The 71,174-nt window shown below is 38.9% G+C and overlaps 5 protein-coding genes and 7 non-coding genes across 12 annotated transcripts in view; 8 read left to right on the top strand and 4 right to left on the bottom strand.

Moving 5' to 3' along the window:
• Positions 1-602, top strand: part of LOC128544524 (voltage-dependent T-type calcium channel subunit alpha-1I-like) — a 110,526-nt gene extending 109,924 nt beyond the window's left edge. Inside the window, exon 36 of the mRNA XM_053514698.1 lies at positions 1-602. This exon is cut by the window's left edge and continues 2,345 nt beyond it. The gene's annotated coding sequence lies outside the window, so the exon portion shown is untranslated.
• Positions 603-13,535: 12,933 nt separating this feature from the next.
• On the bottom strand, positions 13,536-20,644 carry LOC128544325 (beta-galactoside-binding lectin-like). The gene is made up of 5 exons (XM_053514329.1): positions 20,626-20,644; positions 18,222-18,331; positions 15,466-15,545; positions 15,020-15,191; positions 13,536-14,014 (listed from the first exon to the last, which is right to left on the bottom strand). Exons 1-5 carry the CDS (start codon positions 20,642-20,644, stop codon positions 13,868-13,870), a joined length of 528 nt encoding a protein of 175 aa, XP_053370304.1. The 3' UTR covers positions 13,536-13,867.
• Positions 20,645-22,143: 1,499 nt separating this feature from the next.
• On the bottom strand, positions 22,144-26,986 carry LOC128544743 (1-acylglycerol-3-phosphate O-acyltransferase ABHD5). The gene is made up of 7 exons (XM_053514994.1): positions 26,946-26,986; positions 26,519-26,604; positions 25,217-25,601; positions 24,616-24,770; positions 24,390-24,501; positions 22,820-23,006; positions 22,144-22,254 (listed from the first exon to the last, which is right to left on the bottom strand). Exons 1-7 carry the CDS (start codon positions 26,984-26,986, stop codon positions 22,144-22,146), a joined length of 1,077 nt encoding a protein of 358 aa, XP_053370969.1.
• A 1,222-nt stretch (positions 26,987-28,208) lies between these two features.
• Positions 28,209-31,284, bottom strand: rpl14 (ribosomal protein L14). The gene is made up of 6 exons (XM_053514943.1): positions 31,212-31,284; positions 29,753-29,854; positions 29,530-29,624; positions 28,845-28,944; positions 28,704-28,757; positions 28,209-28,309 (listed from the first exon to the last, which is right to left on the bottom strand). Exons 1-6 carry the CDS (start codon positions 31,212-31,214, stop codon positions 28,238-28,240), a joined length of 426 nt encoding a protein of 141 aa, XP_053370918.1. The 5' UTR covers positions 31,215-31,284; the 3' UTR covers positions 28,209-28,237.
• A 773-nt stretch (positions 31,285-32,057) lies between these two features.
• trnap-agg (transfer RNA proline (anticodon AGG)) lies at positions 32,058-32,129 on the top strand. The gene has a single exon. It is a non-coding gene; the product is annotated as a tRNA-Pro (tRNA).
• A 5,040-nt stretch (positions 32,130-37,169) lies between these two features.
• Positions 37,170-37,241, top strand: trnap-agg (transfer RNA proline (anticodon AGG)). The gene has a single exon. It is a non-coding gene; the product is annotated as a tRNA-Pro (tRNA).
• Positions 37,242-38,047: 806 nt separating this feature from the next.
• Positions 38,048-38,119, top strand: trnap-agg (transfer RNA proline (anticodon AGG)). Its single transcript has one exon. It is a non-coding gene; the product is annotated as a tRNA-Pro (tRNA).
• Positions 38,120-42,575: 4,456 nt separating this feature from the next.
• On the top strand, positions 42,576-42,647 carry trnap-agg (transfer RNA proline (anticodon AGG)). The gene has a single exon. It is a non-coding gene; the product is annotated as a tRNA-Pro (tRNA).
• Positions 42,648-42,896: 249 nt separating this feature from the next.
• On the top strand, positions 42,897-42,968 carry trnap-ugg (transfer RNA proline (anticodon UGG)). The gene has a single exon. It is a non-coding gene; the product is annotated as a tRNA-Pro (tRNA).
• Positions 42,969-45,618: 2,650 nt separating this feature from the next.
• On the top strand, positions 45,619-45,690 carry trnap-agg (transfer RNA proline (anticodon AGG)). The gene has a single exon. It is a non-coding gene; the product is annotated as a tRNA-Pro (tRNA).
• A 1,007-nt stretch (positions 45,691-46,697) lies between these two features.
• Positions 46,698-46,769, top strand: trnap-agg (transfer RNA proline (anticodon AGG)). The gene has a single exon. It is a non-coding gene; the product is annotated as a tRNA-Pro (tRNA).
• Positions 46,770-47,194: 425 nt separating this feature from the next.
• On the bottom strand, positions 47,195-53,738 carry sgo1 (shugoshin 1). The gene is made up of 11 exons (XM_053514856.1): positions 53,668-53,738; positions 52,551-52,703; positions 51,900-52,099; positions 51,011-51,063; positions 49,527-49,603; positions 48,995-49,437; positions 48,500-48,908; positions 48,254-48,418; positions 47,977-48,147; positions 47,602-47,767; positions 47,195-47,498 (listed from the first exon to the last, which is right to left on the bottom strand). Exons 2-11 carry the CDS (start codon positions 52,690-52,692, stop codon positions 47,372-47,374), a joined length of 1,953 nt encoding a protein of 650 aa, XP_053370831.1. The 5' UTR covers positions 52,693-52,703; positions 53,668-53,738; the 3' UTR covers positions 47,195-47,371.
• Between the last annotated feature and the right edge of the window lie 17,436 nt (positions 53,739-71,174).

The raw sequence follows: 71,174 nt of genomic DNA, 5'->3' as shown, positions 1-71,174 counted from the left end.
GAAGCTGACAATACAGCAATAAAGCGTAGCTTTGTGTATGCCCTACGTCTGAATACGTCTAAATATGATGTTCTTTTAATAGACTAGAATAATGCACATAGTGAAGGTAATCTCGGGGGCCAATCAGAACACGACATTTATCATCACATGGGAGGACAGAATGAATAAATGCTTAGAACTCAGGGCCTTGGATCATACCACTAAAGAGTGACCTGGATTTTGAGATAGGAGTGAAGGAAGGCAGGAAGGTTGTAGACATCATGACCATGGCACAGCACTTTCTGGCCCTCACGGGCAAACAGATTAACCCTGTCTATGTTTAGAAATGTGTCTTGGCTGTCAGCATACTAATCCGGTCTGTACAATGATTCAGCTAGAGATGTGCACAGGGCTTTGTTTGAAACCTGCTCATCTGCTTCAGGAGGAAATCCCGAACAGTTCCACCCACTGCCATGGATACTCTGCTGTAATCCTGTTTGAGATAAATTCTGAGTATACTGCTAACCCCCCACGTACACTCTTAACCAATCCCATCAACTTTTGGATCAATCCCACCCACTCCCGCAGTAGAGGCTGATCAATCCCAGTGGTATCCCTCAGTACAGCTTTTCAATCCCATCCACTCCCACAGTAGAGGCTGATCAATCCCACCCACTCCCACAGTAGAGACGATCAATCCCACCCACTCCCACAGTAGAGACAGATCAATCCCACCCACTCCCACAGTAGAGACAGATCAATCCCACCCACTCCCACAGTAGAGACAGATCAATCCCACCGTACCTCTCAGTACAGCTTATTCAATCCCACCAACTCCCACAGTAAAGGCTGTTCAATCCCACCCACTCATACAGTAGAGGCTGATCAACCCTAGCCTCTTTCACAGTAGAAACTGATCTATCCCACCCACTCCCACAGTTGAGACAGATCAATCTCACCGTATGTCTCATCTTAGTCAATCCCACCCACTCCCACAGTAGAGACAGATCAATCCCACCGTACCCCTCAGTACAGCTTATTCAATCCCACCCAGTCCCACAGTGAAGGCTGTTCAATCCCACCCACTCCTACAGTAGAAACTGATCTATCCTGCGCACTCCCACAGTAGAGGCTGTTCAATCCCACCCACTCCTACAGTAGAGGCTGATCAACCCTAGCCTCTTCCACAGTAGAAACTGATCTATCCCACCCACTCCCACAGTTGAGACAGATCAATCTCACCGTATGTCTCATCTTATTCAATCCCACCCACTCCCACAGTAGAGGCTGTTCAATCCTACCCACTCTCACAGTACAGCTTGATAAATCCCACATACTCCCACTGGAGGGCCTGATAAATCCCTCCAGTGGGAGTATGATAAATACTGATAAATATAAATACCTGATAAATGCACAAATTCTAACCAACCCCACCCATCCTACAGACATTCTACCAGTCCTGTCTGCGTTTGTTCCAAGCTTGACCGATCCCACTAACATTGACAGTTCTTATATTTGTTCCTGCCTGTGAAACTCTCTAATGAACCCAACTGGTTCCCATTCCCAAAGACTCTCGTCCTTTAATCCACCCTGACAAGGATACCGCAGTTCCCGAAGGACGAGAATGTACATTCAAGCACAATTCTGCATTGAATACACTTCCACATTAAACAGTATGGAAACCTCATTACTTGCTCCTGCTGCATGAGAGGAAGCCCCGGCTGCTGTCGCTTTATGCTTTTTTCTCCCTGATGCACAACGCTAGTTTTACACGGCCACAGTCACACTAGAGGTTTGTCATTTTATTGTCTAATAAACACAGTCAAGGTGGAATCAGAAGACGAGTTATAAAAGAAGTTAACTCCTAAATTTATTTAAAACTACTAAATAAATATTATTAGCACGTCTTTCGTTTCGGATCTTGTTCTGCAAAACGAAGTTACAAATCTGTAACTGTTTGATAAAAGGATGATATTTGATTATATGATTGATATTGATATATTCTGGTCTATAATCTGGAAATCTGAACAGATCCTACTAGACTACATTAGAGTGTCATGTCATGTTTATGAAGGCTTGTGTAGGTTTAATGTCTAACGGTGTCGAATATTAGACGAGGTTTGGTCGAGCGCTTGAAGCCGGACAGACTCGCCACTGTACCATTACTAAGCTTGAACCTATGTACTTATATCTTTGTATATTGATCTGCATGTGTGCTATGCTACCAATGACGATGAAATCTTCATGCACAGTTTTTCCAGTTTTTGGTTTTGTTTTGTTTTGTTTTATGGGGTGAGAAAGATTTCTCTTTCCATTTCGAACACACTCCATTTATTTTCACACCCTAAAAGTCTTCCTTGAGTTAACTGGAGCTGAAGCGGTGTTGCTGTACGAACCTACAGTACATTAATAGACGTGTGTTTTTATTGGCACAACATCATCGTGTGTAGCCGTGATTGACGCCTGTCAATCAGCTGCTCGTCATAACATCACGTCCGTTCCGATTCCGTCCCTGTTCCCCAGCACACTTTCAGCATCCCCTTATCTCGTTAATTCGAAGCTTCCTGTTCCTATTACCTCTCACTCTTTCCTTTAGTTGGTCAGAACTTCCTGTTCTCATGAACACTCAGTCTTTCTGTTTAATGGATGTTCTTTGTTTTTTTAAATTTTCCATATTTGCTCAGAGCTTCCTACTCTTTCTTATTAACTCTCTCACTTTATGTAAGTTCCTCGTCTCTGCCCTCCTTATGGCAAACGTTTGTGTATTTCTATAGAAATGTAATTACTTTTTCACTAGTTTTCTACTTCCTGGTTCCCGTCAGTGTTGTTATTTTCTCCCCTGGTTCTGACCCATGCCTGTTTCCTTTGTTTTTTATTTTATTGTATTTTATTTTTGACCCCAGCCTGTTTTTGACCCCTGCCTGGTGTACCCACTATGATTACCGGAATAGCCCAAATAAATACAAATCTAATTCTTACTACCTTGTACCTTGTGTCATGGGCTTCACTTTTACATCACGGGAGGAGGGGTGTGTTTGGAGATTGATGCTCATGTTATTCTAGATTCCTAAATACATTTAATTCAATTCAATTCAATTGTATTAATGTTGCACTTTTAACGCTGGTCATAATCACAAAGCAGCTTCAATCATTTTAGTTCCTGAAAAAGGAACCATTTCTCCACCGGGAACTTTAGAAGAGGGTTAACTGTAACAAGTCAGTGTCACCAATAATAATAATAATAATAATAATAATAATAATGTGGATAGTGTGGCTCTTTCTAATTATCACATCCTCTTATCATGACATTTAAGATTTTTTTACTTTTATTCCCTGCTGTAGTTAGATTTCTGTTCACAAAATGCTAATCTACTAAACCCTGAGATAATTAGCCTTAGACTCTGATAATGGACCTGATACGGATCAGCCTAAGAGATCATTTCACATTCAGATAAACATTCCGTCATCTTTTTGTTTTGATGATTGTTGCTGGAGGTCATAATCAGGTGTTCTGGCCTCTAAATAAATAAATAATGTATGGGTGTAGATTTCGAAGTATACCCATTAATGTTTTATATTTTTATGAGCAGTTAAATTAATAACCTTGATGTCTAATGCTTACAGAACAATGTACTGCCTTACACACCTGTATGAACACACACACACACAAAATAAGCTTTAGTACACCTATTAGTCCATTTCTTGTGTCTGAATCGAGATTTATATGATTTTTCTGATTCATTTCCAGTTTGATTTGGTTTTACACTGCGCTGTGTGTGTGTGTGTGTGTGTGTAGGGCTGAACAGGTCCTCTAAAACTTTCATAAAATCAGTCATAAGCACAGGAAGCAAATACATTTGAATATGATTAGATAGTTATATAACCAACACGTTTCATAAATATTATGCGTCACATCCACGCAGCATTCCTGCAGCTCTACAGTCTGATTCACTTCCTGCAGGTGAGTCGACTCTGAGTCGAATCTCTTCCTCACTCAGTTCACCTGGGAGAAGTTGACTCGTATCGACACGTTTGGCAGGTGAGTGTGAGAGAGAGGAGGATAATTAGAGGTAAAGCGTCCTCTCTCTCCCGTGTCTGTTTAACATGAATGACTCGTTACTCCTGCAGATTAATGTACGTTTAATCGATGTTTATTTCACTGCACTGATTAAGTTCCGAGCCCTGTATGGATCCCGAGTTAATGCTTTATAGATAAATCAAAGCTCTCCGATTTGGTCTATTAGGACATGAAGACTGCATTGTCCGGGGTCTAAAAGTGCAGAATGACATTTCAATCCGCTCCCTCTGGTCCCTGGGAGCCTGCTGATTAGGCTAATGTGAGGTGACGGATACACGAGCACCTGGAGGAAAAAGAACGCTGTCCCATTTCAACCATCCATCATCGCTCACATCCTAGAAACACATCTTTCTGTCTGGTCCAGACTCAAATGGCATGCATTTATAAAAATAATAATGAGAAGAAGAAGAAGAAGAGTTACAAAAAGTAAAATAAAAGTAAAATCTATAGTATTTTTATTTTATTTTACGATAAAAAATGACTAAATTAAAGCATTAAGACACAGATAAGGAGAAAAACACCAGCACTATGTAAAGGCACAGAAAAGTCAATCATTTAGAACAGTAAATCCATAAATAACTACAATTACTGAAATAGCTGTACGGTGCACGCGAGTGAATACTGACCCCTACCGAGAGAGCCGCGGTACCCGGCACAGTGCTACAGGGGCATTATACTGTATAAATACATCACATGAAGCACTCCGAGTTAAAATCATTACTCACACTGAGTAATTAACGGTGCTGATTTTAACACACACGGCTTATGACTCACTCGCTCTCTCATTCTCTACAGTGATTATCCTGTACAGGAGCGCAGGAGGCCTGGAGCTTATCCCAGGGGACTCGGGGCACAAGGGCGGGGTACGACCAGGACGGGGTGCCAATACACTGCAGAACACACTCACAAACCAATGAGCCTATTATCTGCATGTCTTTGGGCTGTGGGAGGAAACTGGAATACCTGGATGAAACCCGCCGAGCCGAGAACCGAGAACACGCAGACTCCACAACGTCTTACAACCGCACCGAAAAGACATTTCTTTAAGTGTCCCATTATTATAGGTCTTTTAAACTAAAGTACCTAATTATACTTGGCTTAAACTGGCAATTATGAAACAGAAAATTAAGGTTACTTTGGGCTGCAGTTGTACTTAATATCTTGATGGTGATATACTGTAGGCTATTTAAGAAAGATATAATAAAGTATTACTGTAGGTTCACATGAAAATACACACACACTCCAGTGTTAGTTCTTTTTTCCCTTCTGTTTGCTTTTGATGTTACATTGGTTCACATTAAAGTTTACTTTTAACGTCGAAATCTACTTAAAATGATACTTTTATAAAGTAAAAAGTGGACAGACTTAGTCTCAAGAATTATTGAACTAGTAAATTTACACGTATACGACCAGTACAAGGATACTTACAACATAAAGGATACGTGGGAAATATAATTAAACTTTGTAACATATTAAGGTTAGCGATCATCTTTATATAAAGTTGTATATTTACTGCATGTTTAAGTTTCTCACCAGTAAACTGAGCTGGATGGGTAACAGAAGAACTCTTTAAGGATGAATCATGGGATAGCTAGCCTAACAGAATTAGCATTATAGCAGAGCAAACGGCTGTAAAAGCAATAAAAAGTGAAGACTAGCGAAGTGTGTGGAGCATGGAGTGTTTTATTACTTGTGGTTTTTTTCCCCTGCTGTTGTGAGTTATTACCTGCCTCAGGGGGAGATGTTCTGCTCCTCAAGTATACAGTCATGTTAAATCAACTTCCTCTTCCTCTACAGTCGCACCCGACTCCCCTCGAGGTGAGAAAGTAATGAAACTGCCTTTTACACGGCGACAGGAACGTCCCTGTAGCAAAAACAACCGGAGCCAATTAAACATGCATGACTTCTTTTTTTTTTACCCTAAACTAAACATCAGGAACAAAAAGTGAAAATGAAAAGAGGAAATATTTACAGGAACAGAATCAGAGCTGTTTATTTTATAAATCTGGCACCAGTTAGTACAGGCTGACCTTCATCACAAAGATCACACGGGTTATTACTGTGTTATTAAAGAGAGAGAGAGAGAGAGAGAGAGAGAGAGAGAGAGAGAGCAGAGCCGTGTGGACGTCTGTGTTAGGAGCTTCCTGTAGGTGGCACCGTCGAGCTCGGCACAGTTCATCAAAACGTTCTTTTAATGTTAGAAAGTCAGGAAAAACAGAAGACACAGCGTGTGTCAAAGTGACATCCATATGAATAAAGGAATAAAGAGAAGAAGACGAGGACTCACCACCGAGCTCAGAACACCATCAAACATCTTCTCTCTGGTTCCTGATGTTCAGTTGTTCTCATCACTAGTTAACAGTGGATTAAACTGACTTTAACTATGGATTAAAAATTTACTTTAAAGGTAATTAACTAAACACTCATAAATATATGCACCCCTCATGTGTAATTTCTAAAGCTACTTCAATGCTACATGTATGAAAGTTAGTATAATTGGTTCTGGTGTTGCATCCCTCGGTCAGATTCTTCATGGTTATGTCCATGAAGGTGAAAAGCTCTAAGAAAGAGCACATAAGTATGAGGTCCTGTAGATCATGTGGATGAGCATTTGTTTCTTGATGGAGTGGTTACTAGTTTAAATCTGGGTCAGGTTTAAAGACATGAAGGTGAAAAGCTCCACTAAAGAGTCCCTGAGAGCATGGAGCTCATGTAGTTGAGGAACTGTCTCGGGGTGGGCTTTATGTTTTACTATTAAATGAAAAGTTTTCTGAATGTAAACACAGGCAGGAGATCCTGTAGCTTGTGTGAAGTGCTTGTATGTTGACTGTGACATTATTGTTTTAAATACTGTGTTTAAGTTTAGGCTTTTGTATATAAAGATGAAAAAAGGGAATAAACATAAGATCCTCTTGGTTGTGAGGTTGCTGGTTCAAATCCAGCATTTCGCTTCAGTTCTTTTTATAGGGTTTCATATTCGAAGTTAAAAAGCTCAATAGAACACACCGCTATCAGGTGATCATGTAGCTCATGTGGATGAGTATTTACCTCGTGGTGGTGAGGTTGCTGGTTCAAATCCAGCTCTAAGCTTCAGTTCTGGACCACCTGTCTGAAAGTGAAACGCTCTATGGAAGTAAGACTTTTCATGAGGTCAGGCGGATGAGTGCTGGTTTGAGTCTTGTGCTTAGTGTAATTGTTGTTCAGGGTTATGTATAATAAGATGAAAAAGTGAACAAATGATTACAAGCTCATGAGGATGAGCACTTGCTACTAGTTTGAATCTTTATTCCTCTTTAGCTGTAGATCAGAGTTACGTATATGAAGGTGAAAAACTCTATAAGACAAAGAGTTCCTGCAGCTCATGTGGAAGAGCATCTGCCTCTGGATTGAGAGGTTGCTGCTTCAAACCCCAGCCAGAATGTGATGGTGCAGTAAAGAACTGTAGGATGAGAGATGTGGACGGTGCTGAAGGGCATGACCTGAGAGGGTGGGTAATTCTGCACAGCTCCTCCTCCTCCAGAGCAGGACATGAAAAGTGTCATGCAGCTATGAAAGTAGAGGTATAGCTTAGTGTTGGCGTTATAGAGAACACTGCTTAGACCATAGTTTTCATCTGCAGTTGTCCAGCACCATTTACGCCAATCACTGTCTGTCCACTCGCTGCGTCCTCTCCACCTCATCGAGCACAGTGAGACGCCGGAGTCAAATCAGAATCTTCTGAGCCCGGAGGCAAGGGCTTTACCACTAAGCCATCGAGTCCCACACTGAGCAGCAGGTCTCATAGTGCCATGAAAAACACAACACACACTTAATAAACATCCTTAATGCATCACGTTCGCTCAGTCCCATCTTTTGCCTGCCATGTGCTGCCGGTGTCCCTCCCCTCGACTGGTACGTCTGTAACAAGATAATCAATGTTATTCACCTGACTGCTCAGACCTTATAATGTTCTGTCTGACCGGTGTGTATATTTATCATAGCAATTAGGAGACATGAAGCTGCCAGGCGATAAAGCCACCGTGCCTCAGTATCGACGGCGTCGCCGTGGTGAGGGACTCAGGAAGATGTTTATCGATCTCCGGCTCCGGCTTTGTGCTGCGGTTTCTTTCCAGCAGATTCTGCAGAGGTTTTTAAACACGCCATGATTTTCTAACAAGATCTGAACAGACGCCCAGCGGGAGGGACTGATGTATGAACCCACATACACACACACACACACACACACACACACACACACACACACACACACACACACACACAAACAGTCTGTGACTGAAAATAGGTTTTGTCCGGTCAGCACGCACTCCAGGAAGCTTACTCACATCCAGAGGAACCCTTAGGACACGAGCTCTACATGCACACTTTGTGAGTTATTCATCACACGGAGGGAAAAAAAGACAGAAATGCATGCATGATGCCTCGAGTGTCCACACAAATTCAATTTCCTGTCACGCTGTAGGTGTGACCCTGAGGATTCAGATTGTGCTTAAAAGCTGATTGTGAGAAGCGCAGACAGAAATAAAAAAAAAAACATGTCTCGGAAGATCTGCTGCGTCGAATCCTGAGAAGAGTCCTCCTTTCCTGCATAATTTCATCAGTGTTTTTTCTCTCTCTATGTAACACTTTGTGTTAAAGCATTTCCTTTATCCTCATGAGAGCGTGCAGCTATTTTCTCTCACCTGCCTGTTAAATCTCATCGAGATGCAGAATAGAGAACAACCTCCACGGCTCGATCCTGCAGCACTCTCCCTGTTTATACCAGGGCCTGCGCTGAACAGAGGTGCAGATTATTTTCATAACGTAAAAAAAGTCATGCTTTTCTTTTAATCATTTTGCCTGGAGATGAGAATGTGTACTTTTGAACCAAATAGAAACATTATTTGCAAGACAAGATCACGTAATTAACCAATGAACCCTTATCGAACCCTTCGGCACACTTAGGAAATTGTAGAAGTGTTGTTCTGGTGGTTAAAGACCCTTAATTATACCATTAGTACAAGAGGCTCTTCAAGGGGTCTTTCAGGGGTTATTAGATAATTAAGGTGAAAAAAATAAAAGAACTGTTAGAACCCTTTACGTTAGCGAAATTTTGTGGTAAGTTTTAAAGACAAAAACAACGTTTAAGGCACATGAAGCACTAAAGAACTGAAGGATGCATCCTGGGATATCCAGCATGCAGAGTCCAGGAAACAAGATTCAGTGCTTTAATGTGAGGTCCAGCGTACAGGACGCAGTTACATATCACAGTCCTTTAATGTGGCAAACAAACTGACTCCATTTATTTTAATGTATATATATTTCTACTTGAGGTTGCAGTTCTTCAATGATCCAACAGGTGGTGCACTTTAAACTATTCACACATAGGTAGGGAGCGCATCACTGTGTGTGGCAGAAGCAAATTATCTTCTAAGTTTGTTTAGAATTGTAATAACCTGGGAAAAAAAATCTATAAAATCATGATAATTAAATATATAAATCAGTATAATTATATATGGTAATAATGTCTTATTGCACGGGCCCTGTACAGGAGTAGCACCATCACCACTTCTATCAGGAGTTTATTTAAATGTAGAGTTTATTTTTTTAGAAACATTAACAAAACCTTCAAATGAATTTAAGTTGTCGTGCACATAATAAATGAAATAAATGAGTGGAATATAATGATAGCTGAACTCAAACAGACCTTTAGCAGGACAATCCTGATTTTCCAAAACAACAAACTTAAAAGAAGTTTAAGTTTTACTTAAGAGTAAAATATAATGTGTCATAATTGAATAGTATATATTTTAAACTAAATGTTGCTGTGGTATAAAAGGAATAAAACACTGCCGTAACGCTGTAGGCAGAGGTGAGAGGTGTCTGTGTACGTTCACTGCACTTAAGTAGACATTTCACGTATCTGTACTTTATTAAGTAGGTTTATTACACACTATTTTCACTTCTACTTCACTACAAAATGCAGCAAATGTCTCTACTCCCACTTAACTATGATTCTGCATGACTTCACATTACGTGACCACATCAGTGTATTCAAGGCAGGAATACTGCCACCTGCTGTCCGTTATGTGGGACTGTGTTTCTTTTGTGATGAGTAATAATTTAGATAATGTGATGACGAGTACTTCTGTATTTTTTACTCAAGTACACTAAACAGAGGACTTTTACTTTTACTTGAGTAATAATTGACCCCTTATATTAATATCTCTACTTTTATTTAAGTACAGGATTTGTGTCCTCTGGTTGTAGAAAATGAATCAGCACTAATCAGGGTAATAATCACTTCATTAAACACTAACGCAGTATTTACTGCCACTGTGACACATGGCGTTTAACAGTTAGTTATCGTGGTCATTTATATGTTAAAGCCAATCGGGAGTCAATAGGAAAAAAATGAGAATCTTTTCTTTCTTCATCATCACGCCATCAAATTGAATGTAATTAACTGCTATATGAGCAAACTGAGGATGAAAAAGAAGCAGCAGAGAGATGAGACGAATAAGAACACCTTACCGTGAAGGAGGAAAAGCGTCTCATTAGAGGCAGCGGTGCACAGACACCAGGGACACTTCAGAATTTATAATGAAGTCTAAGAAATGCGAAACACAGCCATAACGATCAAATTACATCGTGTCATGTTACATGTAAGGTTCATGCTGATGGAGCAAAATAAAACACTCTGTGGTGGTGTGATGAGGCGGAGGCCCTGTTACCACCCCAAAGCTGATTAGGGACCTGTACCACCTTATTCCTCTTTAACCACACATCATACTTTTTATTCAACTACAGTTAAAACTACAGTTACTGTTAATGCTGAGGAACCAAAGATAAAGTAAAGAGGGAGAAAGAACTCAAATAGATGCACTTCTGTAATTTCTTTTGTTTGTGTAAAGCTGCTTTGTGACAATGACAATTATTTAAAGCACTATACAAATAAAATGGAATTGTGTTGAATTGTGTGTGTAACTGACCACAGAAGACTAACTGGTTTCACACTCACGCGCTGCAATGAAAAGATCTTCACATACACACTTTGGTGCATCTCAATATATTAGAATATGATCAAAAAGGTCCTGTCACATCAACACGGTGGTGAAAAAGGCCCGGCAGCGTCTCTACCACCTCAGACGCTTGAGAGACTTTAGACTGCCCTCCAAGGTGCTCAGGAATTCCTACTCCTGCACCATAAAGAGCATCCTGACGGGAAACGTCACGACCTGGTTCGGGAACAGCACCATGCAGGACAGACGAGCTCTACAGAGGGTGGTGCGATCAGCTGAGCGCATCATCCGCACCGAGCTCCCTGACCTGCAGTCAATCTACAGCAAGCGGTGCTGGACCAAGGCCAGGAAGATCGTGAAGGACCTCAGCCATCCCAACAATGGACTGCTGGTCTGGAAAGCGATTCCGCTCCCTGAAGGCCAACACAGAGAGACTGAGGAGGAGCTTCTTCACACAGGCGATAAGGTCTCTCAATCACACCACTATGCAGAACTAATACCACTTTTTAACATCCAAAATTGACTGGACATTCATGGACACTATGAACTCATTCATGCACACCTACACTTATATATTTAAGCTTTTATTCTGGACCATTGCACAAGACACTTTAATAAGTCACTTTTTATGCATATTTGCACACCCTCAGTCTTCTTTACACCAAATTTCTAAATTTTTACAAATGTATATTTTTTCTATATTTTCTATATTGCTATATTAGAATGTTCTATTGTACAGTATATTTCTATTTTTATTTAGATTTTTATCCTAGGTAAATAAATTTTTTATCATATTTCTTTATTCATATTTATTTCTTATCTATAAGCTTTAATTCTCTTCTTTAAGGTCACTGGCGGTCGTATAAGCATTTCACTGCATATCGTACTGTGTATGACTGTGTATATGACAAATAAAATTTTATTTATTTCAGTAAATCAAGTCAAAAAGTAAAACTCATGATATAGATTTATTAATTATAGAGTAGCATGCTTCAAGTGTTTATTTCTTTCAATTTTGATAACTGACTTACAGCTAATGAAAACCCAAAATTCAGTATCTCAGAAAATTTTTATATTACTTAAAAAAAAATTATTATATTCAACACAAAAATCTACTGAAAAGTATGAACCTGTACAGCACTACATGATTGGTTGGGGCTCCCTTTGCCTGAATTACTGCAGCCATGCAGCGTGGCATGGAGGCGATCAGTCTGTGTTCAGTTGTTCAACATTTGTGATCTTTTTTTTGGTCTTAATATTTAAAATTTTAAATGAATCTGTTTATGAGTTTAAAAATTTTTAATGAATTACTGAAATAAATCAACATTTTGATGATATTATCATCCTGATACACAGCACCACATGGTCCTCCAGAATGGTTCAGTAGACCTGGGCAGTGATGCGCTCATCTAGCACTTGGGAATGCCTAGGAAATGCCATAATATTGCAGCCCAAACCATCACTGATCCACCCCCATGCATGCAACAGTCTGGGTGGTACGCTGCTTTAGGGCTTTTCCACACCGTAACTCTCCCAGACGTGGGAAAGACAGTGAAGGTGAACTCATCAGAGAACAGTACATGTTTCACATTGTCCACAGCCCAAGATTTTCGCTGCGTACACCATTGGCATTGGCGCGAGTGACTAATGGTTTGGCAATAGCAGCCCGGCCATGTGCATTGACCCTGTGGAGCTCCTGACGAACTGTTGGTGGAAACAGGAGAGTTGAGGTGCACATTTAATTCTGCAGGAAGTTGGGCAGCTGTGGTTTTATGTTTTTTGGATACAATCCGGTTTAGCACCCGGACATCCCTTTCAGACAGCGTCCTCTTGAGTCCACAGTTAGTCCTGTTGGATGTGGTTCGTCCTTCTTGGTGGTAAGCGGACGTTACCCCTGGATACGGTGGCTCTTGATACATCAGTATCAGATACATGTGCATTGCAATATTTAAAGTAAAACTGTGCTATTACTCTGATGATTAAACCGTCACACTCTGCTCTTACACAGAAAGAGGGAGAGAATGTGTATGGTTCCATGGCTTGTATGTAACATTAATTAAATACTATATTGCATGTTAAAACTCTTACAATATGATACTGCCTTTAACTACACCATAGACGTAGTGTGCACCAACATACCTGCTGAACTTTCAGTCATCGTGGTTCCCAATAAGTCCGATGGTATTCATTAAAGTACAGAGGTCCACACCGTAGAACTCCACAGAACCCACTGGAGGGCCACATTGTTTAACTTTCTACTGTGTATCTAGTGTTAGAAAGTTCCACAGAAACACTGTGGTATAGTATGGTATGTACTAGTAGGTGTTTTGGTATTACAGACACTATTAGTTTCTATTAATATAAACCTACACTACTGTCGGAGCTGCTGAATTAAACAACCCGTATAACAAACACAATGCAGACGCAACAGCGCCGCTATATAACTAGTAATAATCTTACAGGAAGACAAAAACAAAGTCTTTATTTTATTTTCATTTTATTTTCAAAGAAACCAGCAGCAGAACATCGCCAACATAAAAGAACTTCATTTGGTTTTAACTACTAATCACAGTTTAAATGCAACTGCATGCGTTTCTTTACCTTTAATTTTTTGGAATGATGTTATAACCGCAAGTGAAAGCATCGCCGTAAATATGATCTTGATTATGCCGAGAGAAATGAGGGTGTTTGCTCTCTCGGGTTCACGCGCTTTAGTTGCGCGGTGCCACAGTGCGGTGTAAGGCAGCGGGGGGGAAGCGTGCACAGATCAGCCAGGTTAGAGAACACACTAACACATTCACAGCGATGATGTCTACTTGATCTCGATGCTGTAGATTTGAGCCTCGCCATCGAACCTCATGTAGCTGTACTCCTCACCACCAGGGCGGTTTGGGAACACGATCTCGGAGTCATCCGTGAGAAGGACCTTAAACTCCTCATTGTTGAACGTGATCTTTATCTGAGGGAGGAAGAAACAAGGGGCATTTATTCTCTGGGAGTTGAGTCACGTCAACTGGAATTGTTTTACTCGTATGGATGAAAAACCAGCCGTCCCCAGGAAGATCATGACCTCTTCACATGACCTCTTCACAGGTCCATCAGGAAGGCCTCCCCAGGACTCCTCCTACTCTCTCAGGTCTTTGGACTTTAACAACCCTTACTAATCTCTCTCCAGTGCCAGTTCTTATTAACATCTCCCCCTCCTGTTCTCTCCTTCCTCTCTGTTCACCTAACGAGCCTTTTCAGGCCGAGGACGACCTGCCTTCAGCCTGAAGGATACAAATACGCAGAACTTACCGATTTCACTCAGACTGAAGAAGCTACTTGGATGAGAGATGAAAAGTTTCAACCTAACAAGAAGTAAGTCCAGCTGACCGACTCGACTCCTAGCTAACCTCACCTTGATGACGGAGAATCTTCAGACGTGGAAACATATTCTGTCGTTTAAAAATGGGGAAAGTTTGTAGGTTTTGTCGCCCTCTGCTGCATGAAGGGAAAACTGCAAGCTGACTCTGAAAATGACTTGTTACTGCACACCGAGTGTCTGACTTATGACATTATTTTGTATTTTTTAGAGCACAAACATAAAAAGCCATCTCTTAAATGGCAAATTCAGCTGTATATGATTTTCTTATCAACTAAAATTAATATACCGATTAATTCCATCATATGTTCTTTGGTCACATGGTCACACTTTGGACCGTGTTTTTTTTTTGTTGTTGTTGTTTTTTAAACCATCATTCACACTGAGAAATAATTATTTAGAAACAAATATGTTTTCTGAGTTGACAAACATTGTTTCAGGAATTTTCAGGGATAATAAAAAAAGCAAAAAATTACCACCAAAAGAAGCCGAGTATTTCCTGTGATTTGACTTTTAAAGGAAAAGAGGTGGGTTTTGATGATAGTTTTCCCAGCACAGTTAATCCCATTAGTTGAATTTGAAAATGAATTTAAGCCCCACCTTAAATTCCTCGCCGTGATTAAAGGGAAAGTTGTCTGATCTGAGCTCCTCGCACCAGCAGGCCCCCTGGTACGAGTTACACACCACAGTGCGGATATCTCCATGGGCTTCGAAGCGAGGGTTCACGTGCAGAGCGAGCTCCTCAGAACTGGTCCCTATGTTGATAGCAAAACTGCAAATATGGAAGAAGAAAAAAACCCACCAAATTTACACACTGTGGATGAAAAGTGGAACTTTTACAACACAAGGAATCTCAATGCTGGTAGTAAGAGTCTAGCAGATATATACAGCTGTTTCTATGGAAACTATGATGCAATTCATTACAAGTGCATTGATATAAACCTGCACTACTATCAGAGCTGCTGTTATAGGGAACTAATCAACAACTTCTGACCAATAAGAGGGCAGAACCCAGCAGCACTATGGTGGACAGTTTTATAACTTACTGCATGGCGCCAGTTTGCACGACTCCGGTTACAGTCAGGGTCTGTCCTGGTTTAAAGGACATGTTCTGCACTATTACATTCTGCAAGAGAAAAACAAAACAACGACACAAGACTTAGAAACAAAGGATCAAGATTTCCACAATGCCTCCACTGCTGGAACAGAAACACATCGTCGATTATAAAACTAACACGTCTTTTGTTCAGCACCTTGTCCTGATGGTGCATCATGCAAACCCAGTGAACTACAGAACATCTGTTTCCAATTGAGGGATATTTATGAATTGGGCGCAGCACCAGCGTGGCCAGCGTCTCGTACAGTTGGACAGCGTGCAGATGTTAAATCTGCAGCTGGAATGATGAGGGATAAGAAATAACCAGTTAGATTTTCCATACAGGAGAAAATGTGCAGTCAAAAAAATTTAAATAAATAAAAGCCTTGGTTCTGAACATGTGGCATCGTCCAGCTCCTGGAAAGTTCTTGGAAAGCAGTCATGAGCGAGAAAGCAGTCGAGCAGGAATCTCAGGAACACTCTAATCTAACGTTAAACTAGACTGTAAATTATAAATTATACTGTAAGATGCTTTAACTGTAAATAATGAATGTTAAGGAGACTTTAATAATGTTAATGTAAAGCATTTCAGAAAAGACTTCACATTTATTTAATATCGTAAACTAAATTAAACTCATTATTTATCAGTTAATATAAAACAGCACCTGATCCAACATATAATATTCTGCATTTTTGTTTGTATACTCGACGGTCAGCGCGTGACTTAATGAGAGCTCAGTACACTAAAGTCGGCTCGAGAGAATCGGCTCGATCCCTCATCAGCTACAGTACAGACACATTTTACCTTCATTATTTTCTCCATATAAAGTGGAGTTGGAGTGAGACATGCTCGCCAGTCGGGTGCGAGATCACACAACACACGTGTTCCAGAACATGATCAGAATGGTAACGGACACGCCCATATTTCCTATAAACCCCGCCCCTGTGTGTAACTCTCACATACAGTAACTTCTGAGGTTATGTTGAAATTCTGATTACTGATGTGTCTTAACATAAACATTCGAGTTACAATGTGCTTAGTTTATAAATAATATCGGTATGATATCTGCAGTATGAATAAAATTCCCCTTCTTGACATCGGAGACTGAGCTGGCGTACGAGATCAGACCGGATTGGACGATGGCCGAGGAGCGAGGCTAAATTTGGCCAGGAGGGTACGAGAGAGGGAGGTGTGAGGCCGATACAGAAATATACAGAAAGAGGAAGAGCAAGAGAAAGGAAGTGTGTTAAAGTGAAAAGAGTGAGAGCGCGAGTGAGCTGGAGAAGTGTTTGTTTGTGTGTGTGTAGGGGGGGTGGAGATGGGGGGGACCATTAGAATTCTTTCCACATTATTCAGACAACTGGAGTTTAAACTTTACTGTAAAGTGATTTGTTGAAGCCAGTGAAGAAATGCCATCTCGAGAGAGTGCGACACGTCTGACTTTCTCTCACAAAAGTGCTGAAGGCCCCTGAACACGTCTCTGTAGCGACACACACACACACACACACACACTGTTCTCCTGTTCGAGGTCATTAAACCAATTATTAACAGCACTGAAGTTTGTTTAATCTCAGACAGATTGTTTAGACAGACACCAGACGACCTCGCGTCCTCTCCGGCCTGCAGCTGCTCTTCCTCAAACTCATCCTGGACTTAATGTGATCACCATGGTCTCCGTCACCGTAACTATGGAGACGGCTTGGATCTGTTCTGCAGAAGCACAAATCTGAGCAGATCCAGTTCTATGGAGCGCAGATCCAGGCTGAAGTCCAGCACGACATCTAGCTAATGTTAGGTTTAGTGTTTTATATACGGGGGAGACACGGTGCGATGAAGAAGATTTAATACACACAAGTTCTTACATGAAGCAAATCATATCAGAATTACTAGAAAACGTTTAGGAGGTTGTTGGGGGATTTATGAGATTAAGGGTTCTCAGGTTCTGAACATGGTTCTAGGTGGAATTTTTAATTTTTAAAAAACTTCTTTTGTGGGATTTTACACCAAACTAATAAACACTAACAGAAAAGTTTATGTACATACATTAGTTTATAGACATTATGATTTTATGCTTCTGTATATCTGGATTTTTTTCCAAGATCAATAAAGTATTTGTCTATATCGGTTTATATATATATATATATATATATATATATATATATATATATATATATATATATATAGATAGATATTTGTATGGCCTCTAGACTTGTTACTAGCACTTAGATTGATTTTACTTATATTATTTTATAACTCAATTTTCTAAACTGTCTAAAAGTGCCTATAACACACAGAGAACATAAAGATCTCCTCTGATGTACGATCATATCTCATAAATTATCCTAGATAGAGTTCTCACATCATATAGACCAGTTTATAAGTTTCCCACAAGTGATAACTTGATCTGATCTTCTAATAATATTATTAATATTTCTATTTGCTCTACAGTGCTGTAAGGTCATGCACATGGTTATTCCCATCAGAGGAAAAATATTTTGATAAAGTCCCCATCAGTCTGTGCCCTGGAGAGCCACTCCCTTTTGCTCCAGATCAGATTCCTCTCCATCAGTGACTCAGACTCCTCCTGTCCAATCCAGGCCAACTCTCCTTCAGAACCCAGGCATTAAAGAGGCTCTGCATTAACACCACAGCATGCATGAGGAACCGTTTAAACGCTCGTTAGGAGGAATTAGTGAAATACTCACACTCATGGTGACTCTGCTGAATGATGCCTGGGGAAAGATGAAAGTGAAAGACTTCAGGAAGAAGTCGCAGTGCGTTTGGAGCTTTTTAAAAGCCTGAGCTGTGGGCGGGCCTAACGAGGAGTGATTGACAGACACCAAATCCAATCAGATTGCTCGGTTTATTTGCTTAGACCAATGACAGAGAGGAGGAGGAGAGAGAGAGAGAGGGGGACAGAGCTGTGCTGCATATATAGAAAAGAGAGAGAGAGAGAGAAAGAAAGAAAGAGCTCAGGGTTGCCATGTCTGTGTTTTTAGTGCTGGATGGTGGCTATCTGAGGCCTGTGCTGTTCCTTTTTTATCTGCAAAAGTCTTTTTTATTAAGCTAAATCATTGCAATTATGCTTTATCAGTTACAACATGGCAAAGTAAGGCAATGTAAGATAGAGGTGGATAAATAAGTAAAAATGTACAAAAGGCAAACAAAAATGAGTACAAGGACAGGTGAACCTAATTCACTCCCTCACCGTCTATACCACTTTAACCTGTATTCAGGGTCGCAGGGGCCTGCAGCCTATCCCAGGAGACTTAGGGAACAAGGCAGGGTACACCCTGGACAGGGTGCCAGTTCATCACAAGGCACACACACGCTCCGGGCAATTTGGGATAACCTGCATATCTTTGGACTGTGGGAGGAAACCGGAGTACCCAGAGGAAACCCACCAAGCACGGGGAGAACATGCAAACTCCATGCACAGAGACGGGAATTGAACCCAGACCCTGGAGGTGCAAGTGCTAACCACTACACCACCGTGCCGCCTGTACCTAATTCAAGGAACAACAGTCTAAGTACAACAGAACTCATTATGTACACTGGTTCTGTGATTGATGTTCTCAAAGTACTTTCCAAAGTACCTTTTAAGGTCATAAGTGATTTGCAGGGATATCTATAATAATATAATATATAGACATTTAACATCTCTCTCAGTAATATGCTCAGCTCAGGATATTACTTCACCTGTAGTGAGCAGGGACGTATAACGACTCAAAACATTAGCATGATCCATAACAACACTTACAGTAATTGTACAGTGTACAAACTCCAACCCGCCTTACAGTTTTCGCCTTAAGAACTAAAATTTTGCAAAAAAAAAACTTTCCTCGGCATGCAAAGTGTTATCAGCATATGAGTAAACAAACTGAGTCGAACCGAAGCCCTATTGGGTCACCTGAATCACAACATGTATCATGTACCAATGCTGCAACTTTAACAGCCACTGAACAGTCAAAAGTGTGTGGCTGAACACACACTAGTGATGTGTATCCTTAGAGATCATTGTATCCTTTGTGCTTGGCACTTAAGAGGGCAGTTTATTGTGTTTGTCCCACTGTCGAGCACGAAACAGAGAAAGTCATATTTGCTCTTTTATAGCGACACCTTGGAGGCACTTTCGCACTTATCGCAGACCGATGCATATGATAGAGAGGTGCCAATACATTTTGCAGCATAACACAGTATATCACTGCACCATACTGTAGTGTCGGTGTTCATGTTTGGACAGGTGTAAATAGTTTGCTATGTTTCTATGGTGTTAAAGCTGCAGTGAAGGCCAGAGGTTAATTTTAGATCAGGACTAACCCCCCTGTTCAGCCTGCGGGGGCTTTAAAGGCATTTCTCATCGGAGTGGGAGAGATCGGCTGCTTCCTGGACTCATGTGAGGAGAGAAGACACGTGATGGTTTACTGATCACTGCTAACACAGGCCACTTTGTGCTCAGTAAAAACTTACAGGAGAAAATTCTCTCTCTCTCTAATAAATGAGAAACTGATTTCTTCCTTTTACACGATCTGAAAACTCTGAGTATAAGAACTGTTAAAAGATTATAAAATCAAATTAATCACATCTCAGTATAAGCTTATCTAATTATTTAATTTCATTTTATTTCTAAAAGATTCTTGGTTCAAATACATAAGCCAAAAATCTTTATAATTAAGTGCATCAGAATAGTTTCATATTAAGTTTTTAATACTGCATTAATAATGAATTAGTTTTTTACTCTATTATTATTATTATTATTATTATTATTATTTACTTAGAATTCTACGTTTCCTTTCCTTCCTGAAATTCTAATTTCCTTAGAATTTCATCACTAGGAGCAGCTTTTAGGCTTAAGAAGCTTTGTGAATATGGGCCCAGATATCCACCATCCAGTACTAAAAGCACAGACATGGCAACCCTGTTCTCTTTTTCTATATATGCAGCACAGCTCCATCTCATCCTCCCCCTCCCTCTCCTCCTCCTCCTCTCTGTCACTGGTCCAAGAAAATAAACCGAGCAATATGATTGGATCCTGTCTCCATCCATCACTCCCCTTAGCCCCCACAGCCCAGGCTTTTAAAAAGCCCCAAATGCTCTGTGACTCCCTACTGAAGTCTTTCACCGTCATATTTCCGCTGGCATCATTCAGCAGAGTCACCATGAGTGTAAGTATTTCACAAATTCCTCTTAACGAACGCTTAAAACGGTTCCTCATGCATGCTGTGGTGTTAATGCAGAGCCTCTAGTGCCTGTGTTCTGAAGGAGAGTTGGACTGGATTGGACAGGAGGAGTCTGAGTCACTGATGGAGAGGAATCTGGGCCCGTATTCACAAAGTTTCTTAAGCCTAAAAGTTGCTCCTAGTGATGAAATTATATAAGTCTTAGAATTATGACATTTTCTTAGAATTTCCCCTTGAATTTAGTAATAAAGTTTAGTGAGGATAAAAATGATTCACGAAACATCCTAGTACAGGGGTCGGCAATGCCCTTTCTTTTATCCCTGGTGCTTTGCAAAATGTCATAATTTTAAGAATTTTCTTATAATTTCATCACTAGGAGCAACTTTTAGGCTTAAGAAGCTTTGTGAATACGGGCCCCGATTTCTTCCTTTTACACGATCTGAAAACTCTGAGTATAAGAACTGTTAAAAGATCAAAAATCTAATTAATCACGTCTTAGTATAAGCTTATCTAACCATTTAATTTCATTTTATTTTTTAAAAGATTCTCGGTTCAAATACATAAGCCAAAAATCTTTATAATTAGGTGCACCAGAATATTTTCATATTAAGTTTTTAATACTGCATTAATAATGAATAAGGTTTTTCACTCTATTACTTATTATTATTATTATTATTATTATAAGAAGAAGAAGAAGAAGAAGAAGAAGAAAAAGAAAATAATTCAAGATTACATTTTCATAAGTATAAAAAATTATTACTTATTACTACTGTATGTGTGTGTAAAAGTCATCCTACACAGTAGCCCCCTGCCCTCTGGTCTTTTACTTTATATTGTTACTTTATGTTTCTGTTAATAATTTTATATAAATATTTTTAGGTTGTGGAAGGAAACGAGTTTCCATTATTTCTTATAAATTTTTCTATTCTTTTTTATTTTCTCACTTTGATATATGAGTGCTTTGGATTACAAGCAGGCTTTCAGAACTAATTTTACTCGCAATCTAAGATTCCACTGTGTGTGTGTGTGTGTGTGTGTGTGTGCATGTAAATATGTATGAGGCTGTAAATATTATATTTTTTTATTATTTTTATAATTATTAAAAAATTTAATTATTTAGTGTGGACACTACATTAATTGACATTAATTTATATTAACCAGTTATTTTTACAGTAAATACCTTGGAGTATAAAAAGCAGACAGCACAATAATTAACATCACTGCACATGCATCATAAGCTTCCAAGTTTTATTTTTCCAATATTGACACAAAAATCAGCAGTATAATTAAGCATATTAATCAGCCTGCAAATATTACTGATATGAACATCTGTGGAAAGTACTAAAATAGATGTTAGATTCTTGACGGAGTGTATTATTAATACATCATCATCATCCTCTCTCCTTCATTCTCTCTCTACTCTTCCTCTTTCCTTTTTTTCGTTCCTTCACACGTCTCTCAGTCCTTCATTACTCGTGTCTGTGCATATCTTCAGTACGACCTCGTTGAAATCTTCTGATTGGTCAGCAAACACATAGTGTCCCGCCCCTCTGATGACCTGCAAGACAACAAGCATCACTGGAACACACACACTGATTACAGTTTTAGCACACACACACACACCATGTTACTTGCTCTTGTTTTTTCTTTTATTATTTAAATACTGATCACTGATCTGAGTTGCTTGTGTTGTTCAGTCTCATTAATCAGGATCGTTTCTAGACAGATTAGACCAGATGTGTTGAGGATAAATAGAGCTCTTTCCTGATACACAGCTTATTTAATTGAGAAGAGATTTCATTTCCCCCAGTAATTTAAAGAACCTCTGTGGCTGATTTTGTCCCGGGTTTAAAGACACAATGCTGTGACAGACTTTTACATTAACAACAATATCACTTGTAGTATAATTTTTCTGTACTTTTACTACACAGTATGGTTGCTTTGCTACACTGATATCAGGCTTTAAAAAAATCAGGTCTTCTATTAAAACTCCAGATGTTTCAGTATTCAGTTTTCCTTGATGGCCAACTATTGTGCTAGATATTAAGCACATCCAAATGATTTTAGTTAAAGGCCGTGTTAAAATCAGCGCTACAATTTTTAGATTCGTCCTCTGCTCTTACAATAATGTCTGTCTGGGAGTCGGGTCGCATCTCACTAATGACATGTCCTGATTGGCCCTCGATGCAGGAACGAGAGCCACAGATGATAGAAATCGGGATTGTGGGATGGATCATTTCCACACGCTGCACCATGGGGCGCTGCGCCCAGCCGTACGGGACGGTCATGCTCTTGAACGCCGTCTCACCACTGCGAGGTAAAAGAGAAGATAAAAAAAATGATGTGACGTTTGTAACTCCAGTCTGGTTTACGAGTCTGTTTGAGTGACAGGTGCGAAGGTTTGTTAAAAAACTAAATGTGAGTGAAGGCAACCTTAGAGCTGTCAGAATCAAGTGTGTGTGTGTCTGTATGAGAGGATATAAAAGAGGTTAAGGGTAAATTTTAGATAAATCATTTGGTATCTTTTGTCTGAGTGTTTCACACTTTTTATATTCACCCCATGTACACACTTTTAAAAGTATTATTTTCTATTTCTTTTTTCACTAATAATATCTTAGAATGCTTAAATTATTTTATCTTTTATATATAGTATACAGTGGAACCTCAGATTGTAAGTAACTTCAGTTTGCGAGTGTTCCACATGACGAGCAAAAATTGTTAGTGGATTTGGACTTGATAAACGAGCGAGTCTTGATATCATTAGTATCATGTATCACGCATGCGCTTCTTGTTTCGATGCTGAGCATCACGTGATCACAACTGAGCCAATGGTTCTTCTCTTTCTCGCGCTGTGGAATTGTGGGTAATCGTCTCCCCTGCTGGGTCTTAGTGCGCGTCTCTTTCTGGTATAATTAACATCCGAGCATGCGTGTACTGTTTACTATAACACTGTGTGTGTGTGTGTGTGTGTGTGTAAAACATATTTTATTTTTTGTGTTTGTGTGTGTTTGTGAGTCTCTTTTAGGTAAACTGGTGTGTGTGTGTGAATGTCGTCCTACACTGCAGCCACCTTTTCCCAATTGTCTGCAAGCTAGTGTGTGTGTGTGTGTGTGTGTGTGTGTGCATAGGTTCGTGTAGCTCCTGCCCCTTCTCCTCCTCCTCTTTCTCTCCTCTCTCTGGTCTCAATCACTACAGTCAGGATTTTTTTCAAAAGTATGTGCAGGTTAAGTTTTTTTAGTTTCACTTTATATTTTGTATTAATTATTTTTTGGGTTATTGAATGAATCATCTGAGTTACCATTATTTCTTATAGGGAAAATTTGCTTTGATGTACAAGTGTTTTGATATACAAGCATGTTTCCAGAACGAATTATGCTCGCAATCCAAAGTTCCACTGTGTATGAAATTATGACCTTTTAACTTTCTATTATTCTTTCTTTAGTCCTAAAGGTGCACAAACTATTGCACACAAAGGCATATAGATGATTAGATGTACAGTATATACAATCACTGACTGTAAATCCTTTTGCTTTCTGTTATTCATATCCACATCAGCACTATGTTTCTTCCTCCTTAACTGGTAAACTAAAAAAAATATTGGCACCCCGTGACTGCACCCACTGCATTTACCTTTGCTGCAAATCACGGTTACGTTTTTTACATTTAAACATAAGTAGTGTGTGTATTAAATACCTGGGTGTCTGTGCATTTAGGTGGTAGATGTAATCCGGCACAGTGTTATCATCAAACACAGACAAATATTTCTGTTTGAAGTCTGACCTAACAGTCTGCAACAACAAAGGACCTGAGAGAGAGAGAAACAGCTATGAACTCTGCATCAAGGTAAATAAATTTTAACACAACATTGTGTGTGTGTGTGTGTGTGTGTGTGTGTGTGTGTGTGTGTGCGCATGTGTACCCAGTCGCCCTGCGAGTCTGAGCAGTGAGAGGGGGTTAAACGGGTTCATGGCTTTTCCCAAAGCTTTCACCCACATGGGGATCCTGCAGTGGAGCTCCTCCACCTCTGGCCTTCCTGAGAATCCCCATGGTTCCACCAGGATCAGGTTCTTCACTCTGAACAGCCACACCCAGGGATTAGAACATCAACGTAATGTCTTGATTTTGTTTCCAATAACAATGCCCCTCATGTGCACCTCATGGTCTCCATCATGTAAGAATAAACTAAAGTGATCACAACACACAGTCCTTATAATAACCCAACCTTCTGATTGCAGGGATTATAAGTGTAAGGTGAGAGGTTGACTTGGTGGTTGCCATGGTTGACACATTTTTGTTTTTATCTCCGCCCAAATCTAATGATCATTCAAGAATTTCCCCGTGAGACAGGTATGGAAGTGATTAAATATTCTCACCACTTGGGTTGGCAGTTGGTTAAATGTTTCTGCTAGCATTAACCATGGCCTCAGTTTTTACAAATATTTTTACATTGTGATTTGTTTATAATGCATCTCCAACATGTTCAGAAAGCATTACTGTAAGTCATCAGTTCTACGTCTCACCTGTGTGGGTGCGTCAGAGCGTAAGCCGTGGAGACGAACCCTCCAAGGTCATGACCCAACAAAATCATAAGCTCCACCCCCACTGCCTCTCTCCACTCCTCCAGCGATTGGACGAACATCTCCTCCACTTCCTGGGCGTGGCTTCCTGCCACAGGTCGGCTGCTCTGACCGAATCCCAGCAGGTCCAGAGCGTACACGGCTCTCCCGCTGAGAGCCAAGGCGTCCAGGTTCTTCACCCACAATCCCAGTCCACCGCCAAAGCCATGCAGCAGCACCACAGGGACGCGAGACCGCTCAGAGTCCTGCGTCTCATTCAAGCTTAGAGTCCAGATGTAGTTCCCGTTAGATATCGGCACATGACGTCTGCTGAAGCTCTGCGTCAGAGCTGAAGAGTGAGAAGTTATTATTTATCATTTTACTAAATAATATGTTTAAACATGATTCATTCAGTAATATATGATATTTATAGTCCTGACAAATTCATCCTGGCAAGGAAGTCTCCAGGAAAAGCCTGAAATAGTGTGTCCTGCCTAAAACCTTAGTTTTTTGAAAATAAAGAATCCTTAATTACGCCTGAAATGACCCTTGAATTTCACCCATTCATCATCTTTAACACCTAATCCTGTGTACAGGGTCGCAGGGAACCTGGAGCCTATCCCAGGAGACTGGGCGGGGTACACCCTGGACAGGGTGCCAATCCATCACAGTGTACACACACACACACACACCTTACAGGCAATTTAAAAATGTTAGTTAGCCTAATCTGCTTGTCTTTGGACTGTAAAGGAAACCCAGCAAGCACATGGAGAACATGCTAACTTCACACACACGCACTCACACACAGGAATCGAACCCGAACCCTGGAGGTGCGAGGTCACACTGAGCTGAAGCTAAGGAGCCAGTAATCCAGTGCACACTTTACATACAATGAATGAACATTTTAACCTTATGAGTTCTTCACTGGTCCATGCTGTTTCCCTTTCAGAACACGTTCCACACAGAACCCTTACTCAGAGCCTCAGATCTTTTTTTCCACCCAGGAACCCTTAGCGACCCGGTGAAGAACTTTCCTAAACTTTTATTTTCAGTTTCCAACATTAAATCTGTTTCTCTTTTGACCTGTTTATTTTACAACACTTTTTGTTTTAAATGTTTAAGTGGTTTAATGCAGTGGCTGTATGTTGAAATACATTTTAATACTTGTAGTACTTTAGCGCTCTCTCTCTCTCTCTCTCTCTCTCTCTCTTCCCTGAGTGATTAGAGAGACGATCAGATGGTTTGCTCCGACACACACACACTTACATCTGAGAATTCTGTCCTCTGCGTTTCTGAGGTGAGAAGCCGAGGTGGGGCACCAGGAGGGCATCCAGCTGGAGAACCACCACCATCTGTCACATGCACACCATCACACACCATCACACACCATCACACACAGGTTCCTGATTTCATTAAGAGTGAGCATGCACATGATGAATTCGACGAAATCCTCTGCAGTAATCAGTAATCATCTGGTGAAGGTTAATTGCTTCAGTTGTAGCGTTATTTTAAAAAGAATGTAGAAGATCATATACATTCAGTGTGTGTGTGTGTGTGTGCGTGCGTGTTATTCTCCAGACTTTGGTATGAACTATCGAGTTAAGACATTACTTAACTGAAGCAACCTTTTCTTCAGTACTGAACAAATTTGTACTCACACACCTACACACACACACACACACACGGTCCTTACCTCTGTCTGCACACCGTGGCATCGTGTTGTGCTCTATCCATGTTCGACTGATGTAAATAATAAACCTCTCACCCAGTTCAGAAATAATTTCCCTCCCAGTCCCAGAGGAGCTTTCATCATCACACGGCCTACAGTGTGCAAAAGTTTTCGTCTCAATCTGTGAGCTGACAGTAACGATCGAGTAAAAGTGTGTGTGTGGTCACTGCTATCTTTAACTTCAGCCTTCCTCTTACACAGCATGTTCTTCATTAAGTTTAATTCACACACTGAACTCTAAACCTAAATAACACTTTGGAATTATTCAAGCCTGACTTTTGTAAAAGTGTTTGAGTTTAAAGGACACAGTGTGTAAGAAATTAACCACATTATACTGAAAATACATCATGATACACATGACTAGTGGATATTACTTTGATATCCTTCACCTTTAATCTTCTGCACTTGTTTATAGCTCAGACTTTTCAGGTCCTGATACAGAACTAAACCTGGTTCATGAAGTTCTGATGAAATACTCTGTAGGTGAGCATCATAACCCATCTCACTGCTCGACAGATCGACAAAACACACAAGTGCATCACATGGCACATGAAGTGCTTCTTAAACTGTGTGTGTGTAGAGAATCTAAATCCATGCTGCAGGAGTACACAGGGTGCTGGGGAGAGGTTAGATCAGGATTTGGGTTTATGAGGAATCACTGATAACATTTAGAGAGTTGTGTATTAAACATGTATACGGAGCTTTAACACAATCTTATTCTCATATGTGAACAGATGATGAGAACGTGGTTAAACCTTTTGACTAGTCTGGTCACTTGATTCTGTTAAAAAGGCTTCCTCTCTCGTCCCTCACACAGATCAGTGTGTGTTAGAACTCCGCAGCTCATTACTCAGGTGAGGTCTGAGCGCTGCCAAGTCGACTCTGAATCGACTCGCTACATGAACCGAATCACACCAGCTGTCTCTGGAGGCAAAGCCTTACTGTTTTTTTCTTCAGTAGATTTTCCACTAAACTAAACCACAGCCATGGAGCTCTAAAGATTTGTAACGCTCAGATTCATAAGAATTTTAAAAAATTGTTCCGGATACCAAACATTTTACTTCGTGGTATACCGGACCAGGCTGAGGTTCTGCTCAGTCACCAGCATCATGGCTCCGTGTTATGACCTCAAAAAGGAAATGAAGTGAGAAGGAGGTGATGATCTGACATTAACACCTCTATAAACAAACCAGACATGTGAAATAAAGCACACGGCAAAGCTGGACGTACTGTTACACATGTTTATTAGACACGATTTAGGCCTTTTTTGCTGCGACTGTTGCAGCTTTCTGGAGTTTCTTCATCTCGTGCTTGATGATCTTGTTCCTCTGCAAAGACAAAAAGGGCAGGAGGTCAGGTCTCGGAAGCCAAAACGTGAGACAGCACAAACATCTCTGCATACTCACAATGTTCATGTATCTTAGCTTTACCCAGACACAGCTAGCAAACAAGAAAAACTAGCAGCTAACAGTTAGCGCTGCTGGAATTAGCATGTGTTTAGAGTGTTCCTTTAAGCTTTACTAAAAATAACAGTGAAGTCTGTGATGAAAAATGGGTCACTAAATCCCACCACCCACTCCATTATTAATGCTTTATATTAATAGCATGGTCTTTCAGTGCATTGTGGGTAATACAGTCTTCCTGCCACTGAGTCTATAATTAAAGACCTGTTGGTTTTTTTATTATTATTTTAATAATTGTCATCTGTGTAAGTTTTCTTACCATTTTCTTGGCCTTCATGACCTTGAAGCGGTCGAAGTCGGTCATCTTGGCCCTCTGTTAAAGGGATACAGAAACTCAGGTTAGAGATCAAACACATCTATGATTATTTATTAGAACTAACACACTCAGTCTCTTTTTCACCTTTTCTCTGGCTTCGATTTTCTTGGCCCAGCTGCTCTCAGTCCACTTTTTGCTGATCTCTGCTTTCTCCCAGGCACGCCTCACAAACTTCTCACGAGCACTGTGGAGAAGAAAGTCACAACGTGAGCTCGGTTAGATTGTAAAGAAGTTGCCCTGTAGACTTGTCTCTCTCTACAAACATGTCCAAAACTGCACAGAGACAACATCTCAAGACCTCCAGTTCGAACTTTCCATTACAGCAGGAAACACTCGGACTAATGACCGTCTGTGAAGCTCTGAGTGATGAAACTTTAGCTGGTTAATGAGCCCAGCGCAGGGTCCTGTGTCTATGTGAAATGACCAGGATATATAAAAAAAACAACAAAATAAGGTTTATCTGCTGGACAAGACAGAAACATTTACAGGCTCTGAATAATCCAGCAATGCTCTACAAACATGAAATCATTAAGAGGGCAGGATAAGTAACTAACAATAACACTGTACATAACCAGGATCATAAATATAACAAACATAACTAACATGTAACAGAACACACGGTAGCACATGTAATGGAAAAAATAAACAAACATGCCAGCTAAGGCAGTGAGTATAACAGCATGACGAATGAGACAGTTGGTGTAATTAACGTATCTAACACAAGCCGATGTGGCTCAGGTGCAGATAGAGGGTGAAGACAGTGTCCTACCTGTGGGGAACTTTGATGACGTAGTCGGTGAGCTGCATGCACTTGAATGGCATGGACTGCCTCTTCACACCGGTGCAGGGACCGTCCACCAGCGCCTACGACACCAAAACACACTATCACAGCTACCACACCTGACATCGTCACACACTGAACCCAGTCATCACTGAAGCTCATGCTCAGCAGAAGTGAGTGAGTGTGCGTGAATAGTGCCAGAAGCTCTTACCCTATTCTGATCGATGACATCTACGATGACCACCAGTTTGCCTTCATGGGGACCGAAGGCGACGTAGGCGACGCGGCCGATCTCAACGAAGCGCTTGAACACCTGGTAAAGACAGGAAATGCAATTAAATTCAGACTGATAACAAGGTCCTTTAAACTCAGCAAATTCTCAGGACAGAAAACAACGTTTGTGGATGACAATCATTAGTGTGTTAGACGGAGAACACCGGAGAGAATAACCAAGAAAAGAGTGAGTGACATGCATTCAGTTTGGCTGCAATTGTGAAATTATTAAATCTTGAAAACGCAGTGAATAAAGTTCATGACTTTTCTCTTATTATAAACTCTTTTAAAATATATTTAATCTTCAAGAGATTTTACAAATAAACCATCCAAATAAAGATAATGCGGATAGTAAACTAAACACCAGCATGTGGAACATGTTTAATCAGAAGTGTGAAATTTGTAAAAACCTGACCTGTCAAACACTACAATTTTATTCCTCTTTCTTGTCAAGGAAAAAAATTAATAATTATATAGTATATATAAAATTATCTTCCTCAGAGTCATTACTTAAGATTTAAACTTAACAGCTCAGTTATTCATATCATTGACAGAAATCACACCATCAAACGTGAAGCCTAAACAAATACACTTATTCTTTAAAGCTCAGGGTAACAAATTTATTTAAATTAAAATATTGTTAAAATGTCAGTAAGAGGCAAAAAAATAATAATAATAGTATGCAAACAGAAGTAGTATGCAGATAATTTAATGAGTCAGGTTTACTTTATGTTAAGGACTGGAAAAATAAGTTTTTTAGATGAAGACTTTCTGTATAGATTTTTCACTTCTTTAAACTTCATTGGGGGAAAAAAATGACTTAAATAAAAGTAAAAAATATAATAAACATTAAACAAGACCCCCCTCACAGGGACATACAGCTGCTTAAACGGAAATGAAGTGATAAAGATTGGCCTAAACAACCCTGACTGGTGAATTGACATTTCAAAAGTAAATATTTTTATTTTTTTAATTTTCCACAATTGACGTTAATGAATGTGAAGTCTTTAAGACGAGCGCGAGACCACTGCATTAGCCATGCTAGCTCCTGCTAATCGTGATTAATTACGGTTGTGACGCTCATTGACTCAACTTACTAATTAAAAACAATAAATTTACTAGTAAACCCGGCTAGTCCGCTGGTTGAGACAGCTAGTTAAACAGTAGTTTAGTTAACTCTCTCACCGGCCTCGGCCTAACTCAACACACCACGTTGCGCGCGCGGCTGCATTAAACACACAAATCCTCTATAAATAATTCACCAAACACTCCACGAATACACATAAAAACATTAAACACAGTACAATGTCTCTGACGTTAATGTGTTTGTGTGTAAAACATCAAATTATAATGAACTTTTAGTCGAATTTGTGCTCGGTGTCTGTACAGAGACTCACCATGATGGCAGACCGTGGTAGGAAAAGAACGCAGCAGCTTCCGGTCCAGACTGATACTGCTTCCGCTCAGCACTGCGCATGCGCACAACTTTCGCGAGCGCTTCGACGTTTAAATCGAAGTTGTTTTAAACGTGTTTAAAATAAGCGTGATATATAATACTAGAATATTATATTATATTCAAATTCAAATTCAAATTTTATTTGTCACATACACAAACATACACAGTACGAAATGTAGTGAAATGTATTATACGACTGCTATTGACCCTAAAAGAGAATTAAAGTTTACAAATAAGAAATAAATATAAATAAAAGAATACGATAAAAAAATTAAATAAAAAATTAATTTAAACTAGGAAAAAATAGAACTAAAAATAAAAATAGAAATGTGCTAGAAAAAAATGGAACTAAAAATAAAAATAGAAATATGATATGCATAAAAATAGAAATATACTGTACATAGAAATATGATGTGCATTATTATAATTACATTATTAAGTTAAACTTCGTTTGTAACTGTAAATATTTCTCAGCAATTATCATTGTGTCCCTGTGCTTCATGTGCTGTTTATTTTATTATTATTACATTTTTGTTAACATTATTTTATTATTTTTATAACTTTCTTGCGTGTACATCTACAGGAAAAAGACAAAGTGTGTTTTTAGAAGAAAAAACAATGTTTTAATTGTTAAAAGCCCTATACACATAAAAATGAATTTAATTGAATTCAGAGACTTGCAGTTTATAATTTCTCTCGCCACTAGATGGCGCCAGAACGGCATCACATCTTACATAAGAATAAAGTGTGCTTTATTTAATATGAACTTTGAGCTATCCTTCCAAGAGGCTCGTTGGTCTAGGGGTATGATTCTCGCTTAGGGTGCGAGAGGTCCCGGGTTCAAATCCCGGACGAGCCCAGTAACTTTTCTCAACTTTGTATTGTATCTAAACCTGTAATCTACACTGCTACTTGAATTTAAAGTTAAATAATTAGGGTCAACTGTCCAAAGCAATGCAATGGGGAGTGTGGTACAGAAGTGAAGAAAGTGCAGGCAGCGTGTAGGAATAGGTGGAGAAGAGTAGAAGAAGAGATCTTTACAGAAAGCATCAGCAAGAAAGAAAGGGAAAGTTTACAGGACAGTAGTGAATCCAACAATGTTGTACGGTTTGGGGACGGTTGCCACTGGAAACAGAGCTGGAGGTGGCAGAGCTTAAGAAATTGTGATTTGATTTGGGAGTGACAAGAATGGACAGGATTAAAAATGAGAATGCAGGTACAGTGCAGGTAGGACGGTTTAGGGACAAGTGCAGAGGACGGATGAAGATTGACTAAAGATTTTTTCCCCGCTTTGCCACCAGTTTGTATGTGCTCATATGACTAAATGTGGTTATTGTTACTGTAGGTATTTGGTCAAACGGAGTCATGTGATTACTTTTGCTACGTCTGATTGGTGAAAAAGTCATGTGGTAGATCCACTGGCTGCATGTGAGAGTAGCGTTTCTTCTTCACAAATCTACTCAAGTAAAAGTAAAAGGTATGGTGCAGTAAAATGACTATTTTTACATTTACAAAGTACAAATCCCCCCCCAAAAGTTACTCAAATAAATCTAATGGAGTAGATGTAACTTGTTACTACTCACCTCTGGAAATGACTTGTGTCTGTGCACCAGAAATCCTCTTGTACTCTGATAGACCTGGAGCATTTTCAGGAAGAGGAAGAGTTGAATATAATAATTGCCATCAAAGAAGTGTAATGTTATTATACTTTTACCCAAATACAAATATTAAGTATTACAAACAAGGGCAGTAAATGATTAGGAACCAGGCTTTTATTTTTTCAAAACCTTTTTATACTTGAATGTTGTTAGCTGCTATAAAATATTAAAATGCAATTTTAACAGAGGCGTGTAAACTTTTTATAACTACTGAACAGTTCCTGCTGAAGCCTTTAATCTGTATTTTAGCCACAGTGTCTTTATTAATCTCATTGTTCTTACTATCTCACTGCTGTAACTCTTTAATTTCCCAAATACCTTCAAAAATTTTATAAAGACTGCAGTATAGTTTCTTTTTTAACTACTGCTGAGTGTTTAAATCATCAACTTGTACTCATGGAAATCAATTCAGCTAGTTAGTATTTGTAATAAACTTCAAGTTTCCATACTTTGTGAAATTAAAGAAAAAGAACCAATTCAGATACATTATTTAATGTAAAAATGCTATTATAATATGTGCTGTGTTAATTATGTATGTCTGTTTTATCATGGATATCCATACAGTATATCATGGACTTCAGGATCTCATGTTTCCCCATCATATGCAAGTGCTGAGATAGATAGATAGATAGATAGATAGATAGATAGATAGATAGATAGATAGATAGATAGATAGATAGATAGATAGATGTGAATAAGATGAATAACTATGAGTGTGGTGTCCTATAATTCCTGTACCTGTGTGTTTGATATGTAACCAGGTGGTTTAATAAAACTGGATGTTTGAGTGGGTAAAAAAAATAGTATGTGGTTATCACGAGTAGACACACTACCCTTAAGTTACATGCTATGATAAATTACAAAGTATAACCTTAAATATATTTAGAATAAATCAGTATCACATCTATAATCACACAGCTGATGTAATAACAGTAGTCGTGATGTCAGTACTCGTCCAGCAAACCAGCCTATTACAGCGGCTTAAAACGTCTGAATTGTATTCAAATATACAAAAAAGCGAAAAGACACTCGATTATTTTGCATAGGTTATTTGTTTAATTCACAAAGTTCGTAAAAACACTTTAAAACAAGAGAAAAACTGTTAAAATCCTCGTTCGCCTTCTCAGCGTTAGGTAGCGAGTGACGTCATGATTTAAATCGGCGCGCGCGCGCACTATACTCAAATAAATGTCTTGCGCCATCAAATTAAAATTTTAAAATGTTGAGTAAGCACATGTTAATATACTCACAAGATGAATATATTACAAGTTGATAAACTTAAAAAAAAAGAAAAAGGGACACTACACACAATACAGTATTAGATTTCCCTCATGTCTCTGTCCCTCCGCTGTGTGTATTCATTCACAAACTGCAGCGCGCGCACACACACACACACACACACTTCTCCTCTGAGCCCTCAGTAAACATCTAATCACCGTCTGTATGCAAATGAGTCAAGCCGGAGCCTAATGTAGACCACAGAGTCCACGCCGGTGGGAGAATATATATATATATATATATATATATATATATATATATATATACAGTGGTGTGAAAAACTATTTGCCCCCTTCCTGATTTCTTATTCTTTTGCATGTTTGTCACACTTAAATGTTTCTGCTCATCAAAAACCGTTAACTATTAGTCAAAGATAACATAATTGAACACAAAATGCAGTTTTTAAATGAAGATTATGTTATTAAGGGAGAAAAAAAACTCCAAATCTACATGGCCCTGTGTGAAAAAGTAATTGCCCCCCCTTGTTAAAAAATAACTTAACTGTGGTTTATCACACCTCAGTTCAATTTCTGTAGTCACCCCCAGGCCTGATTACTGCCACACCTGTTTCAATCAAAAAATCACTTAAATAGGAGCTACCTGACACAGAGAAGTAGACCAAAAGCACCTCAAAAGCTAGACATTATGCCAAGATCCAAAGAAATTTAGAAAAAAATGAGAACAAAAGTAATTGAGATCTATCAGGCTGGTAAAGGTTATAAAGCCATTTCCAAAGCCTTGGGACTCCAGCGAACCACAGTGAGAGCCATCATCCACAAATGGCAAAAACATGGAACAGTGGTGAACCTTCCCAGGAGTGGCCGGCCGACCAAAATTACCCCAAGAGCGCAGAGACAACTCATCCGAGAGGCCACAAAAGACCCCAGGACAACAACTAAAGAACTGCAGGCCTCACTTGCCTCAATTAAGGTCAGTGTTCACGACTCCACCATAAGAAAGAGACTGGGCAAAAACGGCCTGCATGGCAGATTTCCAAGGCGCAAACCACTTAAGCAAAAAGAACATCAAGGCTCGTCTCAATTTTGCTAAAAAACATCTCAATGATTGCCAAGACTTTTGGGAAAATACCTTGTGGACCGACGAGACAAAAGTTTAACTTTTTGGAAGGTGCGTGTCCCGTTACATCTGGCGTAAAAGTAACACAGCATTTCAGAAAAAGAACACCATACCAACAGTAAAATATGGGGGTGGTAGTGTGATGGTCTGGGGTTGTTTTGCTGCTTCAGGACCTGGATGGCTTGCTGTGATAGATGGAACCATGAATTCTACTGTCTACCAAAAAATCCTGAAGGAGAATGTCCGGCCATCTGTTCGTCAACTCAAGCTGAAGCGATCTTGGGTGCTGCAGCAGGACAATGACCCAAAACACACCAGCAAATCCACCTCTGAATGGCTTAAGAAAGACAAAATGAAGACTTTGGAGTGGCCCAGTCAAAGTCCTGACCTGAATCCTATTGAGATGTTGTGGCATGACCTTAAAAAGGCGGTTCATGCTAGAAAACTCTCAAATAAAGCTGAATTACAACAATTCTGCAAAGATGAGTGGGCCAAAATTCCTCCAGAGCGCTGTAAAAGACTCGTTGCAAGTTATCGCAAACACTTGATTGCAGTTATTGCTGCTAAGGGTGGCTCAAACAGTTATTAGGTTCAGGGGGCAATTACTTTTTCACACAGGGCCATGTAAGTTTGGATTTTTTTTCTCCCTAAATAATAAAAACCATCATTTAAAAACTGCATTTTGTGTTTACTTGTGTTATCTTTGACTAATAGTTAAATGTGTTTGATGATCAGAAACATTTAAGTGTGACAAACATGCAAAAGAATAAGAAATCAGGAAGGGGGCAAATAGTTTTTCACACCACTGTATATATATATATATATATATATATATAAACATAATATGATCTGTTCTTTAGCCCATCTGTTTTAACGTTTTTTTTTTTATTATTTATAAGACAACCTTTCAGTTTTGTTAATATTCTAGTTATAGTGTGTTAAGTCTTACTTTAGGTTAAACGTTTTTGAGAATTAGACCATCCAGCTAAGATAAATGTTATGTCGTTAATTGATAAAATCTGGATTAAGGATATTTTATTTTATTTTATTTATATTTTTCAGTTTCCCCCCTGAGGTTGTGGTCAGGGGGTTTGCGTGCCTCAGTGACCTTAAGAGCTATACCAGCAGGATCTTAGTCTTCAAGTGGGTCTGAAGGTTGAGGCCTAACAAAATGCAGTCCACTTCTCCAGGCTTTGGACGCAGCTAACAACACAAAGACAATACTGTTACTTTTTTTATCCCATTTTGGCCCAAATATCAGTGAAGGGGAGACACTAAACTGTGCAGGACAGTGGGGTCCTCACGGACCGGGGAAGACGAACCACTGACACAGGAGTAGCAGTTCCTCACTTCTCACCACGAGATGGTCCCAGAAAAACATTGAATTTCGCAGAAATTAGACAAACTGTTTAGTGCAGTTCACTGTTTTTTTTGTTTGTTTGTTTTTTACACAGAGTTGACTTTTAAATAATTTTAAAATAAACTTTATAGAAAAGTACATCATTTATTAGACTATTCTGCAAACTGCTTTTGTAATATTAAAAAATTACATTTAATATTAATTTATTATAATTATTATATATTATTTATATATATAATAAATTAAAATATTTTTCTGTAATGTCTAAATTTTGTCCGTGCCCCTCATGTTTAGTTTAGTTTAATTTTATTATTATTTTTTTTTTATAAAAAAAAAGAAAAAAAGAAAAAAATCCAGGCGTATCGTATTTTCAATAGGATTCATATGAGATGTAATTTGTAATTCCATCCCACTAGATGGCGCCAGAGAAACACGACGTTTTACAGGAACTTTTCCCCCCATGAGATTCTGAACACGATAAACAGCGACGTGGCAAAATGTGTAGAAAAGATTTTATTTCTTAACTGGCTCGTTGGTCTAGGGGTATGATTCTCGCTTAGGGTGCGAGAGGTCCCGGGTTCAAATCCCGGACGAGCCCAAGGTTTTTCCCGTTGTATTATATCTAAACTTATAATCTTACCTATATCATTTGTTTTTAAGTTTAACATTCCATCAAGCTGCACATTCAGCATGACGATCAGCTCATGGTAGAATCCTGGGACTGCTCAGTGATCAACAATTTGTTTCTTTATACCTAATTTTTCCAACCATACATTAAATATTATAACAACAGTTTTGCAAATACCCTCTGATTGATATGTCTCCTACAGTACTCAAACTGATCCCATTTGATGAGGAATTCTATAACAAAAGCAGCCAGAAGAAGAAGAAGATAATTTATCTTAAAGTTTTAACATTTAATTAGAATAATTTATAATAATGAGAAATGACTTTTTCAGGAAGGACGAGTAGAATATAATTGCCACCTAAAGATTCGTATGTTATTAGACTCTTACCCAAATACAAAGAGTAAAATATTACAAACAAGGGCAGTGAATAACTATGGAACAAGGTAATTCTTGGTTTTCTCTTTTCTTTTTTAAACCTTTATTTTTTTTTAATGTTGTTAGCTGCTCTTTCATTTTAATATACAATAAAAACTGCAACATGTGGTGTTTAATTTCGTTTTTATTTCGTTTTGGAAAAATAAAAGACATTAGAAAGTAAGAAAGAAAGTAGTTTCAGGTGAAAACATATTCAGACAGTTGGGTTACATTTCCTACCACTAGATGGCGCCAGAGAAACATGAAAATTTACAGAAACATTTTCCCCCTTGATATACTACACGCGAGGAGACGTGGCAAATTGTAATGGGAAGCTCTTTTTATTTCAGCATTTTCTATCGGCTCGTTGGTCTAGGGGTATGATTCTCGCTTAGGGTGCGAGAGGTCCCGGGTTCAAATCCCGGACGAGCCCGTAATTTTTCTTTTGTATTGAATCTAAACCTGTAATCCAATCTTTCATTCGTCTTAAAGTTTAACATTTCATCAGGCTTAACATTCAGCGTAACGATATGCTCATGGTAGAATCCTGGGACTGCTCAGTGTTCAACAATTTATTTTTTTTATAACTCAGTTTTACCTGTTTTATAACTGCTTTGCAAATATACTTTGATCATCTATAACTTTAAAGACATTTGCCTACCGTTCTTGTATTTTTACCTTCATGCTGCCAAAACAGTTCTGAGCATCCAGGCCTGGCCTCCAGAAGACCTCTGGAGGTGTGCTGTGGTATCTGGCACTAAGCTGTTAGCCGCAGATCCTTTAGGTATTCAGACCTTTGCCCTGTGCTCCAGTCCTGATGCTCAAGTGCAGGAGCTTTCTGCAGTGTACGCGGGTCAGCACCGGCATCCTGTCGGGTTTGCAGCTACGCAGCCCCAAAAACAGCAAACTGCTCTGTGTGTTCTGACTTCTTTAAATCAGAAAGTATACATTACTATGCATGTTTTAAAGATTTATGGTTTAGAAACAACAATAACACCCTCACTCACAAGATTAGAGTCTCGTTAGTTGCATAGTTGTTGATGTTAGAGAATATTTTTAAACATAATGAACAACTCCTCGATGAAGGCTTATGTGCACTTTGGTATGTACAGAATGTGATCAATACTTAAAAAAATTAAACAAACAGAAACCAGTCAATGTGCTCTGTATGTTGTTTATTTTAAAGTTTGTGTAAAACCCAGATGCAGCAAATTAATAATAATAATAATAATAACTAAAGAGGAACATTTTCTGAAAAAAAAAAATGTAAATGGGGCTTGCTGTGGGAACTCAGGCCTAGGTCCTGGCTTTACAGCTTCACAGCTACACAATGATCCTCACAGACTGATTGGTTGCCTGAGTAAAATGAGGCCACCCCATGTTAGCAGGTTGCTAGCATGATGCTAACATGATTAGCAGGTTGCTAGCAACGTCATTTCCATGTCATTAGCATGATGCTAACCTGATTAGCATATTGCTAGCATGATGATAACATCGTTAGCATGAGGCTAACTATATTAGCATGTAGCAAGCAACAGTATTAGCATTGTTAGCATGATGCTAACATGATTAGCATGTTGCTAGCATGACTCCAATGTGATTAGCAAGTTGCTAGGGTGATTAGCAAGTTGCTAGGGTGATTAGCATGTTTCTAGCATGATTAGCATGTTGCTAGCATGACAGTGATATTATTAGCATTTGCTTACATTATTAGCCTGTTGCTCCTAAGAGACTGATTGGTTGCCTAAATGAAATGAGCCCACCCCATGTCTCTATGACAAGGGGTTGCACAGTTAGGTCCAGTTTAAAAGTTCCTATAGAAGTTACCATTATATGTAAATGAAGTAAATTTGGCTGCCTCTTGTGCCCCAGGTGTACAGCTTTTTGTGGGGTATGCTCTAACACAGCTTGCAAGCCCCTGCAAATTAGGTAAATTTGAGGTTTTTATAAAATTCTTGCTCTGTGCAAGAATCTGTCAAATTTGGTCTCAGCCCAACTATTTTAGCATGTTGCTAGCAACATCATTAGCATGTAGCTAGCACGATGCTAACATAATTAGCATGTTGGTAACAATATGCTAATAACATTAGCATGTCTGTAAGATGATAAGCATGGTGCTAACATTATGCTTGCATGATTAGCATGCTACAAGCATTATGCTAAATATGTTAGCATGTAGCTAGCAACATCATTATCATGATGCAGAGATAAATGTCTTGCAAAATGGTTGCTAGGATACTCTGTTTGGTTGTTAGGGAGTGGCTTGGCACCTGCTAATGGCAGTGGCTTCTGTTGACTAAAAATGATATAAACCAAACCCCATGTCTCTATGATATGATATACTGTTGTGAAGATAATCCTCCCTAGGTTTGAGTTGCTAGTGTGCTCTAAAAGCTCTAAATGTGTAAAAGTTGCCTCTTGAAATGTGGGGAATTTTATATTTCTACCAAATTCGTGATCTGCGCTAGAACATGTCAAATTTGGTCTCAATGTTAAGTATATGGGACTCTTTCAACTAAACAAATTACCTACCCCTTAAAAAAGTCATGAGTCAAAAAGTCCGAAAAGTCATGAGTCAAGCTGGAGAACCTGGGACTCAGCTCATCTCTGTGCCAGTGGATCTCTATTTTTCTAACCGGTAGACCACAGGCAGTAAGGATGGGTGGACATGTCTCAGCCTCCCTCACTCTCAGCACTGGAGCCCCCCAGGGTTGTGTTCTGAGCCCCCTGCTGTACTCTTTGTACACGTGTATCCTTAAGGAGATTAGGAATTTGGAGAACTGGTGCCAGAGGAACAACCTCCTTCTAATTGTCAGTAAGACAAAGGAGTTGATAGTGGACTTCAGCACTAAGCAGGGAAGGAACTACCAGACCCCTTTCATCAACAAGTGCCCAGTGGAGAGAGTGGACAGATTTAAATACCTCTGTGTTCACATCACGCAGGACCTGTCATGGTCCTGTCACATCAACACCGTGGTGAAAAAGGCCCGACAGCATCTCTACCACCTCAGACGCTTGAGAGACTTCAGACTGCCCTCCAAGGTGCTCAGGAACTTTTACTCTTGCACCATAGAGAGCATCCTGACGGGAAACGTCTTAACCAACTTTATGGACCATGGACATCTACAGTACATACACATGCACATTTGCACACTTCCTGGACATTTTAATGTATTTCCATTTAAATTCATCTTCACATTTTCGTGTCATTGTATAGATAAGTTTTTAAAAAATATATATTTCTTATATATTTTTTAAAACCAGTGTTTCTTAGCCCTGGTCCTGAAGAAGCATTTTTAGTATTTTCTCAGCTCCCAGGACACCTCATTTAACTCATCAACTAATCACCAGCCTTAGGGGAGACTGATTCAGTGACAAACCACTGATTTAAACATAGGATATATTTCAAATAGTTTTAAAATAAACTTTACAGAATATGTTATTATTTTATTATTACTTCAGTGAGGTAAACTACATTCGAACATTAAAAGTAAAATAGTTTCCCTGTAATGTCATATTTGTGTCCGTGCGCCTCATTAATTCATTAAATGGTCTCGCGCCGCAGTACCTGAGCGAACTGCTAGTGTCTTACGATCCGCCACGCCTACTTCGATCAAAGGATGCAGGCTGCTTGTCAGTACCGCGTATTATAAAAAATACCGCTGGGGGCAGAGCTTTTTCTCACAAAGCCCCAAAATTATGGAATAGTCTTTCAAATAGTATTCGGGACTCAGACACAGTCTCAGTCCAGGCTAAAAACCTATTTATTTAGCCAAACATTTTTATAAATAGATTAGCCTTAGGTAAAGGAGCAGATCTGGGGGACTCATGGACGTAGAGTATTATGGTGAACTGGTATGTTTGGATGCTGTCTTCCCCACTCTCATTGATCACTCAGGTTTGTTGACGGTGAGGTGATTGGTTGCTTTACATCTCAGTTCCCCCTCATGTTTGTGTTTCCTTCTGGCTCTCCCTTTTAGTTATGCTGTCATAGTTAGTCCTGCCGGAGTCTCTGCTTGCACTCTACAGTTAATATACATTCACATTATACATTGTGTAAAATTGACCATACCTAACTGCCATCTCTCCTCTTCTTCTCCCCCCCCCCCCCCTCTTTCTCTTTCCTCTCTCCTCCTGTCTCCCCCTTTCACTCTTTCTCTCTCTCTGTCGAGCTACACATGTTGTTCCTGAGCTGCCAGTGATCCAGACTCCCTCTGCCCTCCGGACCTGTCTGACCCATCCTGGTGCCCCGCTTCTGGCTGAAGATCTCGTCACATGGATGCCCCGTGTGTCTCTCTGGGATGCGTCTGGTGTCTGGGAATGATTCTCTCTACCTAGAAAATGGTTCTGGCCTTGACTGGTGTTGGCAACTGTTTCTCTGGGGACTTGACAGTTCGATAGTTCAGGACTGGAACTTCCTACAAGTCTACCTGGGTCTTCAATAACTACCTGGACTCCATATTAACATCAATTAACATCAGCTATTATAGCTGAACTGCCTCCCACCCTACACACTGTATAAATGCAGATCATTTACTGCTTTCTGTTTCACCCAGATGAGGATGGGTTCCCTGCTGAGTCTGGTTCCTCTCAAGGTTTCTTCCTATTACCATCTCAGGGAGTTTTTCCTTGCCACTGTCGCCCTCGGCTTGCTCACCAGGGACAAACTGACCATTTTGATTCATACAAATTCACATTTCATACAAACTTAAATAATTCTTTTAACTGTGTAAAGCTGCTTTGCGGCAATGAAAATTGCTAAAAGCGCTATAGAAATAAAATTGAATTGAATTGAATTAATTGCGTTTTGGGAAAAAACCCAAACCGTATTCTTAGGGAAACACAGAACCAGACAAACGAGCTGCAGCTCTTCCTTTCATACGCCAGGTGGCTCGTTGGTCTAGGGGTATGATTCTCGCTTAGGGTGCGAGAGGTCCCGGGTTCAAATCCCGGACGAGCCCGAGGTCTTTTCTTTGTATTCTGTCTATACCGATGATCTAATATAATCTGAAAAAAAAAAATCTGAAAAAAATTCAGACGCATCGCCTTTATCAGGAAACTGATTCAAACAGGTGAGTTGCAGTTCGTAATTTCTTACCACTAGATGGCGCCAGAAAAACATAACTTTTTATAGAAGCCGCCGACCTATTCCCCATAAACTGTGTGGACATGAAAAATTGTGACGGGAACTTCACAGCTGTTAACCAGCTGGCTCGTTGGTCTAGGGGTATGATTCTCGCTTTGGGTGCGAGAGGTCCCGGGTTCAAATCCCGGACGAGCCCAGTAACTTTTTCTTTGTATTAAACATGTATTTGCTAAACATATAATCTGTATTGTTTTTCCTAAAGTTGAATATGTAGGGCCAACTGTCCAAAGCAGTGAGCAGTGTGTTAAAGAAGTGACATTTAAAATACCTTGTCCAGTTTATTTCTGTCTGACACGTTAATGTTAAAGTCCCGACAGATCACAGCATGAAAAATAACAATGGTTTCATCAAACACATATTTGTATGTATAATATAATACACCTCCCCCACTTTATTATTATTATACCACAGTGTCTGTTAGGTTTTAAATGATGAAGTGTGTCCGAGATAAGTTTTAAGCTAAGGGAAGAAGAGTTTTAGCTTGTTGTGTCCGCCGCACCTTGATACACTTACCGGTCCGGGCCCGATCGACCGGGAGAGACAAACACAAACACACACACACACACACACACACACACACACGCAGGCATGATCATGGCTGGACTGGCCATAGGGCATACCGGGCATTTGCGCGGTGGGCCGATGGTGATTTTCGTCTTTTGTGGGCCGGCCGCCGACGTTTTTTTTTTTTTTTGTAACGTTATAAACTATTAAAGGTGGCGGATTGGCCAATTGGTCATGATCGACTCTGGGCTGGACCAATTACAGCCGAGAAAGTCAGATGCACCCGCCCCCTTACAACGGCTCAGCAATCACATATCATTGCTGAACAAAAATAGAGAACAAAAAACGCAAAGCAGCAGGAGGAGCCGAAAGAATTAGCGCCAAAAATAAACTAGCGCTTCAGGCAGATGCGGCCAAGTGTGCTAAAATATCACAGTTGTTTGGTGGCTATAGTGGAGCTTCCACTTCAGTAAAATTAGCAAGTGATGGAGGCCAGCAGCCGCAGGTTGAAGAGTGAAAGGGGAGGCAGGAGGAGGAGAGACCCGAGGCGGCCGGAGGGGGAGAGACCCGAGGCGGCAGGAGGAGGAGAGACCCGAGGCGGCCGCCGGTCCAAGTGGCAGAACTGAACCTGAGGTAGCCTAAGTAAAACCAAGTAAAACCATAAAAAAACTTATAAACCAAGTAGGTGTAGCTTATTTTCGTTGTCTTTACGCTGCGCAGCTGCCTCGGCTTCTCTCATTCTCTCCCCCTCCTTCTGTTGATCAGCTGATCGGTTTATCAGCTGTTTGTCTAGCAAAGTTTTGCCAGGGGGCCAGGTAGGGCATTAACAAGGAAAGGGGGGCACAAAGAAATACTTTTCTTTCTTATTCTCATTTTAAATGTCTAGCTTTTAAATAATTATCTGAATCTTACAACCAAAGTGGTCATTTGATGTTAAATGTATAGAAATCCATTATCGTTTATGGTAAATATTAAGTCTAAAAATATTAAGTCTCTGTAAGTCCAGTAAGCTTACCATCTGTGCAGTCTGAAATTATGTCGAAGAAAGATGTTGAATCTATTTAATTATCGTAGAAAAATAATTGATTTCTGTGCATTTGTGTGTTATGATCTAACTGGTTGTGGCAGCCCAGGTCTCTGGATGACACTCCAGCGATCGTGATCTCTGTGTTTTGTTGGGTTGTCAGTTCTTGTGCCATGTACTGTGTGTAAAATGGCATCAAAAATTCAATTAAGTGTTATTCTTTCTCAACTTTCTTTCTCTGTCTCCTTTCACTTTTTAAAGGTTGCCATGTTAAAAAAAATATTTTGTGCTGCCATGCTGTTTGTTGATGTGGTAAATAAATAGTTTATGAAAATATCACTAAATCTCTAATTTATTAATTTTAATACTCATTATAGATCATGTCTCACCTCTAGTCTTCTCTGTCTTAATTTCAGGTTTCCATCATGTGTTGTAGATAGTTCAGGAGGTTAACTCGACCAAGCAGTCTTTTGTTTTCCGCTAAGTACTGTTTAGAATACCAGAATAGGGAGGATGGTGTAGGTTTAAGTTTATTAGATTGATACCTATATACCAACAGGACAGTGTACATCGCTGTCAGAACAGCGTTTGTTTTCATTCAAAGGCTTTATGGCTTTGCCAATAATACCTAGTGGGCCGGTCTCTAGTCAAGATGCCCGGGCCGATTTTTTGTCCCAGTCCAGCCCTGGGCATGATGTCTGAAGATCTCCGTTTATTCTCAGCAAAGAGAGCACATTTAAACAGTGCTGTGTCCTGAACATCAAAAGAACCATCATTAACATGTCAGTCATAGAGGGACCCGGAGACAGACAGGTGAGAGGAGATACATTTACATTCTCCTGATTAAACAAAAGGGTTCTAGCAGACAGGAGACATTTTGATGTATCCTCGTCTGGCTACAGGATATAGAAGGTGTTACCACAGAAGGCATGAGGAAGCACAGTGAGGGGTCTGTTCTCACAGCACAGGAATCTTATTATTAGATTACATTGTCTTACTACATTATAAAACCTTACAGTGTCTCTGTGCTTCATGTATTATTGAGTTTGACTTCAAAAAAGAAAGAGAAGGAAAAAAACAAGTTCACAAAACGGTCCTTGAGATTAATGTGCAGCCACGTGGTTGCAGTTCGTAATTTTTGACCACTAGATGGAGCCAAAAACTTATGACATTTTACAGCAGTCCCTCGAACATCTACACGCTGTACACATGTGGACGTGTCAATTCGTGATGGGGCTCTCTGTACCGTCTGTAAACTGGCTCGTTGGTCTAGGGGTATGATTCTCGCTTAGGGTGCGAGAGGTCCCGGGTTCAAATCCCGGACGAGCCCGTGTTTACTTTTGAGGCGTGTAAGTTTAATGCTTAAAGTAGAACATCAAATTAGTGTGATATGATGTGAGTGGGATTAATGTGTAGACGGGTGGGTTGCAGTTCATAATTTCTGACCACTCGATGTGGTCATTAAAATTAGTCTAAAATTATAACATTGCATCAAGCCGGGCGTTCTGCATTGCAGTTTGTACAATTTCCATGGCTGAACACCTTCAGCTCATATGTGGAGATAGTCAAGAGCACCAAGATTCTTGATTTTCTTCTGGTGAAGAACAATAACTGGTACCACAACACCCGCCTCATTACCAAAAAAAAAAGTCCAGCAGCATCTCAACTTTCTTCAAAGGCTGAGGACAGCTCAGCTTCCGTCCTTTTTCATTAACACATTCTACAAAGAACCTTCATAAACACCCTGGCAGCTGAATCACTGCCTACTCCTAAGGCCGTGCAGTTGATCGAAATGATAGCTCATAAGATCACCAGAATCGCTCTTACATCAGTCATAGACACTTACATGGACATTACACACACACACATGCACACACACATTCTTCATCCTTCTGCAACCTGGAAAAGATATAGAAGTATTTTTGGTCCCACACAAACAACCCTGAAACAGCTTTTTCTCATATGAATAAAACAAAACTGTTATGAAAAACATACAAAAATACTAATACATCAAAATTCTGAAAAAATATTTAACCTCTTGCAATTCTCATATGAGGAGCAGTAGGTATAAATCTTTCGCCAAACGTCTTCCTGTTTGAAGACATTGATAAGTTCAGTGTTATCAGAAATTACCAAAAAGATCCAGTGAAGAGAAACTGCAGGGCACATAACAGTTGTACCTCAGGAAGGTAAGTGAGACACAGTAGTTGCATTTCCACGTCGTACCACCAGATGCCGCCAGAAACACAACACGTGGAACGAAATTATTTCATTCTCCAGGACCGTGTAGACGTGGCAAACTGTAAAAAAAAATCCTTAAACCAAAAAATTCTAACTGGCTCGTTGGTCTAGGGGTATGATTCTCGCTTAGGGTGCGAGAGGTCCCGGGTTCAAATCCCGGACGAGCCCAGAAATTTTCTGTAATTTAAATGTGAAGCCAAAAATGAATCAAACTACACCCAAAAGGCTTTAGTGCACTGGGGGGTAATGTTCATATGTGTACCTGGTTTCAGTCTTAATCTTTTGTATAATGAACAACGGATCCTGACCATACATTATTTCAGTCAGGTTCATTTATCCTTATTGTACTTTTAACGCTTAATTATTTACATCACATGAAATATAAGATATATTGGAAATACTAAAATGTTAAACAGTATCTTTACAGGACCCAAAATACCAATCATTCTTATCTAATCACTTTATTTATTCTGCTTATCACTTCATGATTCTTTCATTTGTAGCAGTAAAGCCTCAACAATTGAATAACTTCAACCAACTTAATTCAAAAGACCATTATCTATATATAAAACAAAAACTCTATATGGCAAACATTTCTAAATGAGATTTATTAGAAACAAACAGAACAAAAAACACCTTACATGGGGTTGTCATTTAAAGGTAATAAAAACACACACAATATCATATGTACATATTTAAAACGACTTTAAGTTGTAATGCCGGAGCATGAGCGGCGGTACGCATCAAGGCAGGATGTAGGTTAAAAACTCTTAGCGACAGCCCACAAAAGACTCGTTGTATTTCTCCATGGCTTTGAGGGATCGCCGAGATTTCTGCTTAAATATGGGCGAGCGCAGGAATTGTGTGTCTGTGAACTTGTCTCCACGCCGCAGCTTACTGATAAAAAGAAATTTTATAATGCAAGAAATGTGTTAGACAAACAAAGAAATGAAATAAATAGTCTGTATGATATGTAAACAGTAAAAGAGGCGGGGCTTACGAGCTGATCGACGGCTCCTTATAGCTGACGATGCCGGTGCAGCGTCTCTTGCGGCCGTGGCTGGGGGTGGAGTCTCGGCCCTGCAGAGGCGTCTGATAGACTGCAGGGGAGAGATTTGTCACGTCACTCAAAGCCAAGCCTAGACAGGAACGAACAACGAGACCACCTGCAGAAACACAATGTGCACGAAGGAGACAGAGAAAGGTTATTGAAAAAGTGCAAATAAAAACAAACAAAAACCCATGTGTGTGTGTATGTGTATATATATATATATATATATATATATATATATATATAGATAGATAGATAGATAGATAGAGGTAAGGAGTGGAAAGGACAAAGGAAGGTAAACAGAAGATTAAAGAAAGTTGATACCTTTCCTCCTCCTCGTCTTGTCCATCACCACAGCTGTGCTGTTCTCCTGCGCTGACAATTGGTTCGGGCAGCTTGTCAATTCAAATAAAGGACTGTCAATCACCATAAGCCCCACCTTTGGAGCAGGGATATCAGGTGGAGAAGACACCTCTTCCTTTCCAACTGCAGCAGCTTGAAAAATAGAAAATGAATCCATGTTAAACAATGCTTAACAAATCCAGCAAACTGCACGATGATAATAATGAGCAGACAGACAAAGACACACAGGTGAGGTCACCTTGAGCACACTCCAGGTCTGGAGCTGACGGGTTGCACTCTTTAGCAGTTGGAGATAACAGTAACTCTGTGAACGGCAGGTCAGCAGCAGGGGATTGTGGGAGATTTAGTACTGTGTTCGTCGACAGGGAGGCGTCTGTACCTCCTGCACGTGTGTTTATAGGTCCTGTAAAAGAAGAAACAGCATTACAGAAACAGGTCTTTGGCAAAGCACCGCGAGAACAAAGCTAAAGACCTTCCAACTCACCAGAGAACTCCAAACCCACGCGGTTCTGCTTTGGTGCGGAGTTCTCCTTCCCTCGCGTCTTAGCGGACCTTCTCTTGGAGCGGGCACGACGCGGCGGGGGGTCGCGAGTCCTTCTGAACTTCCTGTCTGGAACATACAGGCTGTCGTCTGAGTCCTGCTCTATGTCTGAAGAGCTGGAGTGCTCGTCTGCTGGAGCAGGAGGGGGCGGAGCAACAGGAGAGGGCATGGTGACGGGAGAAGGCAGGGCTTCAGAGGCTTTACTTCCTCCTCGGAAAGGCGTGATGTGGACGGCCTCCTCGCAGTCGAAGTCGAACGTGTCGTTGCTGCCCAGTGAGGAGTTCAACCTGTCGCTGGGAGCGGGAGCAGATCCGCCTGCCGCCGCGCGAGTCTTAGAGCGGGCACGTGGCTTCTACAGCGGGAATCAGGAGCAACAGTTATTGTCAATTTATCAACACCAGGGAATAAAAACTTAATTACTTTTTTAATTAGTTTTACCTCCCAGGGTTTCTTCAGCGGTGCACGCTCTGCCTTGCAGCCTGGCTCTGGCTTGGTCGCAGACTGCGCTGCCTTCCTCTTTGTCTGCCTGGACACACAGCGCTGTGGCGGTTCCGGGGTCGAATGCTGCACGGTCGAGAAGTCCGAAAGCTCGGAATCCAGCGCCGCTTTAGGAGCATCAACCGATTCTGTCCGGAGCGACCTCCGACATCTGGCCGCAGTCTTTTCAGCGACAGGTTCACGTTTAGTGACATCCTGGACAACTCTACTGTGTTCAAAGTTCTGAGGCTCCACCTCTTCCGTTACACAAGTATCCATAGAGGCAGGACTAAACAGCGAGCTCCGCCTCCGCTCAGAGCGCTTCCGTCCACCTCGCAGACGACGCATTCCGACAGTGGAGGGCAAAGAGGCCTCGCTATTACTGGAGCCTCCAAAAACTTCGTCTTTGGCAGAAACACAGGACAGGTTACAGGGACACATACACGATTCAGCACATGCATATAGAACAACTTCAAGTGGGGTTTTGGCTTACCTTCATCCTGCTGAGTGAGAGACTCGAGGGGGCAAAGCTTCTTCTCCTGAGTCACAGCTTCAGTCTGTTCATCAACCCTGATCACCATCGAAAACCACACACATTATATAAAGCAGGGGTCGGCAATTAGGTTTGGCCTCGGGCCAGATTTTTTCCAAGCCATTACATGGCGGGCCACGACCAAAACATTGGCTAATTTATTGAATTAATAGGGGAGGATGAATGGTAGGCGCTCGTAAAATGACAGAACCGAGATCCGAGATAAACTGACACATCTAAGATGAGATCATCGTGCTAATTACGATCCGGCTAGGTTGGTTCTCCGAGCACACCTGTTGTTGATGATTAGTATGGCTGGATTGAGTTGTCTACTCACTGATCACAAGCCCTGCTATTGGTTGACGAAATGGAAAAAGAGCGGCTCCATTTTTTTTAAACACGTGTTATGCGCAGAAATGCCCCCTGCCATGGTTTGCCCCCCCCCACACACACATAATCGCTATTAAATATTATATTAGAACATAAATTTAGAGGTTAATGCTTTACAAATTACATGAGACAATGAAATAAAATAAGCAATATGAAAATAAATATGTTGTATATAAAAAAATAGAAATATTAATATTTTTGAAATACATGTATACTTTTATATTGTTTGTTATAAAATTAGTTTCGTTTATATAATTTATCATTATAAAATATTTATTTTTATTATATATAATTATTTATTTGCATATTCATGACAAACCCCTGAAAAATAAATGTGCAAGATGCAAGGATATATGCAAGATACTTTTCTTTTCCCACGTGAGTCAGTCCGCGTCAGTCGTGCTCTTTAACCAATCAGATGTGACCTCGCCATTTCATCCAATCATAACCCACCAGGAGCGCAGGCTAAATCCTGTTTACATGAAATAAAGCTGCTCCCGAGCAGGTTCAAGCTTACGGATATGTTGCTATGACAGCAAATGCGAGAAGCACATCGAAGAACGAAACAATCCAAGATCAGGACAAATCCACAACAATCAAATCCAGCTAACTGAGTTAGAGACAGACGAAGAACGGACCCCTGGGTGCTCGCAAAGCACAACAAGACGTTATTGTTTTTGCATGTTGAGCGTTCGCTCTGCACCTCGCTGATGCGCTTATTCACCCTCGTATCCAGATATAACAAATAAGAATTTAGATAGATTGAAATATTTTTGTTCTGAAAAATGAGGTTTCAACAAAGAATTTTTTTTTTAGACTGTCAGTCCGATTTTTAAAAATATATAATTTATTTATTTTCATTCTCTAGTTTAAACAATCCCACGGGCCAGATGTTTTTGCTTGCGGGCCACATGTGGCCTGGGGGCCGCTAATTGCCGACCTATGATATAAAGCATAAAACATCTTAAGGCTTTAAATCCACGTCCCTCTGAGACAGCTGGCTGAACACAAGACATTTACCAACCAGTCTTTGCCTAAGATTAATTCAATATTACCTGGGCCTGGTCTCCTGACGGACGACTAACTTCTGCTCGTCTACAGGAGACGCCTTATACACGGGACAGGAGAAATTATAAAGGGGAAATAAACAAAAACAACAACAATGCAAATAAAATAGTACATTACATGTACATGATGAGAAAACATAAATCAGAAAACATCTACATTGATGAACGCAACAGGAAGATGACTTTTGTATTTATTATTTTATTATTTAAAAAAAACAAAACTAGGATTTAATATTACACTCGGCTCCTGACAAATCATGCTTCAGAGTTTTTGGATTTTTTTTTCCAGGAACCTAACTAATATTGTTAGCAGAAATTCTCTGCAATTTTTTTATGCCTTTTTTTGTGATAATATATAATTTTCCATGCGTTTTAACACTAAACTATTAAAGACAATATAATTTCGTAACAAATATTAATATAAATTCAACAAAATTTCCATATAAAATAAGGATGTATAAATCTTTTGTACAGTAGAGAGAACACAAAGAAACTGTAGGGGAAAACGCGGTCATTTATTACTGTATTTAATTTATACCAAAGAAAATTAATTTGCATAAACCACAGTACATACTGTATATGGGGTAACATCTGGATTTTACATTGTAGCACTGCAGGAGACACAGCAGTACAGTACACAGGATTATCTTTACAGGCCTTTTTTTCTTAAATAACATATTAAGCTGATTTTAAAATTTAATTAAGGTGTTTTGGGGGCATACTTAGGGTTTAGACTATAAAAATAGGCATTTATTGACCATATCCAAAATTCACTTTTCCAAATATAATTTTTCACATTTAAAAGCTGATGCAGGAACGTAACCCCCACCAATTTGGGTGGTCGACTGTGGTCTCATTTCAACATTGACTAACTCACCTGTGTAGTTCTGGCCACACCCCCTTCAGTCAGGGCCCTCTTCATCATCAGCAGGTGAAAGATGAGCGCCTGTCGTTCTCTCTTCAGCTGCAGAATGACCCCCTGCGCTTGCCGTACCTTCTCCCGCTCGGCCTGCAGAGCCAGCGCCAGCGCCTTGTTATTCACCTGCACACTCTTCAGCACGAACGGCTTCACCGAGGCTGCACACACACAAACACACAGCCGGGGGAGTGTGAAATCATCTGCTGCTGTCCAATCTAACGGCGTTTTAGCATTGGCATACCGAGAACATGAATAATCCAGAATGAACTAGTTGTGGGTTTTTTTTCGCTTCACTTAAGAGATTTCTACATTACCCAGAATGCCATGAGGCTACCTTATGATAGTGGTGCAGTGGGATTTACATGCCAATCAACTAAAACCAGCTACAAGCTTTCCCATCACAGATTAGCAAGATAAAAACAAGACAGAGAATCAGGAGGGTCTCCTAACCCTGAGAGGATTTATCTAACAATAAAGCTCCTTGAATCCTTGAAGAGGAATCCGTAGGAGTAGCACCAGCACCACGTCACTCAACTCATCACATACGGAACATTTCTACAGAAACGCACGTAACGGTTCACCTTCTCAGCATTATTAGATCTTAGTTACCCGTGTTCTTCAGCTTGGAGAGCCCTCGACTCGCAGCAGACGCGCTCGCCAGACGCTTGGTCCTCTTCTCCTTCATCTTCTCCTTAATGTCGTCCAGACTCTGCTGGAACGACTTTTTCTGGACCACGCGCTCACGAACCATGGCTCACTGAGCTGTACAGGAGGAGGGATGAAACACACACACTTATAGTTCCAGTGTTGCATAGTTTACTTATTTTTTTCCTGTTCAGTGATTAATCATAAGCAAAAAAAAAACCCAAAAACTAAACAACAACAATGCCTAATAAAACATCAACTAATAAATGCATATAAACAATATTAATATTGAAGTACAAGATATTTTTTGATGTTTTGATGACTATTAGCTTCAGGCTATTTATGTCTGAAAGTTCACCCCGGTCCTGATTAACAGCAGGGTCGAATCCATAATAATAAATAAAAATACAGAATTATTATATATTTTTTGCAAGCAATAGAGCTTTCCATCAAAGTTTTCTGTACATGAAACTCTTTAAAAAAAATCCTGACATTCGGTAGTTAATTTTAACTCTCAACTGAAAGACTACACTTTAAGATTAATCTGGTATGTAAATGCGGGTTATAAATATTTAATTATATTGAGCTTTATTTGCATAAACAACTACAGAGCGCGCGTGTTTTTTGTTTTGTAAGTTAAGTTTGTAAATTACGTGGAAAACACACAGAACTACATCACTAGGGGCGGTCTATACTGTTTTTCTTTTCTCTCTTTAAAATAAAACGCAGGCTTTATCACACTCACTAAGAGGAGACTCAGTAATTTTCACCACTGTCAAGTGAATTCATAGTTTCCTGATGATATAAATGAGGTAAACCTCAGATCAGATCAGTGTAACAGAGCTGTAACAGCCCGAGTGACTCTGCAGCAGACCGACTGACTGAACTCTGAGGCGATGCTAATGGCGGGTGGAGGCGCTACAGAGCTAACTGCTAACGTACACTTCCTCTCCTGACTGGCACATAAAGACAAACTGCCTACCCGCTCAGAACGCTTAATTAACGATTTAATACTTTTATGTTTAAATCACTTCATAATTATAACTTATATTATTAATCAGAGCACAAAACAAACACTCACCGTGAACGGTACACTAGCTTCACTTCCGGTGCGCTGTTGTCCTCGGGACGGACGTTGACATTCGAACTGCGCGCTGCGAGTTTTCTGATTGGTCTTACGTCATTTCCGCATAGAGATTGCAGCGCTATGGCGCCATCTCGTGGCTCGTACCATATGATCATCTTCTAGTTTCCTACTAATAATAATGATAATAATAGTAATAATAATAATAATAATTAAAAAAACTACAAATAGTAATGTGCTATGTGTAATGTGTACAATCATAAAAATACGGTATCTACAATTTACAAACAAGGGCATGTTTTAAAAATAAAAAGACAGCCATATGATGTTATGTTAGCTTTCATTTAGATAGATAAATTGGTAGATAGATAGATACTTTTGGTTCCCTAAGAAATTTTAAGGATTATTATTATTTAAAAAGTAAATAAATTGCAGTAAATTTGTCATTTTTGTACAACTGCTATTATTATTATTATTATTATTATTATATATAAATCATATAAATCGGGAATAATTAACAGTTTTGGATAAGTTTCTCCAAAAAGGAATCTACTACAAATGACTAATTACTACCTTAAAAATTGTAATTTGATTATATAACTGATTATAACATGTAAAAAGCACTCAGATTACTAATTACGTTACTAAAACATCTCACTGCAGACGCCTGTGACGCGCGTGCGCCTCAACACTCAGTTGCTCCTCGCTCACTCCGTAGGCTCCCTACGTAGGCGTCCTCCCCTTCTGCAGGTGCGGAAAGGGGCGGGGCCTCCAGATCGGGCCGGCTGGCGATAATTGATGTTAATGGATCTCGCGCTTTGTCCACGTTAACAATCCTCCCCGCCTCCCCTTCCCCCTCCCCCCCTCCTTTAACCCTCTCCTCTCCCGTTATTTTCTCGTGTCTGTGGTGCCGCCCATGAACAGAGTGAACCAACAACTTTGATTCATTTGTTCTTTGAGTGTGAGAAAACTAATAAAATCTTAATTCATTTAAAAGGCCACTTCTTGGACCACCTTAATGTGTCCCACTCCTTTACTATTAAAGATATAATAGTTTATTATGAAAAAGCGGAAAAGAAACTTGAATTTGTTGTTAATTATTTTGTTTTAAATGCAAAATACTTTATACATAACCAGAGAATTAAAAAGTAACAATTGTATTTCCCTCTTTTCATTCTAGAAATTACCTCACTTTTTAATTCTCTTGAACTAAATGAACTTAATAATAAGAATAATAATAGACTTCTATATTATTTTGATATTATTTTTAATCTAAAGTGTCTCTTGCTACATCTTTTTCACGGTTACATCATTTCGATCGTCTCGTTTCTTTAATCCTTTTTTGGACTGTCAAATTTATAGTTCTTTGTCCTTTTAAATTGTTCTAATTAATTTTTTTTTCTTTGTTGTTTTTGCTGCTGTTGTTATTGTCAAATGTGTGAGTGTGTCTTGTATTTTATTTGTATTGTCTCAAAAAAAAAAAGTGGGGATAACCTAGAAAGAAAAAAAAAGTTACAACAAATGTAAAGAACTCATTAACTGATTCTGCTGCGCAAAACATGATTTTAAAATGTTGTTTTTGTTGTTGGTCTTTTAGCTGCTCCTGGTAAGGGGTCGCCACAGCGGAATACCCAGTCCGCACTACAACTTGGCACAGGTTTTACGCCGGATGCCCTTCCTCACGCAACCCTCCCATTTTATCCATCAATTACATTGATGATGTAATTACGTCGTATTTGCATTCTGCGTGTTTTCCCTAATCCTATGGTGTGCAGCTCATTCACATCTATGTCGAAGCTGCCGTTCGGTCACATGAATATGCTGCTCTTTTCAGCCAGAGCTAGCACTCACTGATCAGAGCAGATACAGGGAGATGAGTTAGGCCTTGTTCACAACGTAAACAAACGCGCTCTGAACATCCTAGACGTTTATGTTGTGTTTTGTAGCGGCGCTCGATTGAATTCTACACCGGCGTTCGTTTGTCTCTGTCTAACGTCAGCCTGCAGCCCAGATTGTAGTTTGTGTGTTAACCTGTGGGGGCAGTGTGTCGGGAACTGGATATGAAAGTACGTCAGATTAAAGGAAGTTTTTTGTGGTTTATGAAGAAATGCTTATGTTTTTCAACAATTTATTTTATTTTATTTACCCTTTTTCCGCATTTCTCTATGTGTTTTTCATGCCGTATAATTGTGCAGCCGGACAACGCACGTCACCAAAGCCCGTGTGAACACTCTCATTGACTCCTACGTTTAGAAAACACTCTGCGCCTGATCGAACGCAAGAAAAACGCTCGATTTTAACGCCCGTGTGAACAAGGCCTAACTGTCCCAGAAAAGCAAGACCTCACGCTTACAGGACGGTACTGGCGACATTTGGAAAGTTGCTAAGGTTTGTCCAAAAGTCGCTAGATTTGTCGCTAGGCGCTTTTTGAAAAAAAGTCGTCAAGGGGGTCTGAAAAGTCGCTCAATCGCTAAGTTGGCAGCACTGACCAGAGCGCAGCCTTCTCCCTCTCTTTCCCCATAGATGGCCATTCTAAAACGGTTTTCGGCTCAAATTTAACATCGGAGGGTGTCTTTACACTGTCACCACGTCAGTATAATACAGTTTACAGGCATGAAAATTGAAATCTGGAAGTTCCTGCCTCTCACGGTGAAAGATTTTTGGCGATCACACATCCATGTGTGTAAACAAAACAGATAACTAACACACAGGTCTCGTACACACCGTGGCAGCGGTATGTTTTTCATCAACCTGGAACTAAACTTATTACTTAAATAAGTCATAGTTTTGTTGTTGTATGACTGTATAATTAGTTACTCTGCCAGTAATACTGACAAGTAAAAGGTTAATCAGTAATGTACAGCCTTTAGATCTGTTTTATTAGGAAGCTTTAGGGTCTGCGGGTTGTATTTATGGGTTAAAGCTTCCTGATTGTTCCAGGAACAAACGTACAATATAATAGTAAAAATAATAAAATAAAGATTACATTCAGTGTTTGTGCTTTAAATAAAGGTAAAACATGCAGGTGACAAGATATAAGCAACAAGATGCAAAAAAATATAAAAGGCTAGGTTAAAAATTAAAATCACCACGAGAAAATGTACAAAATCTTAAAAGCCAGACAATGTTTGCACTTTTACACTTTACAACAAACTGATAAAAGATCTGTGAAAACTTTGCTGCTGACCACTTGTTCAGACATGGCCTGTCCTTCAGATAGTCAGTAATCCAGTTGGTTGTGGAGGTGTTGAAGCTCTTCTGGAGCTTCTCGTGCAGCAGTGCAGGTTCAATGGTGTTCAAGGCTCTGGAGAAATTAAAGAACATGATTTTCACAGAGCTGCCTGCTTTATCCAGATGAGAACAAGATTGATGAAGAAGATAAATAATGACATCATCCACGTCAACCAGAGGGCGGGAGGCAAACTGCAGTGGGTCTAGGAAAGTGCTACCTCGAGATGAACCAACACCATCTTCTCTAAAACTGTCATTACCATAGATGTAAGGGCAATTGGTCTGTAGGCATTGAGGGTGGATGGAGATGACATCTTGGGACTAAAACTAGGCAGGATGTCTTTCACAACATTGGAACCTTCTCAGGTGAACCCACACAGCCGATTAGCACGGGTCCACAGAACTCTGAGACCATCAGGACCTGCAGCCTTGTTTTCTTTCAGTCTCTTATGTTTATAACTAGGCAGGTATAAATCAGTAGATATATTTGGATGCTTGTTTGTAGTTCACTTGGACAAATGAATAAAAAACACACACATACACAAACAGCTTGCTTGACAAAGGGGAAATGTTATAAACCATCTCAGAAGTTGTAGGTGAACCCTTGGAAAGATCTCACTTGATCATTTTATACTCTGTCCTGTTTATTGCTCCGGACTCAGAGGTTAAAAATAACCTGGAACGATTCATGAGACGTTTCTGTAATGTTTGTCTAAGGAGTCTCCAGTGTAAGTGCTTTAGTACAGTCTCATGGCTAAGTTTATGACCTGTTTATGGTTTCTCACTAACCATACTGTGTCAGAGTCAAGTTGTGTGTTTGTGTTTTGATAATGTTGAGAGAGAAAGAGAGAGAGAGAGAGAGAGAGAGAGAAAGTGGGAGAGGCTGGTGAGGAAACGAGAGTGTATAGCTGCTACAGCATGGGTGAGTTTCACAAACATTATAAAATGAAACGTCACATTTCATGATAATTGCAGTAAAACATGTGTGTGTGTGTTATAAAGGAAAATAAATCCACTTCAGGATAATAATCTTTAATGTTTAATGTTTTTCGCCTTTTGTAATAAACTGAACACTGACGCTCGCCCCTGGCGTCTCTGCGCCCACTTAATGAGTCAGCTGTCATGTCAACACGTCCTGCATGTAGAGATCAGCGAAACCTGCGCACAAACTGAGCAAAATGTACAAATTTCCGCTAAGACCCTGTGCATGACAATGTGACAATAGGGGAATACTGGAAAGATGAGTGAAAAAGGAACAAGGTCAGCATCTCAGGATTTCCCAGGAGGTCAGAGCATATGAGTGGGTACATGGAGCGCACCATCACATCACCCTGCACTGTTCCTGTACTCTGTATGGCAATAAAAAATGGATAAGCATTACTGACATCTGGGTACAACATTGAAACTGGAATTTACACATAATAATAATAATAATAATAATAATAATAATAATACAGCCCTCTCCATGAACACTTACTCACCTGAAGAAAGTAGAATTATGTTAAAATAATGTTTGTTGTCTACAGTTCAGTGTTTAACACTATAATTCCCTTCACTCACCACCAAGCTGGGGCACCTGGGACTCGTCTCTGTGTCAGTGGATCTCTATCTTTCTACCTGGCAGACCACAGGCAGTACAGATGTCTCAGCCCCCCTCACCCTCAGCACTGGAGAGCCCCAGGGTTGTGTCCTGAGTTCCCTACTGTACTGACTGCACACATGTGACTGCATGGCCATTACCAACTCACTACCACCATCATCAAGGTTGTTGATAACACTGTTGTGGTGGGCCTGATCACTGACAACAATGAGAAGTGCGATCATACATTCCAGTTTACCCTTCAGGGTCATGGTGTAGCACATTACTCGCTACAGTGCACATTTACACACTGCCTTGCATACGCCTTGTTCTTGTTTGCACATGGCTCATTTACACATAAAATAAGGACTAACTTGTACTTCGAAACACAAACAAACCCACTGCGTCTGACACACACATCATTTCACTGCATTAATTCGTGCTTCAATCGTGGTGCTGCTGTCATACCCACACACCATATCTTTACCCTTCTATATTTCTATCCCCTGTAAATTATATATAATTTATACATTTCTATTAATGTATTTCTATTTTATTTCTATTTTATTTTGTAACTTTTTTGAATTTGTATATTTCAAACGAAAATGTCTATTTTATTATAAAATTTAATTGTAGTGAAATTTTACAGCATATAATACGGTTTATGGGTGTGTATACTGTATGAGCAATACGATTTTAATTTTAATTTTATATATTTTATATATATATATATATCAAGTAGAAAAAGTTTGTGCACCCATAATAACAACATAATGAGAACAAAAAACCAACAACAGCCAGGGCATAGGTTTTAAATATATTATATTGTTTTTGCTTTTCCCTTTTTGAATTACTAGGAACTTTCGGGTAAATTGTAGATCAGTTTTTACTGTGGTCAAACTGTCATGCTGACGGATTTTGAATGATGTCAATGCAGCTGATTAAACATTAAACATCCATTTTTATTTTTCTTGTAAAATATTTGTATTATTTTTTAAAAAGTATTTTTTCCCGTTTCTAACACTATTTGATTTGATAATATTGATGAGTATAATATTGTGTATCTCTCTATGAAAATATTTGTGTCATGATACGATAATTTTTTCCATATCACGCAGATGCAACACAGTAAGAATGCTAATGGCCCTGTTTATAACTTTGACGTGAGAGAGTTTAATAGATCAGCTCCTGTTCTACGTAATTTAAAGTTTACAAGCAGACAGATTTTATTGCTCATAAACGAAGGAGAGGTATATGTACACAGGTGGAGCTCTCTGTTACAGAAACCAAGCAGTTAAAAAAAAAAAAAAAACACCAGGGAAAAAACATTAGATTTTCCTTGTTCTACACGTGTGCTTATAACATGATTAATGGTCAAAAAGAAGAGGTAACTTACTTATAGGAGACTCTTACTTTTAGCCCCTCCCGTCTCCCCCTCTCATCTTACACAGTAAACCTTTTTCCTCTCTTAGTTGAATTTCACACAAACACACACAACATCGCTAGTGACACTCACATGAGCGCATACTAATGGAATCACTGCTGTAAGGTAAAACAAACAAACAAATGAACCTGCACTTTACCTTTGAAAAGAATTGTGACAGAGCAGTGTTTCTGTGTAGAGCAGAGACTGTGTGTGTGTGTGTGTGTGTGTGTGAAGCAGAGAGGGGGTGCTTCACACACCCCCTCTTTTTCTTTTCCTTTTCCTTTTTTTTATTGAGACAATACAAATAGAATACAAAACACATTAAACACATTTAACAATAACAACAGCAACAATAACAACAACAACAAAATAATTACAACAAATCAAACACAAAGGACAAAAAACTATAAATTTGTCAGTCCAAAAAAAGACATGAGAAGATCGAAATGATGTATAAACCGTGAAAAAGATGTAAAGACACTTTTATTAAAAATAATATCATAATAATATAGAAGTCTATTATTCTTCTTATTAAGTTGAATTAGTTTAAGAGAATTAAAAAGTGAGGTCATTTCTAGAATTAAAAGAGGGAAATACAATTGTTACTTTTTATGTTTATGTATTTTTTACTGTTTATGTGTATAGTTTTTTGCATTTAAAACAAAATAATTAACAACAAATTTAAGTGGTTTATTTTCTGCATTCTCATAATAAAGAATTATATCTTTAGTAGTGAAGGAGTGAGACACATTAAGGTGGTCCAAGAAGTGAAAGAATAAAGAATTGTTTTGTTTTCTTACACTCAAAGAACAAATGAATCAGAGTTTCATCTAATGTACCACAGAAAGAACATTTATTCTCTCCCTCCAAATATCTAGATAAAACTGAATTTCCCGGGTAAATCTTGTGTAGGGTCTCCAATAGAATTTCCCTCTCGGAGTAATTCTTCTTCGAGTTTGAAAAGTCCGGCCAATGTGTTAATTATTGCATTTTTTTATCAGTTATATCAATACCATCTAACATTTATTTAAATTGTCTGATCTCATATGAACCAAAGGCTAGTTGACTCTTTAATGAGTGCAATTAAACCGGGGCGAATAGCTCTCATAAATAGATTAAATTCTTTAGTAGTAACTGGCAGTCCATAGAGAGTCAGGAACTGCTCGTATGTCAATATATTGATATATTATATATATATATATATATATATATATATATATATATATATATATATATATATAAATGTTAGAAATGTTGTTGTCAAAATATCTGGGGGAAAAAAAAGATTTATTACGAACCATAATTAGTTCATTGTTCCAAATGGGCATTTTGTGAGGAGAAGTTGTGAGAAAACATAGTTTCCAGGCAAGAAGACAATGCTGGTGAAATTCGGATAAATTAATTGGTAATTTAGAAGGGGAAAAATTACATTTTAAGACAAAGAAGAGCCCACCTATCATGTTAAACATATTATTTGGAATAAAGAACTATAAGGAATTACCATGTGTAAGACATCTTTATATCCAGTTAACTCTCAAAGTATTGATGGTGTCAGCAAAGTCTAAGATGTCAAGGCCCCCTTGAGTTTTACATCCGGGGAGCACATCCTTTTTAAGTTTATGTGGTTTATTTTCCCAAACAAAATTCAAGAAAAGCTTACTGATGTTTTTAATACATTTATTGTTAATAAAAAGAGAGAGGGACGGATAAACGAAAGGTGAAAGTCCATATCCGGTTTGGATAAAAGGACTCTACCCACCAAACTCAGATCCCTTTGAAGCCAGAGGATAAAAATTACTTTCAATTTAACAATCTTTCAATTAAAATTAAGGTTTTGCCTAAATACACTAATTTTTGTTAATTGAATACCTAAATACCTAAGTATTACCTATGTATGTTTTACCGGAATATTATTAAAATGAGAATCATTACATTCGTTAAGTGACAATAATTCACATTTGGCAATATTTAATTTTAGACAAACTGGAGAATTGTTTTACTAACTTCAAAGCAAGAGTCAATTGGGTTTTATCTTTTAAAAATAAAGTAGTGTCATCTGGTTGAACGATTTTTATTTCTCTATCAAAAACAGTTATTCTTTAAACTCTGGATCATGGAAGATATTTAATGATAAAAGTTCAGTAATACTGTATTGTCCAAACCCGTTTTTAAACTGTTGGCATAAAACAGCACCAGAATTTTGTAATCAATTGTCAAAAGTGTAATAGGTCGCCAGTTTACAATTAAAAGTGTATCTTTTTCAGGTTTTGGGATAAGAGAGATAATTCCCTGTTTCATTGTAGTTATTATTTCTTTTTGTTCTATATATTAATTACACGTACCAAATAATGGGCTTTAATATATTTCCAAAAATGGAGATAAAATCCTACTGAAAGCCCATCAAGACCGGGAGATTTACCTTTTCTCATTGAGAGTAAAGCTTTCCTAACCTCACCAATTGTTATATTAGAATCACAGGTTGTCTTATAATTTTCGTTAATTACAGGGATCAACTTTTTAACTTTATCAATAAAGAAATTACAATTACTTCGGTTGAAATTGGAGGAATAAAGATTACCATAAAATTTAGAGACAAATTTGGAAATTGGGGTCATTGCACATTACTACTTTAATCTTAAGGGACGATAAGGCTTTACGTGACTCATTTCGCTTTTCTAAGAAGAAAAAATACTTTGATTTTTTTCATCTTCCTCTATCCATTTTGCCCTCAATCTTATAAAAGCACATTTCTCCATGTCTATAATACTCATCGAGCTGTAAATTAATATCTTTCCTTTCTAATTCCTCTTCTTCGGTGATATTCTCTTTTTCAGATAAATTATCTAGTTTCTGTATAAGTTTAGTCACTGTTCCATTTCTAACTTTCATTTACTTTAGTAAATATTTCACTAATAAGATTTTTAATACTAATATTAAAGACATTATCATTTAACAAAGAGTTGTTCATTTTCCAGTATCCTCTTAGTGTAGAATTATTAGGACGATCACCAAGTTTAATCAATATCTGTTTATCGATAGAGAGGGAGGCAAATGAGTATAAGATATTTTGAACAAAGTGTAAAGCTGATTGAGATATTAGGAATTCATTTCTTGATCTAAGAGTTTGGTTGCTATTTGACCAGCTATATTCGCTTAAATTATGATGGAAAAAAACGCCAAGGATCCACTAAGCATAGATCAGAGGATAAGGACAAAATCAAATTGTGCGATAGTGAATCCTGGGTAGTCCTAGGAGGAAGATTGACATCTAGGCATTCGTTAAAATCACCACCCAAAATAACATAAATTTCCTTATATTCGTTATGTAACCTTTTAACGTTTGTGGAGATGTGAGCAAATAAGGCCCTATTGCAAGAGTGAGAGTTATATCCATAAACATTACATAAAAAGAGAACATTTTTTTATTTTTTGATGACAATGATTAACCATTTACCTTCGTCTGATTTGACCATCTCCAGTACTTCCCCTTTAAATTTATGGAAGAGGATAGCCACCTCAGCTGAATGGTTACTCCCATGACAATAATTTTTTTGTGTAAAAAAAATTAAAACAAAACATTTTTTGTTTAATTTTAGTGTCTGAATCACTCGAATGTGTCTCCTGAACCAGTATAATGTCAGCATCACTTCTTTTGCAAAATAGAAATAAGGCTTTTCTTTTCACACTATCACGTATACCGCTCACATTTAGGGACAAAAAAAATGTTATTAATATGCAACTGTTACAGGCATCTGCTAGGATGATTGTCAAAAGAAAATAAAAGATATACAGGTACTGGACCTCAGTAACCTCAGTGGCAGCTATAACCATGTGTAGTTTCCCTTTAACCACAAATGAGTGCTTTGTTTTTTTTGTGTGTGTGTTTCATTTGCATCCAGGAGAAACTACTGATTCATCAGTAATCATATAATTTTTTTTATTTTACCCTGAAAAATAACACACATCTAATCCAAATCTTTTTATTAAATAATTTATAAATGATGCAATTAGAGGTTAGCACTGTCCTCCAGGGTCAAGGGTTCGATTACCGCCTTAGGTCTGTGTGCATGGAGTTTGCATGTGCTTGGTGAGTTTTCTGCACAGGTGTACCACGCCTTGTGCCCAAAGTCTCCTGGGAAAGGCCTCCCGTGACCCTGTGTACAGGTTAAAGAGGTTTAGACGATGAGTGAGTGTGTGAGTGAGTAAATGAGACAAATCATGTCTAGAGGGCGGACATCTTAGACAACCAGCAATGCAGTTTGGTATCAGTTTGCCCATCCATGCCCCGCACACTATGCATTAATGACGCCGTTTTATCAGGAGGACGGCAGTAATGTACAGTAGACAGCAAAATTCAGTGTTAACAGGTGGAAATCAAGTTACATTCCTCTTCTATAGTGTGACATACTGTATTTCTAAGTTCTAATTAAAAAAACATTTTATTATGATATTTGGTCAAGGGGAGGAGCTAAAGCACAAGCTAAAGCATCATACTACGTCTGAATACAAATGTTTATCCACCTGCCTGTATCAATAACACGGAGAAATAGACGGCATTTTTAAGGATGATCAAAGAAATCAAACCTTTGGTATCACTCCACCATTAGCTCTAAGGCTGTTTACAAACTAACCAGGCATATGATGTAACACTTTAAAGAGAAACCAACAAGCATAAACTCCTTTGTCCTGAACAATGAGAAACTTTACAAATCACCCTGAGTGTTACAGAATGCGCTGACACTAGAGACTCCTTCCCTAGAATGATAAATCAGAATATCTTTTTTAACATCTAATAAATTATATTTAAAAAAATTTCAATAAATAACAAACCACCAATCAGACTCACGCAAGTCTTTGATTATATGTGTCACGTCCCTTATACACATCTCTATGAATGAGCTGTTATCATAGAAACCACAACATGTTAGAACAAGTGCATTAATGTTTCATAAAATCTAAGCCACACCTTCTGACCAAGCAGATACGGGAACTCCACCACATACAGTATGGTGCGGTTCTTATCCTTGGAGCTCAGAGTAATTTCTAACAGCTAAAACTATATGGCAGCTGGAACCAGATGTGTTTGTTGTTTTTAAACGATAATTTGACAGATAAATGCACCATTACACGAGTGGCGGCGTGTGACCTGACTGGTCGGCGAGATAAGTGAAGTAATAGTTCATCGCTGATCCAGAGTACACAAGCATACCGATTGTTCGAGACAGTTATCTGAGCCATCAGTCAGACGCGACAGCATTTCCTGTCCTGTCCTGCTAGTACTTCCTTTGGTGAGAGTTAGTGTGACATCTGAACTGCACCTCAGAGTAGGAATTGATAATTAAAGCAGTGAACTATAATAATCTTCTGTAACAAATATGATTCATTATTAATGTAATGTTTCAGATAGTTTTAAAGTTCTGAAAGAACTGTACATTTGTCTCCATTTATGATCCATCAAATAAGCCTCTTCATCAGATTAACCACCTCTGTTATTGTCTTTTTTGTCAACAGGCCTTTTTTCCCTTTTTAAAAACTTTACTTTTACTTTAATGTTGTATTAAAGCTGGACTTATATGTTAGGGAAGTGCAGTTACTCCCTGAAGTTATTATTTTATATTTTTATGATTATTTTCCTATAAAAGCACACATTTTATAGTGTTAATAGCACAGTAAATATTCCATAATAAGATGTATCAAAAGTATAAATACCTTTTACATTAACATTAAATGTTGTGAAATACTGTATATATAGCCACATTTCCACTGTCAGGTAAATGTGACCCAAATTTGCTCATACATATATGACACATATCGGATATGTTCTATGTCCGTGTAAACAGGAAAGAAAACGCATGCATTCCGATATTTCGAGATCGGTTTCAGGCCTCCTTCATATGTGGAAATAAATCAGGTATAAATCAGATATGTGCTAATGTGAGTGTTGTGTAAACAGACAGATCGGATTTCCTGAGGCATTGTGTTGTTTACGCCATTAAAACTGCGACTTCTTCGCGGTTTAATGATGTAATGTTATTCTCCGATGGAAGCGCGTGTGGAATGATAACATCGCAGGTGACATGGAAGAGGAAAAGGCCCCGCCTTGTGTTAATGCTTATTTAGGCTAAATAACATTAAGAAATTAGGTTTTGGTGAATGAAGCATATGCACAGGCTTCAATTATGGCGTTTTTTTCTCCTCCTCCATTTCAAAACCTTGGTGACGTTTCGCGAACTTTGCATATATCGCAGAGCTAGCGTCAAGCATATTTCGCCTTCGTCCATTTTGGCTAGTGTGTAGCGCAAGAACCTCCCTTTAAGTATGCGCGATGTTTCAGATGGTTTGGCAAGAGTAAACACTCGAATCAGATATGGGTCATAGTTGAAAGAACGAGTAAACAGATGGTCAAACAAATCAGATATGGGCAACAAATCAGAATCAGGCATCGAGACCTGCAGTGTAAACGGGGCTTATATCACACTCACGTTATAGCAGCTGTAAACACTTCTCCCTTCACCCTCCTCCCTGTAATCTCTCTCATTGAGTTTTATACAACAAACAAAAACTGTGAAACGGCAAAGAAGCATAAACCTACAGTATATACAAATTTATAATACATGAATGAGATTTTACTACAAAAATGATTTGACCAGTTAGAAGTAACGAAATTGACAAGCACACTAGCATATTAATACATCTGTGATTCATGTCTGTAATCAACACCTTCTGACTAATCTCAATCTAACTAATTTGTGGATCTTATCTACAATTTGGCTGCTATAATTTCTTTTTAGACCTGAATAGGCCACGCCCACCCGAGACGCATTACAAACTGCTCCTTTGCTGGTATGATCATTAATCAGCTCCAACTTTTAAAGTATCTTTAGGGACACTGTACCACCATGTGCAACCTCCAAAATCTCCACCGTGTCTCATCACTTATGATGTTAATGGCTCCATCATGTCGACCACCACAAGCGCTGGTTTAAAACTTCAGCGCCCCTTTCATGGACTTGCACAAGAATCTTGCCATCGAGTGGGCTTCCAACCAACATAAAAAAAAACAAAAAAACAAAAACATAGTTCCACTGTGATTCAGAATCCGCTTCACAGCAGCATCACCACCTCTTTCCACCATCAGGTTCTTAGGGTTCCTGCTCTGCACTCTTTTCATTTCTGCTCCAGTGCCAAGCTGAGGAACCTTCAAGAGTTTGAGTTCTGACTAGATTTCTGCTATGGTCTATTATTTTACGTTTACCTTTATAGAGTACATTTTTAATAGATTAAATTGTCAGTGTACTTTACTATTATATGTATTTTTTGGATTTGTTGATTTTGTTGGTTTTATCTACATTTTACATTAGTTTTTTAGTTTTTTAGTTTTAATTAAATAGGAAAACTACTATGTCTTTACATTTTTTCATTTGATCCTTCTGTTTGTATATTGTTAGATGTTGCATTATTTTCTTTTGTTTATATATTCATTTTCACTTTTTTATTTTATTCTACTTTAACTGTTTTTTTGAACGTTGGTTTTCTTTTTCCATTTTGTTTTTATTATTTATTATTCGTCCTTTTATTGATTCGTGATTTATCTTATTTATTTCCATCTTTCCTTTTAACAAACTGTTCTTGTTTACATCTACTATCTACAATCTATCCACATTTATTCTCTATATACAGTTAGTTTTTGGTTTAGATCATCTTTTACACCACAATCTAGTCCATCTAAAGAAGTGCAGACTCAGCACAAAATCTGAAAATACTCTTCAAGCCTGAAATGTTTCTCACACTGTGATGCTTATGTTTGCTGACTCAGTGATTCAGCTCAGCACACAGGTAAGGGGGAAATGGGTGGCGCGCTATGATATAAGTGAGTGCTGACCATTAGTGTTGTACATATCCACAGCAATCAGAAGCAGAGATCACACACACACGTCCACAAAGCAGCGTCTGACACGATGAAGCCCGTCTCGGCCATCTCCAGCATGAAGCTCCTGCTCGCTCTCCTGTGTGTTGCAGCGATCATTCAAACTTCATTATCCCAGGTGGGTTCTAACTTCTGCACTCACAAGCTGTAGGAGTGAGAAACTTGTGGTGGACGTGATATGTAGAGGTGTTTAGACATGTAGCTGAGTCTTACATCAATATTCCTCCAGAAGGTGATGCAGTTGTGTAGGTTGTTCAAGATCACGGAGACGTTTAATCTGATTTTCTGAGGAGGAAAGAAAAAGGGAAAATTACTGTAGGATGAGTGAAAATACAATATCCAACTGCTATTTAAAGTAGCTGGCAATTTGCATGAGCAACATTAATAAAAACATGAGCTTAAAGCATTGTCTTAAAAAACATGGCTTGTAATGGCTCATATTTTTGGTTTTAGGCTAGATTGTGTATTTTTCGGAGTAAGGTTTAAAAAGTAATTATTAAAGACTAATAAGCGAGAAAATCATAGATAGCATTATAGCATTTTGCAGTTTACATTTTTATGTTATTGTTTCAGAGTAATACTGTAGAAGTAAAACAAATACAGTAATAAATTAATCTTCAAAAAAATTGGCTTATAAGTTTGACATAGGGAACTATTATCCAGATTAATCATGTGTGTTTTAACATAACATTTCTAAAAAGATTATATTAAAGCATAAATTGGGCTTCTTCTTCCCTTTTCTTTTTCTTTTTATTAGTCCACCACCACTGTAGCCGTTTCCACCACTGAAGAGACTACGATTGGACAAAACAGCACCAACTCAACAAGCACAATGCCAACATCCAGAGTTACAGTCACCACCGTCCCGAGCCGCACCACGATTTTAAACAAGCACTCAAAAGACTCGAGCTCAGACCAGACCTCAGACAATAAAGAAAACCAAAAGGGAGGAGATGAGAAGAAAACAAACCGAAGACTAATATAAAATGAAATAGAATTAAAACATATAAATCCTATATTTTAATGTGCATTTTTATGTGTATATCTGCAATATAATGAAGAGAAGATAAACAGGATTTTAAATGATTAAATAATGATTTTAAACAAAGAAACAAACAAATAAATGAACAAATATCCAGATATTAATGCTGTTAATTATACATTTTATTTATTTATGTATTTTTCTTTTTTTTTTTTACAAATTTTTTTTTTTACAAAAAAATTCACTCAAACTGTAATACAACAGTAAGTTCATCATTATGCACAATGATCACATTGAAGCACAGATTTTCAGAAATCCTAGAAATAATCATTGACTTCATTGTTCTGTGAAAAGTTCTTGTGAGCATATCTTGTTTATTTCTTTCTGATTAAATAAAGTTGTTTTTAAACTAAATCTAAATCTAAAACCTGGATCTCTTTATTTTATATACATTTTTCTATATTTTAAAATCAAGCACTGAACAATTACATGTACATAATAAATAAAACAATTATAACATTTTCAGTTCAATTCAATTTTGATCGAAGTAGGCGTGGTGACACTAGCAGTTCACTCAGATACTGCGGCATGAGACCATTTAATGCTTTATACGTCAAAAGTAGTAGTATTATTTTAAAATAAATGTGAAATTTCACAGGGAGCCAATGCAGTGAAGATAAGATAGGTGTGATGTGCTCGTATCTTCTGGTTCTAGTGAGGACTCTCGCTGCTGCATTCTGGACTAACCTGAGTTCGCTCATGCACGAAGTTGAACAACCAGACATTAAGGCGTTACTATAGTCCAACCCAGAGGTGATAAAAGCATAAAATTCTGCATTGTTTATTGACAATATATTTCTTATCTTGGCAATATTTCTGAGATGAAAGAATGCTATCTTGGTAATATCATCTACATGACATTGAATTCTACAGAACAAAGAGGCCATCCAAAGTTACAGTGTGATCAAAAAGTTTAGTTCAAGCTTTATGCGGTCCTAGTACTAGAACTTGTATCTTGTCAGGATTAAGCAGAATGTAGTTAATTAACAACATCTCTTATGTTCTTCAAACATTGCTCAACTTTATTAAGGTGGCTTTTCTTATCTGGTTTTGCTGAGACGTATAACTGTGTGTCATCAGCTTAACAGTAAAAAATAATTCCAATGCTTATAAATTATGTTGCCCAGAGGAAGCATGTAAAGAGAAAAAAGCAGTGGGGTTAAAGCTGAACCTGGTGGAACACCAAACTTCACTTGAGAACAGGCAGGATAGTCATGATTATAAATCTACAAACTGGGGTTAGGGTTAGTCTACAAAAATTGGAGAAGCAATTTATGTCGCACCTTCCAAAGATCTGGTTCTCTTTTAAAAAACAGATCTTTTAAACATGTTCAAGTTGACATTTTTGACATTGTGGTTCTCTGCTAGGTCCATTCAGCCCAGTAGCACATAATGCATTGTGATGATGACTAGCCTCACTATCTTACTACTACTTACTACTACTTACATAATGAACTAGGCAAAAGATTCTTGACCCAAGACAGAAGGAAAACCCACAGCTGGTCACTGCAACCTACCTATTTGGGAAGGTAGATTTGCTTGGGGAGGAATGACACTAGTTCCTCCCCGAGCAGATCTACTCTCCCCAATGGCTGATTTAAGGAAGCTTTGGCATTCTCAGCCAGAAAACCTTAAACTGTCACTCTGGTATCTCTGAATACATCATCAAGTGAATGGCAGTGACCCAGCTGTGGAGTAAACACTTCCAAATGCAAAAGCACATACTGTACTACAGCACTGTTGTAGTATAGTATGTCTGTACCAGCAAGACGTTAAAGAGTGAATTCGGTGCTTAGGTTTTCCATCTGAGGTCAATGAGCTAGGAGAGATCAACCTACTGTAGGTCTGAAGATCAAACTGTCCCATTTGATCTTCAGACTAGCTTGATCCATCCCACTTCTGATGGAGTTCTCATCATATGAAGAACATCCTGTGATTCTGAGGATGCCCCCATATGGTCTGCTTAAAGATACATGTGATAACTGAGGATGGTTCCACCTAATAACCCTGAAAATGGATTTCAGCCTGAATTGGATACCAACAAGTTTATTATAGCGGCATGTGACTGCAATCACTCTGATAGACTCAGGACTGAACAGTTCTATACCCAAGTCTCCATCAGTAAACTGTGTTTAACCTCAACAAAGCGGTGGATGTCATACTAACTCAAATATACTTCCTGTTATACAGCTGCACTTTTGACCTGAGAGCAGACAGTTATAGAAGGGAGTGATTCATGGTCATATTATCTAATATCACCCAAACAAGGATGTGTTCCCCTTTTGAGTCTGGTTCCTCT

The sequence above is a fragment of the Clarias gariepinus genome, chromosome 16 (genome assembly GCF_024256425.1).
Source record: "Clarias gariepinus isolate MV-2021 ecotype Netherlands chromosome 16, CGAR_prim_01v2, whole genome shotgun sequence".
Lineage (NCBI taxonomy): Eukaryota > Metazoa > Chordata > Actinopteri > Siluriformes > Clariidae > Clarias > Clarias gariepinus.
This window is presented reverse-complemented; position numbering and strand designations above follow the sequence as displayed.

What these genes read in the sequence shown, in the direction of transcription:
- LOC128544325 (XM_053514329.1), bottom strand. An exon ending in TCAGCAGAGTCACCATGAGT is followed by an intron (nt 15,546 to 18,221) that starts GTGAGTATTTCA and finishes TTTCTCTTGCAG; the next exon opens with AATGTAATAGTGCAGAACAT. An exon ending in ATCACGGCGAGGAATTTAAG is followed by an intron (nt 14,015 to 15,019) that starts GTGGGGCTTAAA and finishes TTCCTCCCTCAG; the next exon opens with ATAAAGATCACGTTCAACAA.
- LOC128544743 (XM_053514994.1), bottom strand. Translation starts at nt 26,986, where the DNA reads ATGGATAGAGCACAACACGATGCCACGGTGTGCAGACAGAG. An exon ending in AGAGGACAGAATTCTCAGAT is followed by an intron (nt 25,602 to 26,518) that starts GTAAGTGTGTGT and finishes CTCACTCTTCAG; the next exon opens with CTCTGACGCAGAGCTTCAGC. An exon ending in CAGACTCGCAGGGCGACTGG is followed by an intron (nt 24,502 to 24,615) that starts GTACACATGCGC and finishes TCTCTCTCTCAG; the next exon opens with GTCCTTTGTTGTTGCAGACT.
- rpl14 (XM_053514943.1), bottom strand. An exon ending in ATGTCATCGATCAGAATAGG is followed by an intron (nt 29,625 to 29,752) that starts GTAAGAGCTTCT and finishes TTGGTGTCGTAG; the next exon opens with GCGCTGGTGGACGGTCCCTG. An exon ending in AAATCGAAGCCAGAGAAAAG is followed by an intron (nt 28,758 to 28,844) that starts GTGAAAAAGAGA and finishes TCCCTTTAACAG; the next exon opens with AGGGCCAAGATGACCGACTT.
- sgo1 (XM_053514856.1), bottom strand. Translation starts at nt 52,692, where the DNA reads ATGGTTCGTGAGCGCGTGGTCCAGAAAAAGTCGTTCCAGCAGAGTCTG. An exon ending in GTGTGGCCAGAACTACACAG is followed by an intron (nt 51,064 to 51,899) that starts GTGAGTTAGTCA and finishes CCCGTGTATAAG; the next exon opens with GCGTCTCCTGTAGACGAGCA. An exon ending in AAGGAGCCGTCGATCAGCTC is followed by an intron (nt 47,499 to 47,601) that starts GTAAGCCCCGCC and finishes TCTTTTTATCAG; the next exon opens with TAAGCTGCGGCGTGGAGACA.